At 51.7% G+C, this 69,426-nt stretch overlaps 1 protein-coding gene and 1 long non-coding RNA gene across 3 annotated transcripts; one reads left to right on the forward strand and one right to left on the reverse strand.

The window, feature by feature from the left end:
- Positions 1-12,777: 12,777 nt before the first annotated feature.
- Positions 12,778-13,696, forward strand: LOC137467062 (uncharacterized). Of its 2 annotated transcripts, none has more exons than XR_010995395.1 (3): positions 12,778-12,953; positions 13,209-13,358; positions 13,547-13,696. It is a non-coding gene; the product is annotated as an uncharacterized lncRNA (long non-coding RNA). The 2 variants fall into 2 exon arrangements; XR_010995397.1 differs by having other exon boundaries at positions 13,590-13,694.
- Positions 13,697-29,700: 16,004 nt separating this feature from the next.
- LOC137467061 (uncharacterized) lies at positions 29,701-57,570 on the reverse strand. The gene is made up of 4 exons (XM_068178617.1): positions 57,497-57,570; positions 53,790-53,976; positions 38,798-38,900; positions 29,701-31,577 (listed from the first exon to the last, which is right to left on the reverse strand). Exons 1-4 carry the CDS (start codon positions 57,568-57,570, stop codon positions 29,701-29,703), a joined length of 2,241 nt encoding a protein of 746 aa, XP_068034718.1.
- Between the last annotated feature and the right edge of the window lie 11,856 nt (positions 57,571-69,426).

The raw sequence follows: 69,426 nt of genomic DNA on the forward strand, positions 1-69,426 counted from the left end.
CAGTGCTGGGAGACAGCAGCAGCTCGTCAGCATCCCGCTCTGGCAGCTGCTGAGGAGGTGGCACATGTCCTGCTCTCCTGCTCTCCTCCAAAACAGGGAATTGATGGGGACGTTTAGGCCCAGCTCTGAGCACATCCAGCATGGCCTGGGCACGGGAATAGTGGGGCAAAGCCAACAGGAGCCTTCTCCAGCTGACCGGCGGTTTCTGGTTTCTCTGCCCAGAGTGCCAAGATCTGATCAGGCGGTGTTTATCCATGCTGGACTTGGACAGGCCCTCTTTAGAAGAGCTGTTCTGTGATCCCTGGCTGCAGGATATTGATCTGCCCTAGAAGAAGGGAGAGAGCCACAGGCACGCTTTGATGCAAGGCCCTGGTAAGTTACAGCTCCACACATGCCTTGGCAATGAGAAGCAAAGGAACGCAGACATTTTGTCCTGCCTGTGTCACTGCCCAGGGGTCATCAGATGGGAACACGCAGCCCTTGTGCTGGAGCTCAGCTGCTCTGCCTAGCACTGGTGGCCACCATCCGAGCTGGTTTTGCTTGTCCTGGTTCCCTGACAGCTGGGGCCCTGGGCAGAACCCTGACAGCCTGGGCTCACCCCAGGGAAGGAGAAGGAGCCCCTGGAGAAGCTGTACCAGGTGGGGCTGCTGCTGCTGGGGACACGGAGGATGACATCAAGGATGACAACCTCTTCCTCCACCTGGTCACCGGCAGCTGAGGATGATGGACTTTGATTCTGGCACCTTCTCCAAAGCCAGGCTGCACGGGGAATGTGCAGGTGAGTCCACACGCAGGGGGATGCTCCCAGATTTGGGCATTGCACAGCCTGGCCAGGAACCAAAGGTTCCCCCCTTTGCTGGGGCGGATGCAGCTGATCCTTCAGTCGGCTGCCAGGCTGCTTTTGGCAGGGCTGGGGGGATGGGCTGGGGTGCTGATGAAATGGGAGTGGGCTCCTGGCCCTGCCAACAGCCCCAGCACCCACCCTGCCCCGGGCTGGGGCTGGGGCAGCCAGCCCGACACAAACAAACCCCCATGGTGGGAGCAGAGGTGGGACTCCAGAACCTGTGCAGGGGCTGCTTTGCTTTGCAGGCAAGGAAGGGCTTGGGCTGCTCCACTGCCCCTGTTTGCTTGGGATCACCGTTATTTTGGGGGGCAGTGCAGGGGGGAAGGGAGCAAGCCTGGGCTTCCCTCACCTGTGGGTGGGTTTTTCCCTGGCATGCAGGGGTTGGGCCTTCCTCAAGCCCCTGACAGAGATAAGATTTTTGACCTTTTTTCTTGTTCCCCTTTTTGTCTGTAATCTATTTTCAATCATTTGTTGTGTGTTTTTCTAGAGGAAGCTTTCCAGGTGGGGTCCAGTCTGGATGGGGAAGTGCTTGGGAGCAGCTGTGGCGTGGATGGGCCGTGCCCTTGGAGAAGGCTGAGGACATCGTTTGGGACCAGCTTTTCTTCCAGCGTGATGTGGGTCTTGTCTGCTTGGCATGGTGGGATCAGAGCTTTGGGGAGATGGCAGCGAGCACAGGAGCATCCTGCTCTGGGCAGCTGCTGAGGGCTGGATGTGCCGCGGCTGGCTGCAGGCTGGGCACATGTCCTGCCCTCCTGCTCTGCTCCCAAAGGCAGCAGGGATGGGCAGCTCTGGGCACAGCTCTGGGCACGGCCAGCATGGCCTGGGCACCGCGGGCGGCTGGGACAAGGGGACAGGAGCCTTCAGCTGACGGGCGCTTTCTGGTTTCTCTCCTTGCAGCCGGGCTCTGCGGGTGCTGAGGCTGCTCTGGGCTCTGCCAGGGCTCTGCTGGAGCTCAGCACCGGGCCGCAATCAGCCAAAGAAGAAATGGGGTGACCTGCAGCACAGACCTGCTGGAGCATTTCAGCAACACAGCTCAAGTGTGCAGAGTGTACACCTCCAAGGGCAAACATGACACCACCCAAAAATTAAACTTGTTCAATAACTTCTGAAATGAAATCAATCTGGGATGACCCCAAATGACATTTTGCAGCTTGCTCAAGCTGTAGCTCAGCCCTTCTCTGAACTGTTCTCTCCCCCACCTGCCTTTTACTTCCCAACTGCTCCCTCTTGTCCCCCAGTGAGTTCCCAGCCCATGGCAGTCTCCATCACACTGTCGCCTTCCTTGGTGCCCCTCACCATGAGGAAGGCCGAGCCCCAGGCTTAGGGACTCATCCTGTCACTGGCTGAGGAGCAGCAATGTCTCAGAGCTCCAGTGGGATTTTAGTGTCATTCAGAGCTGCTCTCCAGCCCTCAGCTCTCCTCACTGCTGAGTTCCCACTCCCTTTTCCTCGTCCTTGCAGGAGGATGAGCTCAGTGAATCCCCTTGAGCCTCCCCACTCTTCCCAGCCCACGCACCCACCTCAGTTAGGCTGAAGCTGCAGCTTCTCTGTCTCCTGTGGCACACCAGTCCAGTCCCCTGTGCGGGGAGCCCCAGCCCCAGAGCACAGCACTCAGCAGTGCACTCCGGGCTGGAGCAGCTCCCTGCCAGCCCCAGCCCAGGGACCCCTCCAGCCCCGGGGCTTGGGGCACCGTCAGCACCCGCTGCTCCAGCCACCACTTCTGCTGGCCCTGACAGCAACACCCAAAGTGGGGCTGATCCCGAGGGAGCAGCAGCAGGGCCTGGATCTGATCCCTGGATCTTCGGCTCGTCTTTGGAGCCCTGCCAGCTCCAAACATCCCCCCAAAAAAATCCCAAACTCAGGCACCCCCCAGGATATTTGGGCCGAGCTCCCCCTCCCCGGGCACCTGCGGGATGGGGGCGATGCTCCCGGGGTGCTGCGAGCTCAGGCAGCGCCAGGGCCACGCGATTCCTTCCCTCCTCTCCTCCGGCTGCTCCCTGCTGCCGCTGCGCCTCTTCCTCCCTCCCTCCTCCTCCTCCCCCGCTCCCAGATCCTGAACCGTGAGGGGAAAGGAGCGAGGAAAGGGCGGAACCGTGAGGGGAAAGGAGCGAGGAAAGGGCGGAACCGTGAGGGGAAAGGGCCGGGGCCAAGGGGACGCACTGTCCTAAAAAAGCCCGGTTTGACCCAAAATCACCCAAAAGGGCATCAAATGCAGCCTACATCCACATGGTTCGGCCTGACATCAACCAAATGGGATTAAAAGTATCCAAAGGGCTCTAAAATCCAACCAAAAGGGCTTAAAACTGCCCCAGGTGTTTTATAACCCTCAAGAAATGGCTTAACATCACCCGTAAATCTTTCAAATGTGACTAAAATCCACCCTGAAAGTATCTGGTCCAGCCTAAAATCATCCAAAGGTATCTAAAATCACCAAAATGTCCCTGACACCAATACAAGAAGACCTAAAATCACCCTAAAAAGGCTTGGTTCAAACTAAAATTGCCCAAAGAAGCAAAAAACCCTACTTAAACGGGCCCAAAACACCCAAAAAAGGGACCTAAAATCACCCACACAGGATTAGGATTCACCCATATGGGCCCAGTTTTTCCTAAACTCACCCAAATGGGCCCCAGCCCCACCCCCATGGGCCTAAAATCATCCAAAGGGGTCTGAAATCCCCCCTAAACCCCACCAGATTCGGCCTCAAATCAGCCACAGGGGCTGAAAATCCACCCGAAAAGGCTCGGGATCCCCGCAAGGGATCTGAAGCCCACCCTAACCCTGCCCGGTTCGGCCCAAAATCCCCCAAAGGGGCCGAGCCCGAGGCCGAGCCCGGGATCGGCTCCGGGGTCGCTCCGGGACCTCCGCTCTCGCTCCGGGCAGTTTTGGCCGCGGCCCCGGACGGGCCTGGGCGGGATCGGGAGGGACCAGGGAGGGCTCGGGAGGGGTTTGGGCATTTGGGGCTTTTTTGGGCTTTGGGGAATCGTGTTGGGAGTTTACAGGGAATTGTTGGGGTTTTTGGGGAGAGTTATTGGGTTTGGAGGCAGTTGGGGGATTTTGGGGAGTTTGGATTTTGAGGGGTTTTATTGGTGCTTTGAGTGAGAAGTTGTTTTCCTGGGGGTATTTGGGGGTTAATTGAAATTTTTTGTGTTTTCTTTAGAATTTTGGAAGGTTTTACTGGGATTTTGTGGGGATTTTGTGGGATTCTCTGGAATTATTTCTGGGTTTTATTGGGATTTTAAGGGGATTTGGAGACAATTTATTGGATTTGTGGGGGCATTTAGTGGGATTCTTTGGGGATTTGGGTTTTTTATGAATTTTAGTGGGGATTTGGATGGGGTTTGTGGGTTTTTTTGGGTGTTGCCAAGATTTCTTTGGGTCTCGTGAGGATTTTGTGGGGCTTCTTGTGGTTTTGGAGACATTTTTGGGGGGGGATTTGTGGGGTTTAATTGGGATTTTGTGAGCTTTTATTGGGATTCGAGGGTGTTCTAATGGGAATTTGTGAAATTTAATTGCGATTTCATGGGGTTTATTGGGACTTTCAGGGGTTTAAAGCAGATTTTGGCGCCTCTCGGCCCTTCCCCACACCCTGGGACAACTCCAAAGCCCCCCAGAATTCCTCTAAAACCCCCCCAAAATCCCCCAAAAATCCCAATAAAAAACTCCTAAACACCAAAGAATTTCACAAAATCCCAGTGGAACACACCAAAATTAAAAAAAAAAAAAAAAAAAACCTCCCAAAAATTTCAATAAACCCCCCAAGAAATAACCACCCCAAAACCCTAAAAAAATCCCCAAAATCCAAAATCATCAAATCCCACAAAACCCCCATAACCCCACAAACCCAGTAATTCTCTCCAAAATCCAATATTTCCCCCTAATCTCCAAACAAAATCCCCCAAAGCCCATAAATGCTGCCAAAATCCCCCCAAAATCCCCCCTGAGCCCCCCAGACTCACCGGGGGCCGTCCTGGATCAGGGGGCACCAGCCGGTGGAACAGGAGCCACTTCAGGGGGCCCGCGGAGCTTTTTGGGGAGGGGGCACCATGGGAGACCCCCCAAAAACGGGGGAGGGGAACCCCTGTGGTACCCCCTCCCCAGAAAGCCCCCTCCCCCGGTTCAGGAATAGCCAAACTCAAGAAAATGTAAACCAGGCTTGACTTCCCAGAAATTATTTTTGGCCGGGTTTAGCTGCATCCTCCAGGCTCAGGATCACCGGTGTATTTGCAGGTTTTGCTCTGCATCATCAGCCTGCCCAGACTCTGCTCGGTGTTTCACAAATGGAGAAGACAATGGACATTGTGCCAAGCTTCCTTGCAAACAGCAACACCTGCATCAGCATGACAGAAAAGAAGGGAAAAAAAAAAAAAAAGAAAATATTCACCGGTGTTAGAACAGAGCCAGTGTCCCACCATCTTCCCCTCCACTGTTATTATAGAGGCAAACCTGGGCCTAAAGCTTCCACCTCTCAGTTCCTGATGCTGTTTGACTTCAGCCTTGACTCCCCCTGATCTACCTGACTGCCGTCCAAGTGGGGCTGGGGATGCTCAGCCTGGAAAGAGGAGACACTGGGGAGGCCTCACTGCAGCTCTGCAGGACTGGAAGGGTCCCACAGGAAAGACGGGGACAGTGTTCAGCCGGGCCCGTGGCAACAGGACAAGGGGGGATGGCTTTCAACTGCAGGAGGCTGATTGAAGTTGGATCTGAGGAAGCTGCTCTTTTACACTGAGGCTGCTGAGGCACTGGCCCAGGCTGTGGATGCCCCATCCTTGGCAACAGGGCTGTGAGCAGCATGGGCTGGGGAAGATTGCTCAGCTCGGAACAAGATGCTCTTTAGATCCACTGTGATGTCACAGATGTGATGTTCCAGATGGAACCTCCAGCGTCCAGCAAAGAGCACAACACAACCACTGGCCCTTGTGTCAGCCCACCCTGTGCCAGCCCTCGTGCCAGCTCACCCTTCACCATGCTCCCTGTCACTCTTCTCGTCACCTGTGCCCTGATGCTCCCATCAGTCCTGAAAGCTCTCTGTTGCCTGGATTTTGTCATCCGTCCCTGCAGGATGCTCACATTTGTCCTGAGGAAGGTACGGTGCCATTCCATGGAGGTGGACACCCCCCAGCTGCCCGGCTGGGCTGGAGTTCTGTGGGGATGGGGTGGGACAGGGACCCCACTCTGAGGTGTTGCTATCTCTGCAGGCTGTCACAGACAGAGAGGACGAGATGGAGGTGGACATGCAGGCTGATAGAGAGGAGGAGATGGAAGTGGATGGGGAAGAGAGTGGAGACGAAGAGATGGAGGTGGACATGGAGATTGATACCGAGGAGGAGATGGAAGTGGATGGAGAAGAGAGTGGAGACGAAGAGATGGAGGTGGACATGGAGATTGATACTGAGGAGGAGATGGAAGTGGATGGAGAAGAGAGTGGAGAGGAAGAGATGGAGGTGGACATGCAGATGGATACTGAGGAGGAGATGGAAGTGGATGGAGAAGAGAGTGGTGAAGAAGAGATGGAGGTAGATGTGGAAGAGGAGATGGACGTGGAAATGGAAGAGTACCTTGAGGACATGGACATTGATGAGAAAGATGAGGAAGAGGCCATGATCTTGGGATGAAGACCAATACCAGCAGCAGGACAGGCATGTGGTCCCCACAGGCAGAGTGGGTCCCCTGCTGCCAGGCTGGGACTGGGCTGGGTGGTCCCTGCTCAGGGATGTGGGACCCGGTGCATTGGGTTCTGGTGGCCATCCCCAGCCTGTGCTGCGCTTGCTGGGCCAGCCTGGGGGCACATGGAAGAGCCCTCTCTGCCTGATTGGAGTGACTGTGCCTCTTGCTTTTCCTCAAGGATGAAGGAGATCCCGGACAGAGATGCCACCCTTTTGTACATACGTTGTGGAGTTTGTTGTTGTCTTTAGGCTATAGGTTTTAGGGCTTCTTTTTGGCTTCTGTAAATACGTTTCATAGACTTTTGTTAGATATGTTCTTGGGTATATACGTTCCATAGATAGTTGTTGTTACAAATATTCTTACAATGTAAATGTGTTCTGTGTTTTCTTTGCTGTTTTTCTGAAAATAAACAAGCTTTATTTTTCACACCCCAGTTCTCTTTCCATTTGCTAAAGGCACAGGTAGCATTTGCAAAGTTGTGGTTTCCGCTTGCTCCAGGTTCCCAGGGCTGGAGGTCGGTGGGGGCGCTGGCACAGCCACAACCATGTGCTGCTACCCAAACCAGGGTAAGCTGGACCACATGGTGTCGCTTAACGAGGTTTCTATAGCAGCACACAAAAATTAGGTTCCTCAAGAACTGTTATTCCCTTTTCCTCTCGATGCCCTCGTGCTGCAGGTTGGGCACCAAAATCTCTCCTGGTTTGAAAAGACAGGTGTCTGCTAAGGAAGGCAGGAGCCTTCCTGGAAATGGAAAATGTAAACCCCCTCCCTCCAAATTATTATAATTTTGAAAGTAAAAGGCTCTCAGGCAAAGATATGGGAATAGGAATAACAGTTCTTTACTAGAAAAACTTAAAAGATAACTGCAATAATACAAACAAACAAAAAAACCAAACTGCTGACAGAGTACGAACACAACCTGACACGCTGTGGGTCAGGGTGTTGGTAGCAGCACCCCAAACCCAGCTGGGGGAGCGGAGCTTTGGGGGGAACAATTGGAAGGGGGTGGGAGAGGGGGCACAGGGGGAGGTGGGACCCACTGAGGCTCCCCCAGGTCACCCCAGGACCCCCAGGCCCCGTCCCAGCCCCCCCAGTTCCCTCCGCAGCCCCGGCTGAGGGGGGCTCAGCCCAGGAGCCGCCGTCGTTCAGGGCTCCCCCGAGGGCAGCCAACGGGAGAGCTCCCAGCTCAGAGAGGTCCCAGCAGAGGAGGGGATCTTGTCCCTCCTCGAGGGCCCTGAAGGGTCTTCAGGCCCCTCTGAAGAGGAGTTTTTCTCTTTTTAAGGATTTTTGGGGGGACCTCACCATTTCAAGGGTGTTTTTTCCTCCCCATTTTCAGGTGTTTGTGGGGCCACAGCCCCACAAGCCCCTTTTCAGGGATGATCATGACGGCTTTAAGTGACATTTTTCTGGGGGACTCACTCCAAGCCGCTGTAGGGGATGTTTTGCCCCCCAGGGTGGATTTTTGGGGTTTAAGGGCCCCCGCTCTGGTCGGGTCCCACTCTAACTCCCCTGAAGAGGCCAACACCACTCCTGCTGATTCCGGCAGCGGAGCCCGGGGAGGGTTGGGAGTCCTGGGAGGATTTAGGGGTACCTGGGAGGGTTTGGGGGTCCCAGGAGGGTTTGGGAGTCCCGAGAGGATCTGGGGGTACCCGGGTGATGCCGATGATGGTGATGGGGACCCCGTGCTGAGTATAAACTTCCCTGAAGAATTCCTGGGGGGGTTTTGTCTATCTCCAGGGTTTTTTGGGGCCTGGTGGATTTTGGGGGGATTCCCAGGGGGGTTATAGGGATTCCCAAAGGGGGGGATTGGGCAATCCCAGGGCGAACCCAAGGCTGGTTTGGGGTACCTGCTGGTGACAGAGATGGGGAACCCCTGCCAGGACCAAACCTTCTCAGGGGGGTCTGGGGCATGCTGGGAGGTCTTGTGGGAATTTTGATGTCCTGGGAGGGTTTGGGGGGTGTCTGTGTGGGGTTTTTGCAGTCTTGGGGAGTTTTTGGACGGCCCAGGGATGGTTTTGGGGTCCCGGGGAGGTCGAGGTGTCCCGGGGGGTTTGGGGGTCCCAGGAGGGTTTGGGGGTTCCTGGGCGATGCCGGTGACTGAGCTGGGACCCCGTGCCGGGTATGAACCTTCTCACTGCGCACGGGCAGTGTCAGCGTGTTCAGGGAGATCCTGGGGGGCCCGGGGGTCACCCCAAAACCCAGGGGACCCCAAATGCTCAGGGACCCCCCCAAACTCCCCTCACCGTTGGATCTGCTGCAGGCAGGGGGGCACCAGCACTCGGCTCCCACCCCCACCATCACAGGGGGCTGTGGAAGAAATCTGGGGGTGCACGGACAGGTCGGGGGGACCCCCAAAGTCCTGGGAAAGGGTAAACACAGGGGAACTCCCAGGAATCCCCACTGGGGGCTTAGGGGAGATCCAGGAGGAGTTTGGGCGAGCTGAATTGTGTCACTATCGTCAGCAAAGAGGACTGCAAGGGTCCCCGGTGTCCCCATTCCCAGCAAAAGGTGGGAAAACCCAGGCTGGCTGGGAATAGGGGTCCCGGATGTCCTCGGTGTTGAGGAAAGGAGGGGCTGGGCGCTAGGAAAGGCAGGAATAGGGGTCCAGGGGGTCTCTGGGTGAAGGAAAAGGGGGCTCTGGGTGCCTGGAGGGCCGGCATGGCCAGGAAAGGGGTGCAGGGCTCCCGGGGCCGCCAGGGGCTGCTCCCAGCAGGAGCCCAGTTGCTGCCAGTCACTCCCCATTATGATACAATTTGCCCCCAGCGCTGTCCCCGTTGTTCCCAGTGCCATCCAGTGTTTTCCCAGTTCTCCCAGTTGCCCCTAAATTAGTCCCAGTCACTCCCAGTACGATCCCTGTATGAGTCCTGTATGATCCCAGTCTCTCCCAGCAGGGCCCCAGTCACTCACCCTTGTCCCCAGCTGCCCCCAGCGTGGTCCCAGTTACCCCCAGCACATTTCCAGTGGCTCCCAGTGTGTCCCAGTCCTAGTGCTTGTTCTGGTGCTTTCCATGAACTGACTGAACTCTTGATTTATGAACCAATGCACTAGATGTGGAATCCTCTACACTGAACTCAGAAACAAATGCCCTCTGTCAGAGCATTTTCATCTTCTAGATCACTTTCAAGATGCCCATGGGGATGTTGCAATGATTATCACACAGCTCTCCATTTCTGGCTGCAGGCTCTGCAGATTCTTTCTCTGCATTCAGTCCGGCTTGCATTCCCTGACAATTCCTGGTAGCCCCTCATGGTTTCTTAGGGTAAAACAGTAACAATGAAAACCTTACCAATGGCACAACTGCCCAGCCCACAAGGAAAAGAAAGAACAAGCTGTCAAATCCTTCAAACATTTGCCCTGCTATGCTGCAAGAGTTGAGCTGCACACACGTTGTGGAAAGCCAAGAGAAAGTGCAGCTGGTGGCACATCTTGTGACAGAAGCTGCACCTCGTTCTCCAGGAAAGGTTCTTGGAAAGAGCAAACAGGAGTGTGGAGAAGATTCTGGGAAAACTGAAACAGCTTTTAAGGAATGAAATGAAAATGGCAAGAAACAACTGAAGATGTTTTTCTCTGTTTTTTTTTTGCTCCTCTTTTCTATCTTGAACTACTGCTCCATCCCCTTAATCCAAATAGATCTCATCTCTAAGATTCATTACTTGGCGAATTTTAGACCCTGTAAAATACCATGAGCTACACACAGTTTCACAGTTTGCCTTCCCCATTTTCGTTTTGTTTTTTTTGGGTTTTTTTGGGTTTTTTTTTTTTTTTTTTGGTGGTTTTTTTTTAATGTTTTCTTTTGGGTTTTTTTTGGTTTTTTTTTGTTTTTTTAATCATTGCTGGAGAGGTAAGTGCAGTGCCTGGGTAAGGTACAAATTCTGCATTCAGGGAATGTGCTCCGATAGGGTTTGATCCTCAGCGGGGACAAGGCACAGCAGCGCTCAAGGGGATACCTATGCCCCTGTGCAGGAGTCCAGACTCTGGGTCTGGGCTGAACAGGGCAAAGTTCCCGTGTTTGGACAGGCTCAGGGGCTGCCCCTGGGGAGCGGGGGGCTGGGCGCGGGGGCGAGCGGGCAACGGAAAAACGGACAAGGGGACAAACGGCCCCGGAGCTTCAGTTGCAGCGGCAGCAGCAGCGGCAGCAGCAGCGGCAGCAGCGAAAGCAGATAGTCTATCGACTCCCTCACACTCCTCTCCCTCTCCCGCTGTCCCGCACCCTCTCCTGCTCTCCCTTTCACGGTGTCCCCTCCTCTCCCAGTCTCCCTCTCCCCTGCTGGCCTGGGCCATGTCCCCAGCCCGTCACCGGCCCCGTCCCCGCCCCGGTTCCCGTCCCCGTCCCCGGCCGTCCCGCCGGGGTCTCGCCTCTGCCCGGCTCTGGGCGTGCTGGCGGTGGCGCTGCTGGGCGGGCATCAGTGCCTGGGGCTGGGGCGGCATCGCCGCCCTCTGGCTCCGCCTGGCCCGAGCCCGGCCCCGGCCCCGACGTGGGCTCCAGTCCCGGCCCCGGCCCCGGCTCCTCCCGGGCCCCGCGGAGGACACACGCGGCGCGGGCGCTCCCGCCGCCCCCGCTGCAGCTTCCCCGGCCCCGAGCCACCGCTGTCCCGTTCCAGGGACAGAACGCCTCGGGGGGGCCGGCCCGGGGCGCTCGGGGGGTGCTCGGGGGCTGCTCCTGGCCCCGGGCCGAGCGCTGACAGCCGCGTCCCGCCCGCAGGGAAGGCGCAGCAGGGCCTGAAGGAGCGGTACCGGCTGGGTTCGCTGCTGGGCAGAGGCGGCTTCGGCAGCGTTTTCGCAGACACGCGGCTCTCGGACGGCGCCCCGGTGAGCGGCGGGGCCGGCGGCGGGCACAGGAGGAGGGGGCGGAGGAGGAGGAGGAGGTGGAGGAGGAAGGGAAGGAGGGGGAGGAGGAGGAGAAGGAGGGGAAGAAGGAGGAGGAGGAGGTGGAGGAGGAGGGAAGGAGGGGGAGCATGGGGCTGGGCAGGGCAGGTGGCGAGCTCAGCCCGCTGCTGCTCTTGGCTTGCAGGTGGCCATCAAAAGGGTGCCAAGGAACCGCGTCCGGCACTGGGGCGAGCTGGTGAGTGAGCGGGGCCAGCGGCAGAAGCTGGGCGGGGATGAGCTGAGGCCCAGCAGGGTGAAAGCCACCAGGACACCTCGAGGGAGAGCAGGCGTGGAGCCAGCGCAAGGCGCAGAGCATCCCGGGCCGGGTGAGGGGTTCCCGACCCCCGGCACGGCATCAGCCCCACTGACGGCATCGTGCTCCTCCTGCAGCCCGACGGCACCAGCGCACCCCTGGAGGTCGTGCTGCTGGCCAAGGTGTCCACTGGCTTCCCCGGTGTCGTCCAGCTGCTGGAGTGGAAGGAGCTCCCCAGTGACGTCTTGATGGTGCTGGAACGCCCGGAGAGGTGCCAGGACCTGCACCATTTCATTCAGGAACGGGGGCTCCTGTCTGAGGAGTTGGCGCGGGAGCTGTTCCGCCAGGTGCTGGAGGCCGTGCAGCACTGCACCAACTGCGGGGTCCTGCACAGAGACATCAAACCAGAGAACATCCTGGTTGACCTGGCCACCGGGCAGGCCAAACTGATTGACTTTGGCTGCGGCACCTACCTGCAAGACACAGCCTACACTCGTTTTGCAGGTGAGCCCACGCAGGGGTGTGCTCTCAGTCCCGTCATCTCATGGCCCAACACCTCACAGCCCAAGCTGGGTGTGGCAGCGGGGATTCTCCCTTTTGCTGCCCTTCATGGCACTGAGATTTCAGCTGCGTTGCTTTTGAGCAGGGCTGGGTGGGGAGCCAGCTTCCAGCCCTGCTGGCAGCCTTTGCCCACCACTCTGCCCAGGACTGGGGCTGGGGCTGGGGCAGCCAGCCTGACAAAACACCCGTGGGTGGGGGTAGCAGAGAGCGGGGCCGCAACCTGTGTCCCAGCCGGTTTGGTGTGCAGGTGACAAAGGGCTTGGACTGCTCCACTCACCTGGTTTGGTTTGGATTCATAATGTTTTTGGGGCAGTGCAGGCAGGGAGGATGAGGGCATGGTTTTCCCAAGCAATGAGTGGGTTTGTTCCCGTCGTGGTCGGGCCTTGACAGGACTTCTGCTGCCCTCTTCCAGCACCAGTGGCTTCTTTTCCATCCCCGAGTCTGTACACACGTCCCAGGTGCTGGCGAGAGGGCAGCGGTCACCCCGTGTGCCACTGGGGCAGCCCCCACACACCCAGGGATGCTGGGGCCAGGCTCAGGGAGCAGCAGCGTCCCCCTGATGAACCCCATCTGTATTCCATAGGAACACGGTCATACAGCCCACCAGAATGGACCCAATTTGGCTGGTACTACGGCAAGCCAGCTACCATCTGGTCCCTGGGCATCCTGCTGCACCAGATGGTCTGCGGGGAGCACCCTTTCAGGAGGAGCCAGAACATCAGCTGGGACCATCAACTCTCGCTGCCACAACGGCTCTCTCAAGGTGGATCCTCATCTCTGGCCACGGGGGCAATACCAGTGCTGGGAGACAGCAGCAGCTCGTCAGCATCCCGCTCTGGCAGCTGCTGAGGAGGTGGCACATGTCCTGCTCTCCTGCTCTCCTCCAAAACAGGGAATTGATGGGGACGTTTAGGCCCAGCTCTGAGCACATCCAGCATGGCCTGGGCACGGGAATAGTGGGGCAAAGCCAACAGGAGCCTTCTCCAGCTGACCGGCGGTTTCTGGTTTCTCTGCCCAGAGTGCCAAGATCTGATCAGGTGGTGTTTATCCATGCTGGACTTGGACAGGCCCTCTTTAGAAGAGCTGTTCTGTGATCCCTGGCTGCAGGATATTGATCTGCCCTAGAAGAAGGGAGAGAGCCACAGGCACGCTTTGATGCAAGGCCCTGGTAAGTTACAGCTCCACACATGCCTTGGCAATGAGAAGCAAAGGAACCCAGACATTTTGTCCTGCCTGTGTCACTGCCCAGGGGTCATTAGATGGGAACACGCAGCCCTTGTGCTGGAGCTCAGCTGCTCTGCCTAGCACTGGTGGCCACCATCCGAGCTGGTTTTGCTTGTCCTGGTTCCCTGACAGCTGGGGCCCTGGGCAGAACCCTGACAGCCTGGGCTCACCCCAGGGAAGGAGAAGGAGCCCCTGGAGAAGCTGTACCAGGTGGGGCTGCTGCTGCTGGGGACACGGAGGATGACATCAAGGGTGACAACCTCTTCCTCCACCTGGTCACCAGCAGCTGAGGATGATGGACTTCGATTCTGGCACCTTCTCCAAAGCCAGGCTGCACGGGGAATGTGCAGGTGAGTCCACACGCAGGGGGATGCTCCCAGATTTGGGCATTGCACAGCCTGGCCAGGAACCAAAGGTTCCCCCCTTTGCTGGGGCGGATGCAGCTGATCCTTCAGTCGGCTGCCAGGCTGCTTTTGGCAGGGCTGGGGGGATGGGCTGGGGTGCTGATGAAATGGGAGTGGGCTCCTGGCCCTGCCAACAGCCCCAGCACCCACCCTGCCCCGGGCTGGGGCTGGGGCAGCCAGCCCGACACAAACAAACGCCCATGGTGGGAGCAGAGGTGGGACTCCAGAACCTGTGCAGGGGCTGCTTTGCTTTGCAGGCAAGGAAGGGCTTGGGCTGCTCCACTGCCCCTGTTTGCTTGGGATCACCGTTATTTTGGGGGGCAGTGCAGGGGGGAAGGGAGCAAGCCTGGGCTTCCCTCACCTGTGGGTGGGTTTTTCCCTGGCATGCAGGGGTTGGGCCTTCCTCAAGCCCCTGACAGAGATAAGATTTTTGACCTTTTTTCTTGTTCCCCTTTTTGTCTGTAATCTATTTTCAATAATTTGTTGTGTGTTTTTCTAGAGGAAGCTTTCCAGGTGGGGTCCAGTCTGGATGGGGAAGTGCTTGGGAGCAGCTGTGGCGTGGATGGGCCGTGCCCTTGGAGAAGGCTGAGGACATCGTTTGGGACCAGCTTTTCTTCCAGCGTGATGTGGGTCTTGTCTGCTTGGCATGGTGGGATCAGAGCTTTGGGGAGATGGCAGCGAGCACAGGAGCATCCTGCTCTGGGCAGCTGCTGAGGGCTGGATGTGCCGTGGCTGGCTGCAGGCTGGGCACATGTCCTGCCCTCCTGCTCTGCTCCCAAAGGCAGCAGGGATGGGCAGCTCTGGGCACAGCTCTGGGCACGGCCAGCATGGCCTGGGCACCGCGGGCGGCTGGGACAAGGGGACAGGAGCCTTCAGCTGACGGGCGCTTTCTGGTTTCTCTCCTTGCAGCCGGGCTCTGCGGGTGCTGAGGCTGCTCTGGGCTCTGCCAGGGCTCTGCTGGAGCTCAGCACCGGGCTGCAATCAGCCAAAGAAGAAATGGGGTGACCTGCAGCACAGACCTGCTGGAGCATTTCAGCAACACAGCTCAAGTGTGCAGAGTGTACACCTCCAAGGGCAAACATGACACCACCCAAAAATTAAACTTGTTCAATAACTTCTGAAATGAAATCAATCTGGGATGACCCCAAATGACATTTTGCAGCTTGCTCAAGCTGTAGCTCAGCCCTTCTCTGAACTGTTCTCTCCCCCACCTGCCTTTTACTTCCCAACTGCTCCCTCTTGTCCCCCAGTGAGTTCCCAGCCCATGGCAGTCTCCATCACACTGTCGCCTTCCTTGGTGCCCCTCACCATGAGGAAGGCCGAGCCCCAGGCTTAGGGACTCATCCTGTCACTGGCTGAGGAGCAGCAATGTCTCAGAGCTCCAGTGGGATTTTAGTGTCATTCAGAGCTGCTCTCCAGCCCTCAGCTCTCCTCACTGCTGAGTTCCCACTCCCTTTTCCTCGTCCTTGCAGGAGGATGAGCTCAGTGAATCCCCTTGAGCCTCCCCACTCTTCCCAGCCCACGCACCCACCTCAGTTATGCTGAAGCTGCAGCTTCTCTGTCTCCTGTGGCACACCAGTCCAGTCCCCTGTGCGGGGAGCCCCAGCCCCAGAGCACAGCACTCAGCAGTGCACTCCGGGCTGGAGCAGCTCCCTGCCAGCCCCAGCCCAGGGACCCCTCCAGCCCCAGGGCTTGGGGCACCGTCAGCACCCGCTGCTCCAGCCACCGCTTCTGCTGGCCCTGACAGCAACACCCAAAGTGGGGCTGATCCCGAGGGAGCAGCAGCAGGGCCTGGATCTGATCCCTGGATCTTCGGCTCGGCTTTGGAGCCCTACCAGCTCCAAACATCCCCCCAAAAAAATCCCAAACTCAGGCACCCCCCAGGATATTTGGGCCGAGCTCCCCCTCCCCGGGCACCTGCGGGATGGGGGCGATGCTCCCGGGGTGCTGCGAGCTCAGGCAGCGCCAGGGCCACGCGATTCCTTCCCTCCTCTCCTCCGGCTGCTCCCTGCTGCCGCTGCGCCTCTTCCTCCCTCCCTCCTCCTCCTCCCCCGCTCCCGGATCCTGAACCGTGAGGGGAAAGGGGGCGAGGAAAGGGCGGAACCGTGAGGGGAAAGGAGCGAGGAAAGGGCGGAACCGTGAGGGGAAAGGGCCGGGGCCAAGGGGACGCACTGTCCTAAAAAAGCCCGGTTTGACCCAAAATCACCCAAAAGGGCATCAAATGCAGCCTACATCCACATGGTTTGGCCTGACATCAACCAAATGGGATTAAAAGTATCCAAAGGGCTCTAAAATCCAACCAAAGGGGCTTAAAACTGCCCCAGGTGTTTTATAACCCTCAAGAAATGGCTTAACATCACCCGTAAATCTTTCAAATGTGACTAAAATCCACCCTGAAAGTATCTGGTCCAGCCTAAAATCATCCAAAGGTATCTAAAATCACCAAAATGTCCTTGACACCAACACAAGAAGACCTAAAATCACCCTAAAAAGGCTTGGTTCAAACTAAAATTGCCCAAAGAAGCAAAAAACCCTACTTAAACGGGCCCAAAACACCCAAAAAAGGGACCTAAAATCACCCACACAGGATTAGGATTCACCCATATGGGCCCAGTTTTTCCTAAACTCACCCAAATGGGCCCAGCCCCACCCCCATGGGCCTAAAATCATCCAAAGGGGTCTGAAATCCCCCCTAAACCCCACCAGATTCGGCCTCAAATCAGCCACAGGGGCTGAAAATCCACCCGAAAAGGCTCGGGATCCCCGCAAGGGATCTGAAGCCCACCCTAAACCTGCCCGGTTCGGCCCAAAATCCCCCAAAGGGGCCGAGCCCGAGGCCGAGCCCAGGATCGGCTCCGGGGTCGCTCCGGGACCTCCGCTCTCGCTCCGGGCAGTTTTGGCCGCGGCCCCGGACGGGCCTGGGCGGGACCGGGAGGGACCAGGGAGGGCTCGGGAGGGGTTTGGGCATTTGGGGCTTTTTTGGGCTTTGGGGAATTGTGTTGGGAGTTTACAGGGAATTGTTGGGGTTTTGGGGGAGAGTTATTGGGTTTGGAGGCAGTTGGGGGATTTTGGGGAGTTTGGATTTTGAGGGGCTTTATTGGTGCTTTGAGTGGGAAGTTGTTTTCCTGGGGGTATTTGGGGGTTAATTGAAATTTTTTGTGTTTTCTTTTGAAGTTCGGAAGGTTTTACTGGGATTTTGTGGGGATTTTGTGGGATCCTCTGGAATTATTTCTGGGTTTTATTGGGATTTTAGGGGATTTGGAGGCAATTTATTGGAATTGTGGGGGCATTTAGTGGGATTCTTTGGGGATTTGGGTTTTTTATGAATTTTAGTGGGGATTTGGGGGGGGTTTGTGGGTTTTTTTGGGTGTTGCCAAGATTTCTTTGGGTCTCGTGAGGATTTTGTGGGGCTTCTTGTGGTTTTGGAGACATTTTTGCGGGGATATGTGGGGTTTAATTGGGATTTTGTGGGCTTTTATTGGGATTCGAGGGTGTTCTAATGGGAATTTGTGAAATTTAATTGTGATTTCATGGGGTTTATTGGGACTTCCAGGGGTTTAAAGCAGATTTTGGTGTCTCTCGGCCCTTCCCCACACCCTGGGACAACTCCAAAGCCCCCCAGAATTCCTCTAAAACCCCCCCAAAATCCCCCAAAAATCCCAATAAAAAACTCCTAAACACCAAAGAATCCCACAAAATCCCAGTGGAACACACCAAAATTTAAAAAAAGAAAAAAAAAACCACTCCCAAAAATTTCAATAAACCCCCCAAGAAATAACCACCCCAAAACCCTAAAAAAATCCCCAAAATCCAAAATCATCAAATCCCACAAACCCCCATAACCCCACAAACCCAGTAATTCTCTCCAAAATCCAATAATTCCCCCTAATCTCCCAACAAAATCCCCCAAAGCCCATAAATGCCGCCAAAATCCCCCCAAAATCCCCCCTGAGCCCCCCAGACTCACCGGGGGCCGTCCTGGATCAGGGGGCACCAGCCGGTGGAACAGGAGCCGCTTCAGGGGGCCCGCGGAGCTTTTTGGGGAGGGGGCACCATGGGAGACCCCCCAAAAACGGGGGAGGGGAACCCCTGTGGTACCCCCTCCCCAGAAAGCCCCCTCCCCCGGTTCAGGAATAGCCAAACTCAAGAAAATGTAAACCAGGCTTGACTTCCCAGAAATTATTTTTGGCCGGGTTTAGCTGCATCCTCCAGGCTCAGGATCACCGGTGTATTTGCAGGTTTTGCTCTGCATCATCAGCCTGCCCAGACTCTGCTCGGTGTTTCACAAATGGAGAAGACAATGGACATTGTGCCAAGCTTCCTTGCAAACAGCAACACCTGCATCAGCATGACAGAAAAGAAGGAAAAAAAAAAAAAGAAAATATTCACCGGTTAGAACAGAGCCAGTGTCCCGCTATCTTCCCCTCCACTGTTATTATAGAGGCAAACCTGGGCCTAAAGCTTCCATCTCTCAGTTCCTGATGCTATTTGACTTCAGCCTTGACTCCCCCTGATCTACCTGACTGCTGTCCAAGTGGGGCTGGGGATGCTCAGCCTGGAAAGAGGAGACACTGGGGAGGCCTCACTGCAGCTCTGCAGGACTGGAAGGGTCCCACAGGAAAGATGGGGACAGTGTTCAGCCGGGCCCGTGGCAACAGGACAAGGGGGGATGGCTTTCAACTGCAGGAGGCTGACTGAAGTTGGATCTGAGGAAGCTGCTCTTTTACACTGAGGCTGCTGAGGCACTGGCCCAGGCTGTGGATGCCCCATCCTTGGCAACAGGGCTGTGAGCAGCATGGGCTGGGGAAGATTGCTCAGCTCGGAACAAGATGCTCTTTAGATCCACTGTGATGTCACAGATGTGATGTTCCAGATGGAACCTCCAGCATCCAGCAAAGAGCACAACACAACCACTGGCCCTTGTGTCAGCCCACCCTGTGCCAGCCCTCGAGCCAGCTCACCCTTTACCATGCTCCCTGTCACCCTTCTCGTCACCTGCGCCCTGATACTCCCATCAGTCCTGAAAGCTTTCTGTTGCCTGGATTTTGTCATCCATCCCTGCAGGATGCTCACATTTGTCCTGAGGAAGGTACAGTGCCATTCCATGGAGGTGGACACCCCCCGGCTGCCCGGCGGGGCTGGAGTTCTGTGGGGATGGGGTGGGACAGGGACCCCACTCTGAGGTGTAGCTATCTCTGCAGGCTGTCACAGAGAGAGAGGACAAGATGGAGGTGGACATGCAGGCTGATAGAGAGGAGAAGATGGAAGTGGATGGAGAAGAGAGTGGAGACGATGCAATGGAAGTGGACATGGAGATTGATACAGAGGAGAAGATGGAAGTGGATGGAGAAGAGAGTGGAGAGGAAGAGATGGAGGTGGACATGCAGATGGATACGGAGGAGGATATGGAAGTGGATGAAGAAGAGACTGGAGAGGAAGAGATGGAGGTAGATGTGGAAGAGGAGATGGACGTGGAAATGGAAGAGTACCTTGAGGACATGGACATTGATGAAAAAGATGAGGAAGAGGCCATGATCTTGGGATGAAGAGCAATACCAGCAGCAGGACAGGCATGTGGTCCCCACAGGCAGAGTGGGTCCCCTGCTGCCAGGCTGGGACTGGGCTGGGTGGTCCCTGCTCAGGGATGTGGGACCCGGTGCATTGGGTTCTGGTGGCCATCCCCAGCCTGTGCTGCGCTTGCTGGGCCAGCCTGGGGGCACATGGAAGAGCCCTCTCTGCCTGATTGGAGTCACTGTGCCTCTTGCTTTTCCTCAAGGACCGATGGAGATCCCGGACAGAGACGCCACCCTTTTGTACATACGTTGTAGAGTTTGTTGTTGTCTTTAGGCCATAGGTTTCAGGGCTTCTTTTTGTCTTCTGTAAATACGTTTCATTGACTTTTGTTGGATATGCTGTTGTGGTTTGACATGGATGTGAATTCTTTCAGGAAGTTGGGTCAAACCAATCAGTAGTCAAGTTTGGATATTGGCACCTTAAGTGGCCACTAAAGGTGTGGATACGCCTCTGAGAACACAGGGGGTTAAAAGCAGGAACTCCCAAGAGCTCGCTCTCTTTGGTTCCGGTCAGGGTGCAGTGCAGATCTCCCCTGCCCAGCCATGGGGCTGGGTGGGGGAGGGGAAGCCATGCGGTCTGGTCGAGGTGAGCTGAGGGGGCTAAAGGACTGGAACCGAGCCAGCTCCTGTGGATGGAAGGGTGGAGAGAAGCAGAGATGCCTTTGTCGTTCCCCCCACCAAGAGGGAAGAGACAGAGAGTCCAGACGGCACCTGTAACTTTGTCGGCGCGGAGGAGAAGGAGGGGGGGGGAATGCACCCAGCCTTGGCCTTGGGAATCGGCTGCTGGGCAGAGATATCAGCCGTCCAGGGAGTCTGAGCTTTTAACCCTTTCCTGAGAAATGAAGGCTTTGTAAAATATTACTCCTCCTTGATTTGAAGTAGAAGAGAGACAGTCTGGGATCCGAGATGATGGAAGAAGAAATTCCTGAGTTGGAAGGAGATGATGGAGTGGCTTGTGGCTGGACTTTTCTTGTTAGCCATAGACTGAACCAAATTCTCCTGACAGAAGCTGCACTTAGGGGGGTGGTTTGGTGAGCCAAGAGACTTGTATTAGTGATTACCAGCAGAGGATTAGAGAGAACAGAGGAGTGTTGGAGGAGAAAGTGTGGAGAAGCCCTCTATCTTCAAGGAAGAAGAGGAGAAGAAGACCTCTGTTCTTGGACCCTCAGCCCCAGGGGAAAATGGGGGGGACTGTAGTCCCGCAATGAGAAACTGAACTGTTGTCTCTTTTGGTCCATGGCAAAGCATCCTTAAAGGAGCCCTATGAGCAGTCTGTCCATGCACGGTGGTGAGAGCACTGTGACATGGAGAGGAGAGTTTCACCACGGCAGGTTTTCTCTGGGCAGTTGCCATGTGTGACATGGAAACACAAGGGTGGCAATTGTGTTTCCTGGGGGGTCTGTGGCACAGGGGAGACTCCTGTCTCCCTTGAAAGATTGAGTATTTGAATATCTGAAGGGTGGCAACTTGATCAGGATCCCGGGTGGTGTCTCACTGTGGTTCCATTTGGAAATTAGGTGGGAATTAGTTGGGAGGAGGAAGAGTGTTTTGGAAGGTCTTCGTCCAGGATTGAGTGTCTGTGTTTTTATAGTAGTAGTAGTTTAATAAAGTTCTTTTCTTTGTTATTAAGCTTGAGCCTGCTCTGCTCTGTTCCTGATCACATCTCACAGCAATTATTTTAAAAAGTGCATTTTCATGGGAGCGCTGGCATCGCGCCAGCGTCAAACCATAACATATGTTCTTAGGTATATACGTTCTATAGATTGTTGTTGTTACAAATATTCTTACAATGTAAATGTGTTCTGTGTTTTCATTGCTGTTTTTCTGAAAAGAAACAAGCTTTATTTTTCACACCCCAGTTCTCTTTCCATTTGCATCAGGCACAGGATCCCGAGAGGATCTGGGGGTACCCAGGTGATGCCGATGATGGTGATGGGGATCCCGTGCTGGGTATAAACTTCATGATGAATTCCTGGGGGGGGGGTTGTCTATATCCAGGGTTTTTGCGGTCCCGGTGGATTTTTGGGGGTTCCCAGGGGGGTTTTCAGGATTCCCAAAGGGGGGGATCAGGCGATCCCAGGGGGAACCCAAGGCTGGTTTAGGGTACCTGCCGGTGACAGAGATGGGGACCCTCTGCCATGTAAGAACCTTCTCAGGGGCATCTGGGGGTGCTGGGAGATCTTGTGGGAATTTTGATGTCCTGGGATGGTTTGGGGGGTGTCTGTGTGGGGTTTTTGTGGTCCTGGGGAGTTTTTGGAGGGCCCAGGGATGATTTTGGGGTCCTGGGGAGGTCGGGGTGTCCCGGGGGATTTGGGGGTTCCCGGGAGGGTTTGGGGGTTCATGGGCAATGCTGATGAGAGAGCTGGGACCCCGTGCCGGGTATGAACCTTCTCACTACGCACGGGCAGAGTCAGCGTGTTCAGGGAGATCCTGGGGGGCCCGGGGGTCACCCCAAAACCCAGGGGACCCCAAATGCTCAGGGACCCCCCCAAACTCCCCTCCCCGCTGGATCTGCTGCAGGCAGGGGGGCGCCAGCACTCGGCCCCTACCCCCACCATCACAGGGGGCTGTGGAAGAAATCTGGGGGTGCACGGACAGGTCGGGGGGACCCCCAAAGTCCTGGGAAAGGGGGAACACAGGGGAACTCCCAGGAATCCCCACTGGGGGCTTAGGGGAGATCAAAGAGGAGTTTGGGTCAGCTTGATTGTGTCACTATCGTCAGGAAAGAGGACTCCAAGGGTCCCCGGTGTCCCCATTCCCAGCAAAAGGTGGGAAAACCCGGGCTGGCTGGGAATAGGGGTCCCAGGTGTCCTCAGTGTTGAGGAAAGGAGGGTCTGGGCGCTGGGAAAGGCAGGAATAGGGGTCCAGGGGGTCTCTGCGTGAAAGAAAAGGGGGCTCTGGGGGTTGGGAAAGGCGGCATGGCCGGGAAAGGGGTGCGGGGGTTGCCGGTGCCGGATAAAGGGGGTGCGGGGTGGAATCCCGGCCGGGAATGGGGGTGTGTGGGGGGATGGTGGTGCCCGGGAATGGGGGTTCAGGGGCCCCTCGGTGCTCCGGAATGGGCGACCAAAGAGTCCCGGTGCCGGGGTTCCCCCTCACCTCTCGCTGCCCCCCCGGGGCCCCAGGAGCGCCCCCAGCCCCAGCGCTGGAGCCATCGCGCTGCTCCTCCTCACTCCCAGTACGATCCCAGTATGATCCCAGTAGAACTCGGTCACCCAGGAGCCGCTCCCAGTATGATCCCAGGACAGCCCAGGCACTGCCACTCCTGGCATCCCCCCCAGCCCTCTCTGCGTTCCGACCTGTCCCAGCTCCATCCCCGCCCCTCCCGCGGCTTCGGGGGCTTCGGGAGCAGGGGAGGAGGAGGAGGGAGGGAGGAAGAGGCGCAGCGGCAGCAGGGAGCAGCCGGAGGAGAGGAGAGAAGGAATCGCGTGGCCCTGGCGCTGCCTGAGCTCGCAGCACCCCGGGAGCATCGCCCCCATCCCGCAGGTGCCCAGGGAGGGGGAGCTCGGCCCAAATATCCCGGGGCTCCCTGGGTTTGGGGTTTTTTGGGGGGGATGTTTGGAGCTGGTAGGGCTCCAAAGCCGAGCCGCAGCTGGCCCTCGGGGGGACATCGGTGGATCCCCGGGAGGTGTTTTCCGGGGGAACCGGTGGGCGGTGAGGGCAGCAGAGCCCCGGCGGGGAGACACCGGGTTTGGGGAGCCCCAGGAGAGCCGCGGCTGCCCTGAGCGGGAGCCCAGAGAGAGAAGAGCCCCAGAAGCCCCAGCGGGGACCCCGAGAGGGGGGGACCCCTGGCAGTGCCGGCACCCCGGCAATGGGGGGTGCCGGGGCTGGAGGGGCGGCATGGCCGGGAAAGGGGTGCGGGGCTCCCGGGGCGCCAGGGGCTGCTCCCAGCAGGAGCCCAGTTGCTGCCAGTCACTCCCCATTATGATACAATTTGCACGAGCACAGTCCCTGTTGCTCCCACTTTCATCCAGTGTGTTCCCAGTTGCTCCCAGTCACACCCAGTATGGGGGATGATGTGCCTGGTGTGTTCCCAGTCACTCTCAGACACTCCCAATATTAGTCCAGTCCTTCCCAGTATGGTCTAGAGATGAGACCAGTGTGCTCCCAGTCACTGCCAGTATGAACCAGTTGTGCCCCACATGGTTCCAGTTGCTCCCTTTCACCCTCACTTTTGTTCCAGTCCCTCCCAGTCTCTCCCAGTGTACCCCACTTCCTTCCAGCATACTCCCAGTCACTCCCAGTTCCTTCCAGCATGATCCCATTTGTTCACAACCACTCCCAGTCAGTCTCAGTGTAGTTGCACTCACTGCCAATATGATCCCTGTCACCTCCAGCATGATCCCAGTTGATCCCAGTAAAACCCCAGTTGTTTCCAGTCACCCCCAGCATGCACCCAGTGACTCCCAGTTCCTCCCACTTGCTCATAGCATGATCCCAGTTGCTCCCAGTTGCTCCCAGTCAAACTCAGAATGATCCCAGTCATTCCCAGTGTATCCTATTTGCGCCAGCATGGTCTCAATTGCCCGCTGCAGGCTCCTACTCTGTCCCAGTGTGATCCCAGTATGATCCCAATATGATCCCAGTCTCCCTCGGTGTGACCGCAGTCTACCCCAGCATGGGCCCAGCTGCTCCCAGTATGATCCCTGTAGGATCCCAGTATAACAAAGTGACTCCCAGTGCTGCCATTCCTGGGATCCCCCAGCCCTCTCTGCATTCCCCCCTCCCAGATCTCCCGAGAGGAGCCCCAAGGGCTGGCAGTCCCCTGGCAGGGTCCCCAGCAAGGCCCAGTTTGGATGTGCAGCCCCCAGTTTTCCCAGTTTGCCTCTCCTTTTGCCCGGGCCGGGTTCCCCCCGCCCCCAGCGGGTGGGAGCAGCCGAGAGCCCTGCGCTGCCCATCCCGACCTGTCCCGGCTCCATCCCCGCTCCTGCCGCGGGCTGCCAGGGCTACGGGAACGGGGCACCAAGGGTGTCGCTGCTCCTGGGGAAGGAGGAGGAGGGAGGGAAGAGGAGGCATGGGACGAAGAGGAAGAGGAGGGACAAATGAGGATCAGGGAAAAAAAAAGGAACCATGAGCTGGAGCCCTCCCTGAATTCACAGCCCTGCTGGGACCATCACCCCCTCATCCCATGGGTGACCGGGGATGGGGAGCTCGGCCCAGATATCCTGGGGGGGGTCCCTGGGTTGGGTTTTTTGGGGGGATGTTTGGAGAATGAAGAACTGCAAAGCTGAGTGGAAAAGGCCCCTTGGGGGGACACTGGGGGGTCCCAGTGGCAGCTGACAGCAGAGGCAGCCTGGAGGAGCAGAGCCCTGTGTCCCCCAGGAGCCCAAAGTGGGGAGCCCAGAGAGGGGGGAGCGCCGTCATTGGCGGGACCCTCAACAGCCTGGAGAGGGGCAGGGGGGACTCCTTGGAGCCCCTGCAGCCCAAAGCAGAGAGGGAGGGGAGAAGGGACCCTGGGAGCCCAAAAAGCCCTGGCATCCTGTGCCAGGAAGGTGGACAGAGCTTCAGCCAGAGCTCGGAGCTGGTGGGCCATGAGCAGGTTCACCATGGGGAGAAGCCCTAAAAGTGCTTGGAGTGTGGGAAGAGCTTCAGGCAGAGCTCCCACCTGATCCAGCACCAGATGATCCACACCGGGGAATGGCCCTAGAAGGGTGGGGAGTGTGGGAAGGGCTTCAGCTGCAGCTCCCACCTCGTCACCCACCAAGGCATGCACACTGGGGAGAGGCCCTACGAGTGTCCCGAGTGTCAGAAGAGGTTTCAGACCAGCTCCAGTCTCCTCAGGTACCAGCGGATTCACACGGAGGAGAGGCCTTTCCGCTGCCCCAACTGCGGGAAGGGGTTCAAACAAAAGTCCCACCTCGTCACCCACCAGCGCATCCACACTGGGGAGAGGCCCTACGAGTGTCCCCAGTGTGGGAAGAGCTTCTCCAGGAGCTCTACCTTGACCCAACACCAACGGAGGCACCGGTAAGGGAAGCCCTGCAAATGCCTCAGCTTCGTGCCCTGCTCCAACTCCATCCCCCATGGGAGGACCCACTTTGGTCAGAGCCCTGGTGACCCAAATTCCCAGTGATCCCTGCTGAGAAGACACCTGGAAGGTGGTCTCCACGTCCTCCTGGATCCCCATAGGCACCTGTATGAACACAGGGGCAGGAACATCCATCAGGACTCTGATCTAAACTGGAAATTCACTGGCAGAAAGCGATTTGTTGACCTTACACCCCAAAGAAATTTCACCCGCTCTGTCCAGTTATTTCTTCTGGTGGCATCAAGCAGTGCTGCATGATCTTGGAGGTCTTTTCCATTTCAGTAATTTCTTTCCTCACACTGTCTAAACAACAAAAACTGGGGTGAAAATAAAGAGATTGAGCAAAGAGATCTAAAGCTGCACCATTTACCAGGATTTGGGGGTGAATTTGGGGTTGGTTCAATAGAATATTTGGGAGGATTTGGGTGTTCTGAAGCTATCAAAGGCAGGGGACATGTCCACAATCTCATAGGTGTGCCGGCAAAAGGTGTCCACCTGAGCCCGCCTGTTCTCCAAGAATTCTTATTGTCTGTCCCAGTGCCTGGCCTGGGTCTCCCTATCCGGGATGTTCCCCCAAAGTGCCCAAATCACTGCTGAAGTGTCCGAGCTGATCCTGGCTGTAAATGTTCCTGTCCACCAAGCTCTCCTGGTCAGTGCCATGGGAGGTGGGAGTTTAGGGGCTCCTGGGCGGACTGGGAAGGGCTTCTGTCAATCCTGTGGGCATTTGTGGCGCTGGCAGGGCGCTTGGCAGGGTCTGTGAGGGAGATTTGGGTCCCTGAAAGGGCTGTGTGGCTTGCAGAGAATTTGGGTGGGTCCTGGGGGAGATGGAAACGGGTTTTGGTGGTTCTTGGGGTCATTTATCTTGCAGGGAGTAGTTGGGGGGGGGTCCTGTCTGGGAGCTGTGGGGTGGTTTGAGGAGTCTGGGAGTGGCTGTGGGGCTGGGAGGGCGTTTTTGGGTGGTTGTGACTCCCCCAGACTCCCAAAGCTGCCACCAGACCCCACCCCCCAAGATACTGCCAGAGGTCAGTGGCTCCATGGTGGGGTTCATCGTCCTGGCTCTGCAGAAGATATGGGGGGGTCCCCGGGGCCGTGTGTGTTCCCTCAGAGCGTGTGTGACACCCCCCATTCCATTGTCACCCCCTTGTCCCTCCCCACAGGGCTCCAGCCCCAGCTCCTGCTCCCCCAGAGGGAATCTGGGGAGGGGGCAGGGGGGTGTGCAGCCCCCGCCGGGGGATGGCCCCGGCCCAGCCCCTTTGTTCAGCACCAAGCTGGGCTCGGGGCCGCAGGAGGAAGAGGCTGGTGGGAAGCAGATCCTGCAGCTGGGACAGTGCTGGGGCTCAGGGCAAGGGCCTGCCCTGCACACCTGGCTCAGGTGTGACCCTGCCCCGGCAAGGGAGCGGGACATTCCCATCCCCAGGGATCAGGGCTGGGAGCAGCACTTGGGGCACGGACATGGAAATACTGGGAGCGACTGGGAGCACACTGAGGGCGTGAATTATTCCCCCGCCTCCACCTTCTCCGGCCGCCCTGCCAGCTGAGAAATGCTCGCTGGGCCTCGGCCTTGGCCAACAGCCCCTGGGCTCAGCTCCTTGGAGCTCATCACAAACACTGTCTGCTCCAGGCACTGCTGCTGCCCAACCAGCTCCTGGCGGCTTTAGGAGCAGCCCCGGGAAGTGTTTTTGTTCCCTCGGTGGCACAACAGCCCTGTTCTCACCCTGCCAAAGAAAGCTGTGGATGCCAAGTGCGGCCAGGATGAAACATTGCTGGCACTGAAGCCCCTCTCTTGGGGCCCTACAGACAGCGCTCCAAAAGGAGCCCCTTGGAGCTCTCCTGGGCCAGCGACTCCCTCGGAGTGGGGCCTCTCCGAGCCGGGAACTCTCCCGTTTGCTGCACTCGGGGATCCCCAACAACGAGGGAGCCTGGGCCGATCCCCCCACTCCTCCAGGCTCAACCCTTCCCCCGCTGGGGAGATGCCAAAGCATCGGCAGGGAGCATTTCCCTGCCCTCAGGGGAATTTCTCACAGGTGCCTTGCACTGACTCTTTGTGTCTGTGTGCACACAGGAGTGCCTGTGCTCGGGAAATGTGGCAGAAATGCTGCTCTCTGAGGGGTCTGAGTGCCTTGGATAGCTGAGCCAGTCAGGCCTGTCAGTAGGGTTAAATCACAAGGTCTAAGCTAAGTTAAATTGTGCTAAGAGTTGTTCTTTGCTAAGTTGTTAGGTTTAAAATATAAGCCAAGTTGAATATTGTTAAATGTTATTTCTCAGTGAAATTGCAAAGTCATAGGTTATAAGTTAGGTTAAATACTGTAAAGTGCTGCTGTTTTGCTAAATTGTGAAGTTGAAGGTGGAAGTTAAGGTTAAGGTATAAGTTAAGCCCTGTTAAGTTTGAGCTCTGTAAGCTCTTGGGCCTGTATTCCTTTTATCCTTGCCCTCATTTCCTTGTGTCTCACACTCTCACAGGGACAGTTCTTGGTTCATTTCTGGTTTGATTGCCTGCATTCTGTTTGGTTTTGTTGTTGCTTTGTTTCCTTGGTGTGCCTGAAGTGTCCAGTCAGGAGCAGAGTGACTCTTGCCAAGGAACTTTGTGGTGCTGTTGCTCAATATTAAATCTGGTTTTTGCTGCTCCCTTGCCAGGGATTTTTTCAGCGCTCTCAAGCCCTCGTTGGTAACAGGGTGAAGGAGCCCTGGGCCAGGCTGTGGCCCTGGGGGACACGGGGACGCTGCCGGGGGGTCCCTGTCCCCTGTCCCGCCCCCCATGGCCCTGTGTCAGGCTCTGGGGTCGATCTCGTGGAACATCCTCTGGGGGAGGCTGCGGCGCCGGGGGCGGGGGGACCCGGGGGGACAGGGGACCCCGCTGTGCACGAGCAGCGTTGGACTTCTCTGGGGGAACTGGGAGGGGGGGCTGGGGCAGAGTCACCTCCCCAGTGACCTCACACAGCCCCTGTGATGTCACACAGACCCTGTGATGTCATACAACCTCCTGTGATGTCACACAGCCCCCATGATGTCACAGAGACAACTCTGAGATGTCACCCTGTGATGTCAGACAGCTGCTCTGTGATGTCACAGAAGACTCTGAGATGTCAACCTGCAATGTCACTGTTTGTTCTTTGATGTGTTGGTACAAAGGCAAAGAGAATAAATGCTTCCAAATTACCATGAATCTCTACTATGTATGGCAAGAAGTAAATCATATTTTGTTTAGCTGCATCTCACCATGGGTAAAGCTGTGCATGGAAAGTGGCTCTCACTGCTAGACAATATTATATAGGCCTGGTGGAAAAGGTTATATTAATAGACCAGCAGGGCCTCTCCGAAAGGACACAGATAACCAGGAATAGAGAAATGAGAAAAACAGAAAAATTACTTTCTACTGTCACAATTTTGTGCCAAAACCTTGGTTATGAGAAGACAAAAAAAGATGTATTGAACCACATGTTTTGCAGTTAGGGACTTCTCTGACTTCAACTCTTCAGACTGAATTGTTCCCCAGGAGCGTATAGAAGTGACTGTGTGAAGAAAACTTTTCCAAATATTCCTAAAAATTCAGGAGTACTCTGCTGCAAAATTTCAGGCACTTCAGGGCATTTTCACTTCAAGCTTCAAGCGTTTCTATGGAAATGCTTGAGAGACAGCATACTTCATATATCCAACATCTCTGTTTGCAAAAAGTTTTTATTTCAGATAGGGGTATAGGAAGGACATTCTCTAAATACAGAGGGTTAAATGCAAAGAATGACACATTTCAGGCAATTTGAGAAACTTATTTTCTTTTATTAATTTCTCAAACATAGATATTCAAATATTATTTAAAAGCAGACAAGCAACTACAGTAGGGTATTTCTCTACACTAAGGGTAACTTTGCAGAATAGTTATACACTCACGAGACTAAAGGGCATCTGGAAGGAATGCTAAGAAACTAGTCTAATTAAAGCTACAGCTCATTAAATGACTACACTAAGTCCCTAACAGACTAGGTTGCTGTCTTCGAGATATTTCAAGCAACCTCCATCAACTACACTGTTCTTCTGTGAGGATGTGCAGGTGGAGCCAGTTTCTGCCTCATAGACTTAGGCAACAGCACCGTCGTAACTGGAAGGTGAAGGGCAAGGCCACTCAGAGATGTGTCTGCACAACGAATCCATGTGCTGCAGCATCTTCCTTCCGCAGGAGCAGGAAAGCAGCTTCAGGATTGCCAGTGACAAATGCAGCAATTATGCAGCGTTCACGTGGCTGCCATCGGGTGTGACCCCCCCAGCACAGCTCTGTGCAGGGAACTCCTCTCAGTAGCTGGAGAGCAGCGTCCGGAGGCGAAATCGCAGCCGACCATAAGCTTTCAGCGCCTCTAGGTGGGCAGCAGGATCTCGGGCCAGGTGCTCAAAGAGGTTGAGTGGCTGAAGCCTTCGCATTGCTGGCGGCAAGCTGATCTCTGCAGGAAGCCTCCCGTTGCCTAGCACAAAGTGCTCCAGGTGTTTCAAGTGCAGGCAGCGGCGCAGGTACGCCATGATGTCCCACAGCCGCTGTGCAAATTCCCTCCTGCGCCACCGGGACAGCGGTACGGTGGTCAGCACGTGCATGACCACAGTTTTCCAGGTAGAGCTGGAAAAACCTGTGCCCCTCAGGATGCAGGTGAAGACCTGCAGGCATTTCAGGTGCAAGCTCTGGCACGGCATCTGCCTGGCAATGTGCTGCAAGAATTTTGCCTCTGCCACAGCATATGTCTCAGGCCACGCTGTGCTTGCGATGATGTTGGCCTCGGTGGGCTGACTGCTCACAAAGATGCTGGAGTTGCCTTTCTGGGCCTCTGTGGGATGGCTGACCACAAAGATGTCAGAGTCCCCTTGGCGCACTCCAAAGAGCATCTCCACCGTCAGGCTCTTCTTGCCTTTGCTCAGCTGGAATTGGCAGGACCGGCTGCAGGGCTGAAACACCAAGTGCCATGAGTATGACTGAGGCACGTGCAGCCACGAGCATCTCACCAACTGGTAGAACCAGCGGGAGGTTTTCTCCACATCCAGGTAGGAGCCGGTGCAGAGTGTCTCTAGGAGGCTGCGCTTCTGCTCCCGCCACAGCTCCTCCTGCGAGTGGTGCAGGAAGCACAACAGCTTCTCGCCCAGCCGCTCCCTCTCGCACAAGCACGCAAGCTCCACACGGACGCTGAAGGTCCTTGTTGCCATCTGCCCTGCACTGTTCAGCTCTAGGTGGAAGACGTGCCCTGGCGGGGGATTCAGTGGGACCAGCACGTGGTACACACCATCCCACCCACGGGGACTCCAGCCCTCAAAGGCACTGCCCACCCCGATGGCTTCTTGAGGCACCGGGTAGAAGCTATTGCTCACGCTGTCCACAAAGACACGCGTGAAGCTCTCCATCAGCTCAGCTACCACTGAGCAACCTCTCTCCAGGTCCTCCACAGGCCACTGTATGCCATCCACTAAAAGGATGCCTTGCTCATTCCCAGCATCCTGAGTGTCTTCTCTGTCTTCGGGTCCACCATTGCCGCTCTCTTCCTTGCCACCATCACTGCCAACTTTTTCACTGGCAGCCACGTTACCTTCTTTGTCTTCTTTTCTATCCTTGTTCTTGTTTCCCTCCACGTTCACATCACCCTGTTCTTCAGCCTCGTTTCTATCATTGCCATCTTCTTCTGTAACATCCTTATTTTCTTTCTCAGGTCCAGTAAAACCATTATGGGCACTTTCATTCCCGCATTTATTACTATCTTCCTGCTCAGTCACATCTCTGCTTCTCTGTTCACTGGCATCACTGCTTTCCTGCACCTTCACATCCATGTATTTTTCCTGTCCATCTATGTTGTCTTCACCTTCATTTATGTCATTGTTGTCGCCCACCTTTATAGTCACACTATTGTTTTTTTCTTCATTTCCATCTCCTTCTTCTTCCTTTCCAGTGTCCTTGTCTTGCTCCACCCGCAAATCCTTGTGTTCTCCTTCATCTGCTTCATCTAGGTCTTCTTTATTTCCAACAACATGGCCAGGTTCTTCTTCATTTTCGTCACCACGACTGTCTCCTGGCACATCCCCATCACTCCGTCCCTCATCTTTCTTTAAATCATGTCCATTGTCTCTGTGAACATCACTGTCTTCCTTCACCTTCACATCGTCATTGCCTTCAATGGCATCATCACTGTCTCCTTCATCTACAGCCACAGGACTGCCTCCTCTGTCATTTTCAGTGCTGCTGTCATCTGCCTCCACAGTCACGTCAGTGTTTTCTCCACCTTCCTCTGGATCAGTGCTGTTTTCTTTCTGTTCTGTTCCTTTCTCATCTCCCAGGTTCTTGCAGGAGCTCTGGTCCTTGCTGCTGCTGCTGGTGTCACAGCTCTTTCTCCTGCAGCTAAACCACAGGCCCAAGAAGAGCAGGACGCCAGCAAGAACCCAGACCGGCCACTGCTGCAGGGCACCAAAGAGCACGGCTCCCCAGCCCTCGTCCTGCTGCTCCAGGGGCCCCCGCTCCAGCTCCTGCAGCAGCTGAGCCATCTCACGGTCCAGCAGCTCCTGACGCTCCTTCATTCGCTGGTGCGTGGCCTCATCCAGCCCATCCCCAGCCGGCTGGGGGTACTGGATCAGGCTTTGCACGAGCACGAAGAGCAGTGACAGTAAAGCCATGGTCTGCAGGAGGACACACAGAAGGGGTTCAGTGGGGCCGGAATGGAGACGGACAATGAGGGGCAGGAGCAGCAGGGATGTGGCGGCAGGAAGGAGAGGGCCCCCGGCAGCTGGCAAGGCCTGCACCGCTGCCCCAGCAAGCAGCGCGCCCTCAGCGAGGCGCTCCCGCCGGGGCTGGGCCCTGGATGCGGGGGCAGCCCCAGGTACCGGCGCTTCTCCCCCAGCCCTCCTCCAGCCCCCAGCCCCGTCTCCTCACTGCTGTGCACTCACCGCTTGCCCAGGCTCTACTGGGGCAGCGGCACCCGCTGGGGCCTTTTCTAGCTGCCCCCATTGTGACACGGCGCCTGCGATGTCACAGAACCCAGAGCGCGGCACAGGCCAGCCCCGCCCGCCGTCCCCAGCCCGGCCAGGGAACTCATCGTGGCCCTGGGCACCCCGAGCCCCAACAGACACCAAGTGCAGATCCATCACTCGGGAACCTGGGAACACCAGAGCTTCCCTTGACAGAGCAGGCACAAGCACCCTCACACACAACCCTTGTCAAATTCAAATTTGGGTGACATGACCCATGGATGTTCTCAGTGTACAAGTGCAGGCTTTTATTTAATACTGGTGGGGGACATTTTTTTTTAGTAGTATTTATACTTATTACTTTGGGGTAGGATGTCATGTAAGCTAATGCTCTGTTACAGATTTAGTGAGATTTCTTTCTTTCTGGAAGAAATCCAGGCTGCTTGAATGATGCACAGGAAGAGTTAATGCCATCCTAAAAAGGCCAAATAATTTAATTACAAAATGTTATGCCTTCAATAACCTCTTAGCTCTCAAACTCTGTGGTTCAACACTGTGCAAAATTCTGGTATAGCCAGGATTTTGTTCAGAAAGTAGAATGTCTGTGTTTTCAAATTTCTGCAAAGATGTACCTCTGTCACTCCCACCATCTTCAAAATTGTCTCCCTTAAACAGTCTTAGCCAATCTCTTTGACTGATAAAGGAACTTCTGTCTGTTTCTGCTATGTCTTTGTGTATTTATCTCCAAAGGACTGTGAGTACAGGAGAGATTATACTCCTCGACCTTTCTTTGGGGAACTCATCTCTAAATGGAACTGCAGAAATGGGGAGGGAGGAAAGGGAAACAGGATGTGACTTGAGTATCTGCATCGTGACCACAGATGGCCACTGCTAGACAGACACTGACCTCAGGCTGATCACGCTCGCCCATTGGTGTGTAGCAGAATAATGTTGGGATGGCTAAAACTGCTCTGAATTGGATTTGCTTAACAGATGTCATTAGTAAAAGTATTCCAATAAAGAGTTTTAAACTCTCTTCCGAGCTGATGCCACTTATCATGTATCTTCCCCGCATTCTTCTAGGGAAGCTGTTTTTGATGTTGTCCCTTCCTTCTTTTTACAAGGGAGCAAAAATTATTTGCCAAGTATCACTCTTCCAGATTTGTTTCCTCTCATTTTCCAAGATTTAATAAAGTGAACACTCAGCAGAATAGTTCCGTATTTTTTGAACACAATTCTTCCTTTACACAACTGAGGCCCTTCTGTGACCATGAAAACACAAAAACTGTTGTGAGCTACAGTTTACACTTAAGAGGTTGATATGGGTCAGTTCTCCCAGGTTATTCTTAGTTCATCTGCTATGTAAACTGTTGATGTCCGTGACTGGAAGCTGCTCGCCAGGACATTATATATATGATAATTATATGACAGAAAATGCAACATATAGTTGGATCTGACCTTCAAGTTCACTAGCTTAAAAAAAGAAAAAAAAAGTCTGTAAGAAATGTGCTGGTTTTTCTATTTATAAATGCCTTCACATTTATATTTAGTTTATGCACATACAAGAGCCTTTCCTTGCATGGACAGCAGTGCCCATCCATCATCAGTCTCGGGTATATTATAAGTCTCAATGATAACTGCCTCCAGAAAGCATTTTTGAGACAAAACAGGCAAATTCTTTTGCGTAACTATACAATCTTCCAGTAGTAGGATCTTCACTCTCACATAAACACTTCATGTTTTTCCGCAAAGAAATCTGAGATAGATTTTTCTGAGAGATAACAAACCACCAAAAATTAATTAAATAACAAACAAGAGGAAAACACCATTTCTTCACTCAACACACTTTCCTTGTTTTTCATAAGCATTCAGATTTACAGCTGCTGATGCTACCACAGGAGCAGGGCTTTGTCTGGTTTTGCTTCCTTCTTCCAGCAGAGCAAGCACAGCTGCAAAATGCAAATGTTTTTTTTCCTGAGACGGCAATCGATCTTCTGGTTTGGCTATAGTCTACTTTTCCCTATAAAGTAGAACCTAGAGATACACTCAGAAAATATGTATGGAAGTACCTCTCAATTAATTAAAAAATATTATTACCCAGAAGATAGAGACATGACTGTCTACACTGTATGAATTGAACTTATATGAATTAGGACACAGACTCTTCCATTCTTTAGTAACAAAACTGATGCTGTCCTGAAAATGACATTAATGAATGAGACTGGTATATGAAAACCTTCTGCATCTGCTCTAGACATTGGAATGAGCATGTTAAATGATGCAGCAGACAAGGAGGATGCACTTCTTAGGGAAGCTGAATGTCACTTCTGTGCTTAAGGAGCTCTGCAGTTTGGATGAAGGTCACAGGCTATGTCCAGGTGCACGAAAATGAATGATAAATACACACAGTTCTCTTAGACTGAAAGCAGAGCTAGACAAAGAGTATGAAAATCAGGAATAATTCATCCCCTGGTTTTCTAAAGATGTCAATCTTCTATTAGAAGACAGTTTGTTAGCTCCTCCATGTATTAAAGCTATAACATAATAATAGAAGCACCTCAAACTTGTAGAAGTATCTAAGATGCATAGATTAAGTAAGGTCTATGCAGAGCGAGCACCCTAAAAACATCACAAGAGCAAGCAGTGACAATTTCTGGGATAGTAATGACATGAATCAGTATCTAAAAGTTAAGTATAAGTGAAGAAGAGAATTTTTCAACTAATGGATCAGGGAAAATGTGGGAACAAAGGATATGTGATTAAAGATCATAGTGTATTGTATTAGCAGAGGTAGAGAATATATGACTTTGATTCTGTATTACAACATATTTCAATTGAGTTGTGTGTAGCTTTAGTTTTATACATGCACAATTTTTTAGAACACATTTTTAGAGTATGGCATGCAATAAAGGAAATGCATTATATTGCATTGATCCCCACATGACTCCCTGGAATATCTTAACATTTCCAGCGCAGATTCCCACTTCTGAGGATGAAAACCCAGAGAAGATGAAAACCTGTAACTGCCACTAAGAGAAGGTCTAAAATTTTAATTGCTGTCTGAACACAAAGGAGCTGTGACATGCTGTGGTTTCTTGAAGCATTCCTGCAGTTACAGACACATCTTTAACTACCCCACCCTCTCCCTCTTCCCCATCCACCATTGACTGATGCAGCTGGGAGATTCAGTAACTGTGGAGCAAAATCTTGCTTACTTTCAGCTCTCCTGCCCCAGCAAATGCTCAGCTCTTCTGGGAAGATGGACCTATGCCATAAACACACTGCACCTGGAAGAGAATGAAAACTTCCCTTCAAACACACACATGTGACCAGGTTTCTGGAACTGCCTGATGTTGCCAGTTTTCGTCTGTTTTCCACAAAGAAGGGAAAGAAACTTGTATTCTCCTCCTCATGATATTTCAGGTCTTAATTCCAAAGAACAGAGATGCCAGGACTTGTCAGTGACATGACTAACAATCTTACAAGAACTGGCAAGACAGCTCATTTCTCCTACATCTTACAGAAACCTTGGAATTATTTTGTCTGAAACACTTGGGAGAAGGAAGATGGACTTAATTCTGACAACTTTAATAAATATTCAGCACATCTGACATCCCGATATCAACAACAAAAATATGGTTTAATTATGATAAGCCATACTGGTATCATTTACAATACGTAAGTGTGAAAAAACTGCAATGAATTTTTTCTTGATCCATGTGGAAAAATACACACCTTCCACCCCCCCAAGAAAAGTAAGACAAGGCACAATAAATTCTCATAATTCTCTTTCTTCTGGCTTTTCAGTTCCATCACAGCTCTCCAAATTAAGATTTATGTGCTATTTTGCATCTGTATCTGTTGTTGATTTGCCCCCCTACAGGGATATAGGTGGATAAGTTTGGACAGGAAACGGTATCCCTCAAGCCAAATTGAAAGGTTTTTTAAAGTTGCTAATAAAAGTTTGGGTCAGGGCCTAAATATCAATCATCTGCTCATTGTCTTTTTAAATGAGCTCAGGCATTTTCCCAACCACTCCCAGCAGCTCTCTGCCACTATTCTAAACTAAGATTTCAGACATTTCTTTTTTTCCTGTGTTGACCTCAATATTTTTTTTTCTCCCCCTCTCTACCTGCCAGATGCATCCATCAGGATTTTGCCAAAGGCTATCTGCTTTTGAAGTTGAGAGGAATTCACTAATTGTGAGTGTCAAATCCACAATAAATGCCATTGCCATATGGTATGTGCTGCTTTTGGGAATTATCTCAAAAGGCCTAGCTGTGAGAAGGCTGGCTGTATGTTAGGAGGGTTTTACTGCTAACTTTCATAACTCATGTCAGGTTTTCAGTTTCTGTATTCATTGGCTTCAGTGAGTGCAACTGTTTCCTGAATTTTTAAAAATGTTGTCAAGATCCCTTGATCTTGCTTCCTCCGTCTCTCTCACACAAACACATCCAAACACATCTCTACACAGTGGAATAGCATGCACAGTGGCATGCAAATCTAGCAAAAGAGAAGCTTGTAAATAAATAGCATGTCATTCTGCTTACTCAATAAATTCCTCTGGGTGTTAAACTCATGACAAACGTATCGTAAGCCCCGATGAAGGTTTTACAGCCTGTCCCATCACACCATCCTTAGTGCAATTCTGCCATGCATAGGAAGACATAAGTTTGAAAAACAGAGCAGAAATAGCTCCCGTAAGGGCAGGGTGCTGACATAGATGAAACGTAACTAACTGGAGAGCATTTGTTTTAGCTGAAGAAGACATCATCAGTGTCACATCTCTGTGCCTGTGGAGGTGTAATCTACATTCAAAGCAACAAGAAATCTATCTCCTTTAAGAAATTGTCCATTAGTACATAAATGTGTCTGTGTTGAAACTCCTCAGATACCATTCCCAACAAGAACTACACACAAGACTAAGAAATTCCACAGAGAAACATGATTTGGTGATCCAAAGAGGCGAGGAGAAAGAAAACCACATATGTGGAGTTTAACATACCAACGTAGTGATAGAAAAAGAATTACAAAAATAAATGTCAGTCCCCTTGAAACACATGAGGCAGCGCTCTCAACCTTCTCTGATGCTCTGGGAAGATATGAATGTCCTCCATGTCTCACATCATCCCCACCAGCCACATGGAAATATCTCCAATGCAGCTCGGAGTGTTTCAAGTATAACTCCCCTCGAATTTATGTAGTCTGTTAACATCCTCTTGGAGCAAACAGAAATAATAGTTTAAAAAGACAGCTGTATTTCAGAAACATGTGCCTCTACACGACAAAAAAAACCCCAGAATTTAATACCGTCCCTAAGCACCGAGACCCCGTGACCCCCCAGACCCCCACCGAGGGCCGAAGACCTCTGCGGGCCGTCAAAGAACCCGCCCAAAAGCGGCCGGCCGCTTGCCGCCGGTGGTGCGGCGGGGCAGGGCGGGCCGAGTCGCATCGGGGGCCGGCGGCTGCTGCTGATTTCTGCCGCTGCACGTACGTGCTTCTCTTCCCCGCTGGCCCCGCTGAGATGCTGTTTTGCAGGGGAGGGTTTGTAGGGTCCTGGGCGAGGGGCGGTGGGGAGGCCGTTTCGACAGTTTGGCGTGCCAGCAGGCCGAGCACAGGGCACGGGCTGCCCGTCAGCTCGGTCTGGGAGTGCTCTGGATACTAAAGGAAACGAAATAAAATTTGCCAAGAAAATTTCTTTTCCGGACAAGTTTCTTGTTCCAAGTAAATAGAAGAGCCATTCCTTCAAGAGAAGTGAAAAGAAAAAGTGGGGGGAATAAAACCCAAAAACCCAAAACCAAACCAAACCAAAGTACAAAATCAAAACAAAATGAAAAAAATAACCCAAAGCAAAAACAAAAAACCCAAACCAAAACCTGTGGGGATCTGTGATATGTAGATGCTCCCAAGATTGTAGAAAGTCTCTGTCTTTCAGCCCCGCTGCCAAAGAAGGAGTCGTAATTCTTCTGTGCTGGTTTTCAAGGTTGTTTATTTCTTCTTCTCTAAAATATTTCCCTTCTGACCTGCAGCAGGTCTGTCTTGCAGGACAGTGTGTGGGGCTCTGCCCCTCAGTGGGATGTTACAAACATTATATACCAAAAACTACGTGTGCTATATTTACAATAATGAGCCAATACCTATCACCCATGTTGAACAGTGTGTCCCCAGCCTAAACCCACAGAAAAATGCCAACACCACAGTGAAGTATGGAGGGTATGAAGAAGAAAAAGGACAAGGCACACCCAGTTTCCTCCATCTTGCCCCCTTTGAAACCCTTATCTAGAATCCTAAAATTCTACTTTTGCACCCGTGCCACACTAATTACTATTTAAATCAAACAGTCAGAGCTTGTAATTCATCCTGAAAGATTGAAAAACCGTTTGCATGGACAGAGAACAGAGACAGTGTCTCTTGGGGCTCTGTACAGGGGGGTTCCTGACCCCCTGCCAGGGTCCCAGACCTTCCAGGGCAGCCAGAGGGATGCCCTGGATTCCCACATCTCCCCCTCCTTCTTGAACCAAGAACACTTCTTTGACAGCTCTGTCCGTGGTCTGCCGCATGCGCTAAAGCATGCACGGCACAAGCATCAGAAGAATTACAATACCCTGTAAAGATATACAACTGTTTTCAAAATTTCCTTCTACAACTGTGAAAGGTTAAACAAATTGAACACAGCATCCATCTAAGATTTAGTTTCCCTCCAGGTGTGTTTTCTCTCATGATACCTCTTCACATTTATCACTCTTGTGTCCATGTGCCCGCAATAGATGTTCAATTGCTGCTTTGTTCTCATTTCACACTCCTAGCTAACAAATCATCCAATGCAAAAGAAACGGCATGGGCATCTTTACTCTGCCCACAACCTCTTTTGATCCAGCTGTGCCAAGGCTCTTTTTGATGCCACCTGCTGTGAAAGCAGAACCATCCCAGTTTTCCGAGCCTTTTTTCCATGTGTTAACATTATCATTGTCACAATCTGGATCTCTTCACTCATTCAATTTTTTCCTTCTTGCTCTTTTATCAAAGTCATGCTGCGTGTTAACAAAAGATTTGCCAATGCTGCATGGACTGTCCCTGATATCTGTAGGGATAGCAAATCAAACTGTCTTACAAATGAAAAAGATCTCTCGTGGCAATTATTTTGAAACCTGGTTGGATGGTTTGTTCGACATCTTAGTGTAGATACACCAAGATGATGCTTCTTTGCAAATTCAGTGGTTTGGAGTGACTTCTATGATTTTATCTTTGTTTTGTGCCACTCCGAAAAGCCGAAATATTATATAAAAATTCATTTTTGCCACAACTTTCCAGTTCTCAAGGCTCATAAGGAGCAGCAGCAAGAAACCCCATCCAAACACCACCTCCATTCTCCAAATTGCAAAACTTTTGGAGGGATATCTTTTGGAATCAGCCATTTGTTCCCTGGCAAATTCAAACATGTTGAAAAGGGCTTTTCTGGCCTTGAGTGTTTCAGACTGATAGTGTCAACCCTGATGTGTTGCCCCGAGTTTTCCAAACATTTCCCTTGGTTGAAACATGAACAAAACCACCCCATTGCCCAAGGCAATCAGTGAGAAGATGAGGCACAAGTATAACACTTGATCAAACTGCAGGCCTCATTCCCCGTGGGAATCTGGAATGCAACACCATCATCTCCCTTTCCTGAAATGGAAAGACAACAACTCAAGTCCCAAAAGAAACCCAAGTCCCAGAGTCCTCTTTTTGCATGTAGAACGAAGAGATGTCCACTGTCTTGACACCTGCTCACGTCTGCGTGCTGACTTCTCTGCTTCTGGAGTCAGGATCTGCTCTCCTCTGAACTCAACAAGATCTCACGCATACTTTCAACCCCTGTGAAAACACAAACACAATTCTTTCCCAAAGTTATTAATTTGAGTGGTTTTTTCAATTTGATGTGTCCAGTGTCTGGGACTCTCCTCACGTTTCACTCGATGATCAGTGAAGTGCGCTTTACAAAAGAATTATTTCAAAAGATTAAAATACACAACATCTCCAACCTCATTCCAGCCTTATTTCAGGCACTTCTTCACCTTTCTCTCCTCCTTTTTTTTTTTTTTTTTTTTTTTTTTAAACAGGAAGGTTGAAAAATACAAAACATAATATAAAATAAGACAAAATACCTCAATGATAAAATGCATAAAACTTATCAAAACTGACAAAAAAATCAAGAAGATTCAAAAGAAAGAGATTCTAAATAACATATATAAAATTGATCAAAGCATAATCATTAGAAACATTGTGCCAGCACTTCAGAGTCTGCAAACAGCTGCAACATTTGTTTGCAGTGAAAATCCTCGGCATCCTTTCCCGGGCAAGGCTGACAAGTTTCACCTCAAAGCTGCCTCAGCTGTTCCATCTGTAGGATCGAATTGGTAGTTCAAAATGACCTGCATATTATTCATTTTTTGTGCAGAAACCTCTGGATTTTGCTGGCAAACTCATCTGTCCAAGTTAAAATCAGAGCCTGGCCAGGGCCCAAACTTTAAACTGGAGTGATGTCCCCTAACATATTATCTAAAACCAAGCTTGTACCAACAATACATATATGATACTTAAAACATAACAACCTATCATAACATTGTCACATAAAATAAACACTTGAAGTTCAAGAGGGTAAATCGATCAGATGACAAAAAGATTCATTTTCCTTGAAACTTCTTTGAGGGAAAAAGGATGTCAATTGGACGAAATCATAAGATCAACAGTTGACAAAAGGCTGACAAAATGTTTCAGACATCTCCCTTTGAGATCTTCTGAAAAACATTTGAGAATGATAAAAAATAGAAATGCAATTATTCCACTCACAAGAGATATAAAAACAAACCAGAAGGTCCACCTAGAAAAATGCACAATACAGTTAGAAACCAAAATGAGACTTCAAAATGGCATGCAACCTGGATAAGATTGCATAAAGGACATTAAAACATATGAAAATTTGCTATGAAAGAACAAAGCACAAGGCTTCAGCTAGTAATAAGATAAAATTTCTTAACACTGATATTTATAAAACACTTAAATAGTTAAAAAATAAAAGAAAGGATTTGAAAACAACAAACACCCTTTGTATCATTATATAAAGAAATAACAGACTATAAAAACTGACTATTAAATGATGAAATCAATCTCAGAAAACCCAAAACAAATTCCTTTAAGACTCTTATATATTGATAAACTTATAATAAAACACAGAAGACTGAAACAAAACCAAGGATTCAACAAACTGTGTCTCCTCTTTAAATCAATGTTCATCAATGTCTCATGACTTCCTTTTCAGTTGAAATCCTCCCATCATTAAAGAAAAACAACTAAACTTTGTTAGCTAAGTAAACTTGATCTTTGAAAAAACTTAAAATAATTTTTGAATCAAACAGTACTGAAACTCAATATAAAAATATCTTGGTAAAAAATTCCTAAATTATATTAACTTTATAAAATCCAGATGTATCAAATTAATAATATATAAATTCATTATCAATTAAACTTTTATAAAACTTAACTTCTTCAGGGCCCAAACCTAAAATAAAACTTCAAGTGATATACTCTAATTAAACAATACTTAAACTCAAACCAAACTATATAAAAATCAAGCCCATCATCAATAAAATATTAAAATACGACCTAACTTAAACCTTAATATAATAAATTACTAAAAATTTATGCTATTTAATTTTCTATTTCAATTTTCATTATGATAAGATGTCCCTTTCTCACAGTGTGTATCCCACACAATGATAACCTGTCCCACAACAAAGAAACAAGTAATTGTGATTCTTTCTTCTGGTCCTCTTCCACAATCTTCATGTGTCATCTGTAAAGTTGTTTCGTTGAAACAGTAATTGAAGTGCTCTGAGAAATCTTCCATCCCGAACTTGGAGGATCCTTTGAAGTTGCTCTCCCCAGATGTTTGCCTGAATGGATGCAGTGTGTTGAGGTGTATCATTCCTGCTGCAGGCCCTCACCATTTCTTCCAACGAGGGTTGACCAGGCAGCGTGTTGATGATTTGTCTGCATTTTGTGTTGGCATTTGCAAATGCAAGACCCCAAATCAGGAGTGGTTTTGCTGTTTCTTCATTCACTTGCCTGTTCACTGCTTGTGTGAGACGCTCAAGGAATGAAGTAAAAGGTTCTGAAGGTCCTCACCTGATCCCTGTGTAAATGTTTTCAGGTGTTCCTGCTGATGGAGTTTGTAAAATTGCATTGCATGCTGCATTCTTGATGTCAATCAACACATCCCGTGGTAGCTCTTTAATCTGTTGTCCTGTATTATCATTTGGTCCCAGGGGTTCCACAGTGGTTTGAGTGTCATTACTCCGGCCGGCTCTCCGTGGGACCCTCTTCATACTGGCACCACGAACAGGGACACCTTTGCTTAAATGCGGATTGCTTAAATGCAGAAGACTCTGAAGCATCAGGCAAGCACCTGATTTGGGAGCCAGAGAGCTGGAGGCAGGAGAGGCCTGGTGAAGAAGGAGACCAGAGTCCAGAGCTTAAGCGGCTGATCAAGTCCCTGCTGAGGTAAGACCACGATGGAATTAGACACGGCAATTAAATTACTGACAACTATCTTCTCTAAGAGAGGTGAGGACACCAAAGAAGCAGATGTCATAGCCCTAATAAAATGGGCACATAAAAAAGGAAAGTTTCTGACCCTGCTGTGCTGTTTAGTGAATCTGAGTGGCAAGAGGTAGGAAACTACCTCAGGGGCATTATGATAGAAGGTGGAAAAAATGGAAAAGAAGCCAGAGAGTTAGGAGTTACTTGGAAATCCATCATCAAAACTTTAGAGACTATGAAAGCTGAGAAAAAGGTGGCTGCCACAGCCATTGAGGCTTTGGGAAGCGATGTAAAACCAGTTCCTTCCAAACTGTCACGTCTTGCTAACTTTTTTGGAGTTGGAAATGTCCCCATGAAAGGAATCTCTGCCCCTGTTTGCTCTAATTTGCAAGAGTTGCTAAATAATCCATCACAAAAAGAGGAGGCTGCCCCATCAGAGTCTGCTGCAGCTGATCCAAAATTAGAAAAAGTAACCGATCCCCCTTCAGGAGAAGCAATAGATATGGAAGCAGTGCCTGAAGCAGGAGAAATAGAAGAATTTCCTCAGGCGGAGGGTGATTCAAGGCTGAAAAAGGGAGTTTCAGCTTGTGGGCAGAAAGGAAAAAGAAAAGAATGCCGCCCTTCCCTGTACCCTCCTTTGCCTCACACAGCGTCAGATGAATCTATGCCGTCGGCTGAGTCCGAGGGAGAGGAAAAAGATACAGTTAGAAGGTCAAAATGCTCTGAATCTAAGACCAAAGTTAAAAAAATCAAATTCTAATGACTCCATTCAAGAAGTCTTAAAGAAATTAGCAGAATTATCCATACCGCAGGAACAGTTAGAAAAACAGAGACTGTGCCAGTGCTAAAAACTATTCCTACACCCCTTTCTGTCCCAATCCCAGTGACACCCCCTGTGGAGCCTACTGCTCCACCGATGCCCAGATGCCTTGCAATACCCCTGCAGGCACCAAGGCCAGAAAAAATCCAATTCAACAACGATGATCGGGTGTGATTCGAGATGCTGTCATAGAAAGTGAGTGGCAGGCTGCCAGTTCTCTTGCTTGCTCTGTAATAATCAGTAATAATCAAGCAAATTGGGAACCTCATGATTGGAAAATACTGCAACAAGCAAAACAAACAGTTACTACCCATGGTATTCGATCAGAAGCTGCCCGACAAATTACTCAGTTGATTTTTACAGCAGATGTCCTTGCCCCTGCTGACTATGCAAGAGTTGCTTCCCTTCTCCTCACTCGGTCTCAGTATTTGTTGTTTGAAAGAGAATGGAAAAGATTAGCAGTTGAAGAAGCAAATAAACATTTAATAGTAGGAGACCCTCTGTATGGTATACAAGCAGATATGCTAACTGGGCAAGGACCCTATTCTAACACACAAGTTCAGCTACAATATCCTATTCAAATGCACCAAATTGCACAGACTTTAGCCCACCGAGCTCTTTTGTCTGTACCTGATAAGAAGAAAACTGCACCCTATACCACTGTCCGTCAGGGAAGCACAGAGCCCTATGGACAATTCCTAGACCGTTTGTCAGCAGCAATAAAAGAAAATGCAGATTTGCCACCTGAACTCCAGGAACATATGTTCCACACTCTGGCTTTTGAAGGAGCAAATCCTAGAACAAGAGCAATCCTGGCAACATTACCACAAGGGAGCCCAGTTGACGAAATGCTTATGAGAGCCACTCGGGCAGAACAGAATAATCAGACAGCCGCCTCCACGGCAGCGATGAAAGAAACATTAAAGGAACAAGGTCATGTAATTGCAGCTGCTCTGTCTGGAAGCGGAGGCAAGCAAACTAAAATAAAAGGTCAAAGTAACAAAAAGATTGAAACTGGTACCCGCTTCTGATGCGCTGAATTTGGTCATATGCGGCGAACCTGTTCCAAAACTGTTTGGTGTCGTGTGTGTAACTCTAATGCTCGTGCTACTGCTGCCTGTACTCGCAGACTGTCGGGAAACACGCAGAGCAGCGTGAGGGGTCTCCGTGTGAAGACACAAGTACAGACCCCTTTGACCCAGCACACCCCTTTGACACAGATGAAAAATACGGTTTCCTATACCAGCGCATCCCAGCCACCCGAGGGAGTCTCGGAGTGGACGTGGCAACCACAGTAGAGGCAACCCTGAGCAACAAAGAGGTAACATTGATTCCAGCTGAAGTAAAAGGCCCTGTGCTCAGTGCTGAGTCTCGAGTCGGAGGACTTTTACTTCCCAGGTCATCAACAAGTAAAAAGGAGTAATTGTATTACCCGGTGTGACAGATGCAGAGTTCATAGGGCAAGTACAAATCACAGCCTATGCTTTACAACCACCTGTAACAATTCCCAGAGGCAGCAAGATTGCACAAATACTTCCCTATGAAAACTTTCTTACACATTGAGAGTATTATGAAAAACTCAAAAAACAAGGCCAAATTGCTAAAATAAGGGGAAATGAGGTTCAGCTTTGCACAGGATGTGCAGAAAAACATCACCTGCCTCATGGGAATTGTGTAGCTAATGCTCCACCCAAAAGCACTTATAATTTGAACACAACATGACAACTTGCTTTTCATCACTTCCCACGAGCCTTCTGGCTGATGAGACGCTCCAGGATTTGCAGCAGAGACTGATGGCAATACCTGGCCATGGCTTAAGGCTGGCATTGGAGAGACACGTTGTAGTTTAACTTCTGTTTTAGAAAGAACATCCAAAGCTGGACTAGAGCTACTAGAACCTAACTTCTTAAACCAAAGCAGGACAAAGCTCTACTCATGGTGCACACACTGTGTCTGTGTTTCCACAGCAGGGGCATTAATTTCAGCAGTTGGTTCTGGTGGATGTTGGGTATAAGGTCACAATTCAAGATTCAGCCTGTAGGTTGCTGTTCTCCTTCCCCTTCATCCTCACCAAAACTAGTTCATCCAGGTCTTAGACATGGTCTCCCAGTTCACAGAAAAATTTAGGAAAGAAACTGTCAGGAAAAGATTTTCCTCCCATCCCAACAAACTGGTACTAACACCTGAGGGATATAAAACCCATGACCACACATTAGTGATAACCGGCACATCTACAAATTCAAGATTGCAAATATTTACTATCTCATTTCAAAATAAGGAGAGCACCCAAACAATGCCAAGGGAAAAGGGAAAGAAAACCCTTCCACAAGCTCCTGAGAGCAATTGGTGTCACAAGGACTAAAATGTTGGGAAAACAACATCAGAGATCAGAGATGCTCTGTATGCATGTCACTACCTGCAGCACCATTTCACTGCAGCTGACATGTCTACAGAAAGGATTTCCAGCTGCCAATGTTTACTGAGCTGAAAAAGGTCAAAGAAATAGAAGTGACCTTTTCATGTGGGCCTGCTGGGTAAACATGAGGCATTGCTAGGCTTGAAAATGGATTAAAGGGGGCAGAAAGGGAGAAAAGCTCTTGAAAGAGCCTCCATGGATAACATCCAGCAGTGCTTCCCTGCTCCATCTAGTGAGATCTCAGCAGTCATATGGGCTTCACTTTGTTACATTTTCAGAGTAGGGGCTTTTGGCCAAGTGTCACATCTGACAGCATATAAAGACTGGAAAGCTCTCCTGCTCAGTCACCTAGGAAGGCAGACCCAAATGAGGCTGCAGGTGCACCCTGTGCTTTACTGCTATCACCACTTGAGAGACACAGAAACAATTGCATGAAACCTTGATTTCCCCATGGTCCTTCATCTAGGGAAAAGGCAGCACTTTGTCTCTTTAGGCCAGGGACAGAAGCTGCCTTAGCTTTGCACAGCCAGGATTTCAGCAGTGGTCTCCTCTCACACCCCAGCTCTTCAGCAGTAAGAGCTAGCCAGGCCCTCGCTCTCACTTCAACACACAGCACCACCTTATCTCTTCTGCCACTGCTACTAAGACCTCTTTAAAAAGTGTCAATAGAACAGGATTGCAAAGAGCTCTATTTACCAGACACACTGAACATGCATGATCCAACATCAGCATGCTGCTTCAGTAGCATGCACAGGAAACACTGAGCAACTCCAAAAAGCTCAAATTACATAAAGGCAAGCTTAGTCCAACCCTCAGTATTTTTTTAAAAAATCTCAGACCAAGAGCTGACATCCAGTTTTCAAGAAACAAGTATTCACAATGTTAAAGACTGCATGCAGAATGAGAGCAACTGCAGGGCTTTGTCCTCCTTTGGAGATCCTGACAGCAGTGAGATACTGGGGAAAAGCACAGCACCAGGACAGCCTGGCTTTTGGATACAAGACAGTGTTCCTCTGTGGTTTCAGATCTTGTCTCACTGCTTCCAGACTGTGGAGGACATGCACAGAGTAGAACTAAGGTCCTTACAGAAACCCAAAAACAGCAATAACTCCTGTGAAGGGGCAGGTTCAGCGCTGAGCAAACACAAACCCTGCACTTTTGAAACCATAGTGAAATTTGTAGAAGTACAACTACTCAACTTGCTCTGGTCATATCAGCACGAAGCTGCTCTTGTGAAGTCATGAATAAAAATGGACAGCAGCCAACAACATGAAAGCTTCATAATTCCTTGGTTTTTAATATAGCAAAGCATTGTCTCAAAAAGCATATTTGTCCTAACTTTAGCATTCTTCCATATCATGTTAAAATTCAACATTTTGGTGACTTAAAAGCCTGCTGAGGCAAGTGACTATCACCATGTGAAATGGACATGAAAAGAAACAAGCAGGAAAAGAAATACAGCCTGACCAGTAACACATTTAGAACAGTCCTGCCATTTGAAGAGAACGTGTCATTTCACAAGCCAGAGCAGTATTTCCCTTTGTGTGCATTCTTTTTTTTAATTTTACTTTTGTCCTAGAACATTCAAGTGCATCTTTAATGTATTATTCAAACAGAAGCAATGATTAATTAATCAAAACCCCGTTGTATAGGGAGAAGAAAACTGGGCTCTTGTGCAACACCCGGCCAGATGCTCCAACTTAAAGGGAATCATAAGGGAGGATGTGTTAGCAAAAGTGCTTAATTATGCAGTAAAAAACGATGGAATTTCAGAGACAGCTTTTAGGGTTTTCGCAGCATCTCTTTTCAGTGCTTCTCTTCACCATATATAAACCATGTGCCCCTTTGCATATCCCATCTACCAGAGACACTGCAAAGAGTCTTGATCCAATCTCACGGAAACCGGCTCACACGGAACCACGAGCAGCTGGATTCAAAACTGACCAATGTCTCTAAATTATGCTGCTTTAAATGACAAGTGTCCCTTGTGAGAAGCTCAGTACTTCTTAGGTAAGGAAGATGGTCTGTGTAACAAACCAGGAATCAAATCTGGAGTTAAGAAGGCTCTTCTCTGCTTTTGGCTTTGTTGAGCTGTATAAGCCTGCTCAGTTCTTGGTGCTTCTCTTTCCTTTCCCACACTGCATCTTCTTAAAGCTGAGTATTCAGCCCGCAAAGAAAAAAGGAATTTAGAATTGTTTCAAATGCTTTAAATCATCCTAATATATTATCCTAATCCCATCTAGGACGGGTTTGAGCAGGGCTGTTTCAAAAAGGGAACAAATTTCTTTTCAGGTTTGTCATGGGCAGGAGAGGAATCAAAACCTGCAGTCCCTACAAAGAAAATGCAAACTGAGTATTAAGAGAAAAGTTCCTGACAGCAATAGCAATGATGTGTGAGAACAGGTTCCTGAAATTTTCTATTCTCAGTAGCCCAGACCTTCTGAAGCATAGGCTGGATACATTTCTGTCCCAAATAGTTCAGGTTGAGTTGCTCTTGCCACAGGGAAGAAATCAGCAGTATAAGCTCTCATGATGTCTTCCAGCTCTACTTTTCTACAATTCCACATTTTTTTAATATCAGAAATTTAAAAGTTTCAAATCAGCATATCTTTTTCAAAGGACTGAGCTCTTCACTGTTTCCATTCATCAAAATATTTGTATTTGTCCTAATTCAACTACACATAAGAAATAGGTTCATCTTTTTTGTTTTTTTAGTGTTTTGCAAAACATAACATTTTTGCCTGTGGTTAATACACCAAATCAGAAGCTACAGGAAAACATCAGCCCAAATAACTGATTTTTTCCCCTGTCATTTAAAGCACAAAGTAAGGTTTTAAGAGATTATAAATAATGTAACAAAAACATGGAATGAAACAACTATTCACTACTCATCAGTCCTGGAGCTCAAAGACATCCAATTTTGTTTCCAACCAGTGTTATTTCTCTTGAGAATCACTATCTGAAGCCCATAAGACAAAAAAAAAAAAAAAAAAAAAAAAACCAAAACAAAAAAAAACCCACCCAAAAAAACATAAAACAACACAAAAAAAATACCCCCAAAAAAACCAAAACCAAAAAAAGACCAGCTAGATGTACATGGACGGCGCACATGCATACAAAATCTCAAGGCAGAAAATGTGTCGTTTTGAAGATTCATATTTACTCACAATTCTTTATTGTCCCCTCAACTCCATATTTCTTTCCCTATCCTACTGCACCCTTCTCAAGGTCACACTTTTCCACTTTCACAATCACATGCATTATCAAACTGCAATGTCATGACATGGTAAGGATGCAGACAGCAATGGCAGCAGACTCAAGAAGAGTTATCCACGAGGAAGAGTCCACCACAGCAATTCTTCCTCAGCCACACAGTTAAACTTTCTGATTTAACTACCTAAACAGGCAATATGGGTTTTGCTTTTCCCAAGAAAACATATACCAGTATGCAGAACACAACCACCAAAAATTTAATGCAAAATTAATTACTCACAAATATGCAATATGAGCAAAGACAAGTGCTTGCTGGATACTTCTCCTAGGTGAGAAGTAACTGGCAGATGCACCTGTCCATCCTGAATTTAAAGAAACCGCTCTGCTTAGGCCCCTTAGAACAATCAGTCTGTAAAAAAGTGAAGCCAATTACTCGTTGTTTGTTCTTTTTCTGAAAGCTGACAATTGCTAGGGGCAAAGCTCCATGATACACAGGTATCTGAACCCACTCTGCTTCAATTAGCCATTATGTCCAAATGGCCTCAGGTGAAACCAAGGGGCCTGAGGAGGCCCCTGGAAGGCAGGTAGCCCTTCTGCACAACTCTTGAGCTAATTAGCCCTTTCAAAAAACAGCAATAATTAGTGTAATTTGAGTCCCTTGCTACAAAGAGCACATTCCCTGCAGGTCCCTCTGCCTGGTGCTGCAGCAGGCAGACCTTGAAAGCTGGACAGCTGTGCTTCTGCCAGAGCTGTGTCTATAACATATTGATGCTAGCAAATCCTTCTCAAAAAATTCATTTCCATGCTTACTTCTACTCCGTCTCCATTTTGTTGTTAAAGATTAATTTTTTTCAGACCTATGTCCCTGGGGCTGTGGCTAGTTTCATTTTTAGCACTTACATTCACATGGATGATACAAAATGGGTTGTTAATGGGTATACTATAGTGCAAAATTGGTTTGTTACATCATCTTTCTTTTGATCAGTAATAGTTAATACTAGTTATGACAAAAGATAACCTACAGGTTTCCCTATCACCTGATTTTTTTTCATCTCACTGAATCAGAAATAACTGGGGAGCAAGTGCCAGCAAGACTGGTCCTTTCATTGGTTGGGAACACTAATGTATCTTAATCCAGCTGGCCTAAACGCTTCCCAAAACATTGTGCACCATTAGCATCAGAGTCCAGACAACCCTCAAACTAATAAGGACAGACCCAAGAAGCAGCTTGAGCTGATTTTCTTTGCCTAGTCAGTATGTACAGCTCTTTTTACATTTGCTCAACCATTCTGTGAGGTGTATGACCAGGAGGTATCTGTCTCACTCAACTTTGTGAGCAGCTCAGGAAGGAAAAAAAAGAACAACTCACACACTTGTTCTCCCTTTTCCAATAGAGCAGAGTAGTTAAAAAGAATCAGCAATTAGCCATTATAAACCCAAGCCTTGCTTTCCACATTTGCACATCAAATGTGGTGATGAAGATGGTCAGAGTAACAAGAAGACAGAGTGGCAGTGCTACAGATGCCCTGAGGAATTCAGTCCATGTTTGGCATCCTTTAAGGGAGATGAAAAAAATGAACTCTTGCTTTTTTCTTCACTGGCAATGGAACAAAGCTATTTAATTTTAGAACAAGAATCATCTCATGTCTTTCTTCTAAGGACAAGCAAAGGAAGGTTGGAAAGCCACAAATCCACAGGCAAAGCCATGGCTGTGTCACTGCTCATCACCAAGGAGTGGGGACAGGTGACAGGTCTGGAGTTGAATCCACCTCCACCATGCCAGATATATCCCCACCGTGATGGCACCCTCAGGCTTGCTCCCTTGGCCAACATGATCCTAAAACTGCCAGAACAGGCAGCCAGGGGGGAGCTTTGCTCTGGTGCACCCTTGACTTACTGCACACACATCAGTCAGTGAGGAATGACTTTGCACTTGAGTTCAGATTCCTGTTGAAACTCCTGCTTTGGACACAAACCCATGTAACTGTCTCCAGATGCAAGGGTCACAGCTGTACAGTCATGCTGCCAGATGTCTACCATGGCCAGTTACCAACCACTGATTGATTCTCTTAATTCAAGTGCCAGATCCCTCCTATTACAGCTCCTCTCCCCCTTGATGCCTTGCATCACAGCCAGCAGACTATCCTTCATCCTGAGGATCTAGGGTGCTCTTTGCCAGCTGCATCCAATCTTGCATCTATTCTTCATCTCCATTGCCACTACCAAATTATAGTGTGAGATAGCTCTTCATGCAGATGAAGGCTGAATGTTAATTAATAGTGTTAATATCTGCCAATGTGTTTCCTTATCATCTCCACCAAGCTCTTTTACCAAGACATAATCAGCCTGTTTTACTTCTATCCTGGCTCTGATCCTCTGTCTGCATCTCTTGTTACCAGCCAGTGCTTCTACATCAGGTAAGTCCAAAATCCCCAATAGAACAAAACCAACATTCTTTCTCAAAAAGGTCATGTTTCTCTCTTTGCATGAAATCAATCCAGCTATCTGCATCTAAAAGAGTGAAATGTTCTTTTTCTTCTAAAGTGACTTTTTAGCCAGTCCTGGATCTTAAACCACTATTAAAACCTATTATTTGGATTGTACTGCCCCAATGCACAAACCTCACCTTCTCCCACATTTCCCCCTGCCTGCTCTTTCATTTCTCTAGGCCATGTCCCAAAAACTTAGCTTTCTAACACAATCATATTATTCTTCTCCAACAGCAACTTCCATTTGCTGCCCCATCCCTGTATTTTCCAATCAACATCTCAGCACACAGTTTTCCAGCCTTATCCCCTCCCAGTTTTACTAGGTCTTCTCTCATTCTCCACTTCACATTGCCCCACAAAGAGAAAAGCTTCCTACCTGGTTAGAACACATTTCTACCCCAGTACTGGTTCTTCAGTGGTAGAAAACATTTCAGACCACAGTAGATTTTCTTTCAATTGAGATAGCTCAACATCAGCTTCTCAAAGCTTACCAACAACCAAGGCTCAGCTTCTCTGCTGCAAGAAACTCAGCAGACTACTTAAAGCTTCACAAACTTCTACAAAAGACCCTCAGCTGTCTACACATCCCTCATATCCTTTCCTGGTCATTAATCACTCCTTCCACCTGAGAGGGCAGGAAATTGCAGACAGATGGGTCCCTTTCAAGGGCCTCTTGACACCCTGAGAGCTTCCCTCATCTTCCTTCAAATTGCCTTCTTCTGCTTCTCCCCATACCCTAAAATCAATGCTCATCTCCTGTGTTTGTGCCCATCTGTATCTTCTTCATCCTTTTTTTCTTCCTTTCAAAGGTTAATTGTCTAAATCACAAAAAACCTTTACTTGGCTGAATGGAGTGATCACATAATCAATGGATCTGTAAACCCCGTGTTTCTGCTGCTCCTTATCGCCTGTTCACACCTTTAAAACAGCAGCAAACATCCACCCTACCTCCTCCCTGAGCGGGGCCACTGCAATCCCGTTATCTGACTCCTACATAAAGCACTCCAGAGCATTCCTGGAGACACCTTCTGCCTCCCAGGTCATGGCTGAAACAGTTCTTTAAACCAGGAATCAAACACTTCTCTTTAAAGCATTTCAGTGCTTGATAGAGAAACATCGTACATCGATTGCAATTAACAGGGAGGAGACATCTCCTTGCTCCACACGAAAACGTTGTCAGCCATTAACACCTTCAGGAGGCTGTGCTTGAGTGGAAATAGTGCACCTTGGGATCTGGGCTATCAATCTGCTCAGCAGGGGAAGGGGTCAGAGTGATGAAAAAACAGCTATGTGGGCCTTCAAAACAGTTTCTCTTGCAAGTCATTCTCCCCTTGAGTTTCTGGTCTAGTTAACAAATGGTGAAGCTGCCACACTTCTGATTTTCCACAGAGCTATCCTCAGTAAAAGCTGTCATGTCAATGTTTCCACGACATAGCCCTGGGGGCGGCGGGAGCGGGCTCGCCCGCTCCGACCTCGGGCTCGTCCTGCGGGGCAGCGGCGTCTCCCGTTCCCGAGCCTGCGCAGCCTGCTGGGCGTGCGGCGGCAGTGGGAGCCGCCGGAGCCGGGGCGCTGGCCGCTGTTCCGTCGGGCCCCGGCCCAGCAGGCGGGCAGCCCGCCCCGCTCCGCCCGGCGGGGGCGGTGCCCGCTGCGCGGCTCCGCGGCACGGCTCCGCCGCTCCTTGGGCCGTGCCGGGCTCCCTCGTGTCGGCCCGCGGTGCCGCGGCTCCGCACACCGCGTCTCTCTCTGCGCCCCATCCCTGCCCCGCGCCGGGGGCGGGGGGCGCCGCGCCGGGTCTGCGTTCCGCGCCGGCGCCTGTGTCCGCCGCGGTGCCCTCTGCCAGCGCTGCGGCGGGCGGCACCGCCGAGCTGCCGGCTGCTTCGGCCCCGCTCCCCCGCCTGCCGCGGGGGCTGAGGCTGCGGCGGGGCGCGGGGCTGTTTACCTTGAGCGCGGCTGCTGACGCGGCCGGTGGGAGACCGGTGGGTTCCCGTGGCCGCGGACCCTCCCCGTCGGCTCTGTGGACCCTCCCCGCCTTCCAGGTGACCGTGCGTCCCAGGGTCCGCGGGCGGTTTTGGCAGGAGGTCCTGGATAAGGCTGAGGAGATGTGCGACTCTGCCTCCTCGCAGCGCCTGCAGGATCGCGGAGGAGGCTCCTCTGGCTCTGCTGATGCTGCGGGGAGCGTGGTGTCAAGTGATGCTGCACTGCCTCGCAGTCAGGCGGCTGCTGCTGTCCCTGTGGAGCCCACGGGACGGGACACGGCAGGTGATGCGACCTTGCCAGGGGGTCCCCAGGCTTTCCCTGTGCTTAGGGGCATTACTCGCAGCACCCATCAGCCTTTATCGTTTAAGATGGTGAAAGAAATCCGTGACACCGTTGCCCAGCATGGTGTCGGGTCTGCTGAAGTTATGCGGACGATCGGAATGCTCCTTGCTGAGATGCTGACACCTTCCGACATCCGTTCTGTGGCACGTGCTCTTTTTGACTCTGTGCAGTTTGAGGTTTTTGAGGCCAAGTGGGCTCGTTTGGCGGCCAGCGCAGTGGAAAGGAATGCTATGCTCGGGCCGCAGGATCCCCTCGTGAGGATGACCTCATGCAACAAACTCTGTGATGTCACAGCCCAATCTGTGACCTCACACAACCCACGCTGTGGTGTCACACAGCCCCTCTCTGACATCACAGCTGCTCTGTGCCTCCATGACACAGCCACAGAGGTGCTGCTGTCACAAATTGGGCTATGGCATCACAGAGTTTGTTGTGTGAGGTCATCAAGCAGCTAAGGCGTGATAGAGGGGACTGTGTGACATCACAGAGCAGGCTGTGACATCATGGCATGGCTGTATGGCATCATAGAGCGGGCAGTGAGGTCAAAGTGTGTGCTGTGACATCACAGAGTGGCAGTATGACATCACAGGGAGGGTTTTGTGACATCAGAGAGTGGACTGTGACATCACAGAGTCGGGTATGAGGGCATAGAGCAGATTCTGCCCAAGAGCTTACAGAGCTCAAACTTAACAGGACTTAACTTATACCTTAACCTTAACTTCCACCTTCAACTTCACAATTTAGCAAAAGAACAGCACTTTACAGTATTAAACCGAACTTATAACCTATGACTTTGCAATTTAACTGCGAAATAACATTTAACAATATTCAACTTGGCTTATATTTTAAACCTAACAACTTAGCAAAGAACAACTCTTAGCACAATTTAACTTAGCTTAGACCTTGTGATTTAACCTTACTGACAGGCCTGACTGGCTCAGCTATCCAAGGCACTCAGACCCCTCAGAGAGCAGCATTTCTGCCACATTTCCCAAGCACAGGCACTCCTGTGTGCACACAGACACAAAGAGTCAGTGCAAGGCCCCTGTGAAAAATTCCCCTGAGGGCAGGGAAATGCTCCCTGCCGATGCTTTGGCATCTCCCCAGCGGGGGAAGGGTTGAGCCTGGAGGAGTGGGGGGATCGGCCCAGGCTCCCTCGTTGTTGGGGATCCCCGAGTGCAGCAAACGGGAGAGTTCCCGGCTCGGAGAGGCCCCACTCCGAGGGAGTCGCTGGCCCAGGAGAGCTCCAAGGGGCTCCTTTTGGAGCGCTGTCTGTAGGGCCCCAAGAGAGGGGCTTCAGTGCCAGCAATGTTTCATCCTGGCCGCACTTGGCATCCACAGCTTTCTTTGGCAGGGTGAGAACAGGAATGTTGTGCCACTGAGGGAACAAAAACACTTCCCGGGGCTGCTCCTAAAGCCGCCAGGAGCTGGTTGGGCAGCAGCAGTGCCTGGAGCAGACAGTGTTTGTGATGAGCTCCAAGGAGCTGAGCCCAGGGGCTGTTGGCCAAGGCCGAGGCCCAGCGAGCATTTCTCAGCTGGCAGGGCGGCCGGAGAAGGTGGAGGCGGGGGAATAATTCACGCCCTCAGTGTGCTCCCAGTCGCTCCCAGAGTTTCCATGTCCGTGCCCCAAGTGCTGCTCCCAGCCCTGATCCCTGGGGATGGGAATGTCCCGCTCCCTTGCCGGGGCAGGGTCACTCCTGAGCCAGGTGTGCAGGGCAGGCCCTTGCCCTGAGCCCCAGCACTGTCCCAGCTGCAGGATCTGCTTCCCACCGGCCTCTTCCTCCTGCGGCCCCGAGCCCAGCTTGGTGCTGAACAAAGGGGCTGGGCCGGGGCCATCCCCCGGCGGGGGCTGCACACCCCCCTGCCCCCTCCCCAAATTCCCTCTGGGCGAGCAGGAGCTGGGGCTGGAGCCCTGTGGGGAGGGACAAGGGGGTGACAATGGGATGGGGGGTGTCACACACGCTCTGGGGGGACACGCACGGCCCCGGGGACCCCCCCATATCTTCTGCAGAGCCAGGGCGATGAACCCCAACATGGAGCCACTGACCTCTGGCAGTATCTTGAGGGTGGGGTCTGGTGGCAGCTTTGGGAGTCTGGGGGAGTCACAACCACCCAAAAAACGCCCTCCCAGCCCCACAGCCACTCCCAGACTCCTCCAACCACCCCACAGCTCCCAGACAGGACCCCCCCCAACTACTCCCTGCAAGATAAATGACCCCAAGAACCACCAAAACCCGTTTCCATCTCCCCCAGGACCCACCCAGATTCTCTGCAAGACACACAGCCTTGTCAGGGACCCAAATCTCCCTCATAGACCCTGCCAAGCGCCCTCCCAGCACCACAAATGCCCACAGGATTGACAGAAGCCCTTCCCAGTCCGCCCAGGAGCCCCTAAACTCCCACCTCCCATGGCACTGACCAGGAGAGCTTGGTGGACAGGAACATTTACAGCCAGGATCAGCTCGGGCGCTTCAGCAGTGATTTGGGCACTTTGGGAGAACATCCCGGATAGGAAGAGCCAGGCCAGGGACTGGGACAGACAATTAGAATTCTTGGAGAACAGGCGGGCTCAGGTGGACACCTTTTGCCGGCACACCTATGAGATTGTGGACATTTCCCCTGCCTTTGGTAGCTTCAGAACACCCAAATCCTCCCAAATATTCTATTGAACCAACCCCAAATTCACCCCCAAATCCTGGTAAATGGTGCAGCTTTAGATCTCTTTGCTCAATCTCTTTATTTTCACCCCAGTTTTGGTTGTTTAGACAGGGTGAAGAAAAAAATTATTGAAATGGAAAAGACCTCCAAGATCATGCAGCACTGCTTGATGCCACCAGAAGAAATAACTGGACAGAGCGGGTGAGATTTCTTTGGGGTGTAAAGTCAACAAATTGCTTTCTGCCAGTGAATTTCCAGTATAGATCAGAGTCCTGATGGATGTTCCTGCCTCTGTGTTCATCCAGGTGCCTATGGGGATCCAGGAAGATGTGGAGACCACCTTCCAGGTGTCTTCTCAGCAGGGATCACTGGGAATGTGGGTCACCAGGGCTCTGACCAAAGTGGGTCCTCCCATGGGGGATGGAGTTGGAGCAGGGCACGAAGCTCTTCCCACAGCTGAGGCATTTGCAGGGCTTCCCTTACCGGTGCCTCTGTTGGTGTTGGGTCAAGGTAGAGCTTCTGGAGAAGCTCTTCCCACACTGGGGACACTCGTAGGGCCTCTCCCCAGTGTGGATGCGCCGGTGGGTGACAAGGTGGGACTTTTGTTTGAAGCCCTTCCTGCAGTTGGGGCAGCGGAAGGGCCTCTCCTCCGTGTGAATCCGCTGGTACCTGAGGAGACTGGAGCTGGTCTGAAACCTCTTCTGACACTCGGGAAACTCGTAGAGCCTCTCCCCAGTGTGCATGCCTTGGTGGGTGACGAGGTGGGAGCTGCAGCTGAAGCCCTTCCCACACTCCCCACACTCCTAGGGCCATTCCCCAGTGTGGATCATCTGGTGGTGGATCAGGTGGGAGCTCTGCCTGAAGCTCTGCCCACACTCCAAGCACTTGTAGGGCTTCTCCCCATGGTGAACCTGCTCATGGCCCACCAGCTTCGAGCTCTGGCTGAAGCTCTGTCCACCTTCCTGGCACAGGATGCCAGGGCTTTTTGGGCTCCCAGGGTCCCTTCTCCCCTCCTTCTCTGCTTTGGGCTGCAGGGGCTCCAAGGAGTCCCCCCTGCCCCTCTCCAGGATGTTGAGGGTCCCGCCAATGACGGCGCTCCCCCCTCTCTGGGCTCCCCACTTTGGGCTCCTGGGGGACACAGGGCTCTGCTCCTCCAGGCTGCCTCGCTGTCAGCCGCCACTTGGAACCCCCATTTTCCCCCAAGGGGCCTTTTCCACTCAGCTTTGCAGTTCTTCATTCTCCAAACATCCCCCCAAAAAACCCAACCCAGGTACCCCCCAGGATATCTGGGCCGAGCTCCCCATCCCTGGTCACCCATGGGATGGGGGCTGATGGTCCCAGCAGGGCTGTGAATTCAGGAAGGGCTCGACCTCGTGGTTCCTTTTTCTTTTCCTGATCCTCCATTGTCCCTCCTCTTCCTCTTCGTCCCTCTCCTCCTCTTCCATCCCTCCTCCTCCTCCCTAAGCCCACCTCCTTCTCCTACTTCCATCCCTTCTGGCTCTCCTCCTCCATCCCTCTTCTTCCCTCCCTCCTCCTCCTCCCCAAAGAGCAACGACACCCTTGGTGCCCCGTTCCCGCAGCCCTGACAGCCTGCGGCAGGAGCAGGGATGGAGCCGGGACAGGTCGGGATGGGCAGCGCGGGGCTCATGGCTGCTCCCACCCGCTGGGGGCGAGGGGAACCCGGCCCGGGCAAAAGGAGAGGCAAACTGGGAAAACTGGGGGCTGCACATCCAAACTGGGTCTTGCTGGGGACCCTGCCAGGGGACTGCCAGCCCTTGGGGCTCCTCTCGGGAGATCCGGGAGGGGGGAACGCAGAGAGGGCTGGGGGATCCCAGGAATGGCAGCACAGCGAGTGACTTTTTTATACTGGGATCGTACTGGGATCATACTGGGAGCAGCTGGGCCCATGCTGGGGCAGACTGCGGTCACACTGAGGGAGACTGGGATCATATTGGGATCATACTGGGATCACACTGGGACAGAGTAGGAGCCTGCAGCGGGCAACTGAGACCATGCTGGCGCAAATAGGATACACTGGGAGTGACTGGGATCATACTGAGTTTGACTGGGAGCAACTGTGAGCAACTGGGATCATGCTATGAGCAAGTGGGAGGAACTGGGGGTCACTGGGTGCATGCTGGGGGTGACTGGAAACAACTGGGGTTTTACTGGGATCAACTGGGATCATGCTGGAGGTGACAGGGATCATATTGGCAGTGAGTGCAACTACACTGAGGCTGAGTGGGAGTGGTGGTGAACAAATGGGATCATGCTGGAAGGAACTGGGAGTGACTGGGAGTATGCTGGAAGGAAGTGGGGTACACTGGGAGAGACTGGGAGTGACTGGAACAAAAGAGAGGGTGAAAGGGAGCAACTGGAACCATGTGGGGCACAACTGGTTCATACTGGCAGTGACTGGGAGCACACTGGGCTCATCTCTGGACCATACTGGGAAGGACTGGACTAATATTGGGAGTGTCTGAGACTGACTGGGAAAACACCAGGCACATCATCCCCCATACTGGGTGTGACTGGGAGCAACTGGGAACACACTGGATGAAAGTGGGAGCAACAGGGACTATGCTGGGGGCAAATTGTATCATAACGGGGAATGACTGGCAGCAACTGGGCTCCTGCTGGGAGCAGCCCCTGGCGGCCCCGGGAGCCCCGCACCCCTTTCCGGCCGTGCCGCCCCTTCAGCCCCAGCACCCCCCATTGCCGGGGTGCCGGCACTGCCAGGGGTCCCCCCCTCTCGGGGTCCCCGCTGGGGCTTCTGGGGCTCTCCTCTCTCTGAGATCCCGCTCAGGGCAGCCGCGGCTCTCCCGGGGCTCCCCAAAACCGGTGTGCCCCCGCCGGGGCTCTGCTACCCTCACCGCCCACCGGGACCCCGGAAAAACACCTCCCGGGGACCCCCCGATGTCCCCCCGAGGGCCAGCTGCGGCTCGGCTTTGGAGCCCTGCCAGCTCCAAACATCCCCCCAAAAAAATCCCAAACCCAGGGAGCCCCGGGATATTTGGGCCGAGCTCCCCCTCCCCGGGCACCTGCGGGATGGGGGCGATGCTCCCGGGGTGCTGCGAGCTCAGGCAGCGCCAGGGCCAAACGATTCCTTCTCTCCTCTCCTCCGGCTGCTCCCTGCTGCCGCTGCGCCTCTTCCTCCCTCCCTCCTCCTCCTCCTGCGCTCCCGAAGCCCCCGCAGCCGCGGGAGGGGCGGGGATGGAGCCAGGACAGGTCGGAAAGCAGAGAGGGCTGGGGGGGATGCTAGGAGTGGCAGTGACTGGGCTGTCCTGGGATCATACTGGGAGCGGCTCCTGGGTGACCGAGTTCTACTGGGATCATACTGGGATCGTACTGGGAGTGAGGAGGAGCAGCGCGATGGCTCCAGCGCTGGGGCTGGGGGAGCTCCTGGGGCCCCGGGGGGGCAGCGAGAGGTGAGGGGGTGCCCCGGCACCGGGACTCTTTGGTCGCCCATTCTGGAGCACCGAGGGGCCCCTGAACCCCCATTCCCGGGTGCCGCCATCCCCCCGCACCCCCATTCCCGGCCTGGGTTCCACGCCGCACCCCCTTATCCGGCACCGGCAACCCCCGCTCCCCTCTCCCGGCCATGCCGCCTCTCCCAGCCCCCCGAGCCCCCTTTTCCTTCACCCAGAGACCCCCTGGACCCCTATTCCTGACTTTCCCAGTGCCCAGCCCCTCCTTTCCTCAACACCGAGGACACCCGGGACCCCTATTCCCAGCCAGCCTGGGTTTTCCCGCCTTTTGCAGGGAATGGGGACACCGGGAACCCTTGGAGTCCCCTTTCCTGACGATAGTGACACAATTAGGATCGCCCAAACGCCTCCTGGATCTCCCCTAAGCCCCCAGTAGGGATTCCTGGGAGCTCCCCTGTGTTCCCCCTTTCCCAGGACTTTGGGGGACCCCCGACCTGTCCGTGCACCGCCAGATTTCTTCCACAGCCCCCTGTGATGGTGGGGGTGGGGGCCGAGTGCTGGCGCCCCCCAGCCCAATCCCCCCCTTTGGGAATCCTGAAAACCCCCCTGGGAACCCCCAAAAATCCACCGGGACCCCAAAAACCCTGGAGATAGACAAAACCCCCCCCAGGAATTCATCATGAAATTTATACCCAGCACGTGATCCCCATCACCATCATCCGCATCACCCGGGTACCCCCAGATCCTCTCGGGATCCTGTGCCTGATGCAAATGGAAAGAGAACTGGGGTGTGAAAAATAAAGCTTGTTTATTTTCAGACAAACAGCAATGAAAACACAGAACACATTTACATTGTAAGAATATTTGTAACAACAACAATATATAGAATGTATATACCTAAGCACATATGTTATGGTTTGACGCTGGCGCGATGCCAGCACTCCCATGAAAATGCACTTTTTAAAATAATTGCTGTGAGATGTGATCAGGAACAGAGCAGAGCAGGCTCAAGCTTAATAACAAAGAAAAGAACTTTATTAAACTACTACTACTATAAAAACACAGACACTCAATCCTGGACAAAGACCTTCCAAAACACTCTTCCTCCTCCCAACTAATTCCCACCTAATTTCCAAATGGAACCACAGTGAGACACCACCCGGGATCCTGATCAAGTTGCCACCCTTCAGATATTCAAATACTCAATCTTTCAAGGGAGACAGGAGTCTCTCCTGTGCCACAGACCCCCCAGGAAACACAATTGCCACCCTTGTGTTTCCATGTCACACACGGCAACTGCCCAGAGAAAATCTGCCGTGGTGAAACTCTCCTCTCCATGTCACAGTGCTCTCACCACCGTGCATGGACAGACTGCTCATAGGGTTCCTTTAAGGATGCTTTGCCATGGACCAAAAGAGACAACAGTTCAGTTTCTCATTGCGGGACTACAGTCCCCCCCATTTTCCCCTGGGGCTGAGGGTCCAAGAACAGAGGTCTTCTTCTCCTCTTCTTCTTCCTTGAAGATAGAGGGCTTCTCCACACTTTCTCCAACTCTCCTCTGTTCTCTCTACTCCTCTGCTGGTAATCACTAATACAAGTCTCTTGGCTCACTAACGCACCCCCCTAAGTGCAGCTTCTGTCAGGAGAATTTGGTTCAGTCTATGGCTAACAAGAAAAGTCCAGCCACAAGCCACTCCATCATCTCCTTCCAACTCAAGAATTTCTTCTTCCATCATCTCGGATCCCAGACTGTCTCTCTTCTACTTCAAATCAAGGAGGAGTAATATTTTACAAAGCCTTCATTTCTCAGGAAAGGGTTAAAAGCTCAGACTCCCTGGACGGCTGATATCTCTGCCCAGCACCCGATTCCCAAGGCCAAGGCTGGGTGCATTCCCCCCCTCTCCTTCTCCTCCGCGCCAGCAAAGTTACAGGTGCCGTCTGGACTCTCTGTCTCTTCCCTCTTGGCGGGGGGAACGACAAAGGCATCTCTGCTTCTCTCCACCCTTCTGTCCACAGGAGCTGGCTCAGTTCCAGTCCTTCAGCCCCCTCGGCTCACCTCGACCAGACCGCATGGCTTCCCCTCCCCCACCCAGCCCCATGGCTGGGCAGGGGAGGTCTGCACTGCACCCTGACCGGAACCAAAGAGAGCGAGCTCTTGGGAGTTCCTGCTTTTAACCCCCTGTGTTCTCAGAGGCGTATCCACACCTTTAGTGGCCACTTAAGGTGCCAATATCCAAACTTGACTACTGATTGGTTTGACCCAACTTCCTGAAAGAATTCACTTCCATGTCAAACCACAACAGCATATCCAACAAAAGTCAATGAAACGTATTTACAGAAGACAAAAAGAAGCCCTGAAACCTATGGCCTAAAGACAACAACAAACTCTACAACGTATGTACAAAAGGGTGGCGTCTCTGTCCGGGATCTCCATCGGTCCCTGAGGAAAAGCAAGAGGCACAGTCACTCCAATCAGGCAGAGAGGGCTCTTCCATGTGCCCCCAGGCTGGCCCAGCAAGCGCAGCACAGGCTGGGGATGGCCACCAGAACCCAATGCACCGGGTCCCACATCCCTGAGCAGGGACCACCCAGCCCAGTCCCAGCCTGGCAGCAGGGGACCCGCTCTGCCTGTGGGGACCACATGCCTGTCCTGCTGCTGGTATTGCTCTTCATCCCAAGATCATGGCCTCTTCCTCATCTTTCTCATCAATGTCCATGTCCTCAAGGTACTCTTCCATTTCCACGTCCATCTCCTCTTCCACATCTACCTCCATCTCTTCCTCTCCAGTCTCTTCTTCATCCACTTCCATATCCTCCTCTGTATCCATCTGCATGTCCACCTCCATCTCTTCCTCTCCACTCTCTTCTCCATCCACTTCCATCTTCTCCTCTGTATCAATCTCCATGTCCACTTCCATTGCATCGTCTCCACTCTCTTCTCCATCCACTTCCATCTTCTCCTCTCTATCAGCCTGCATGTCCACCTCCATCTCGTCCTCTCTGTCTGTGACAGCCTGCAGAGATAGCAACACCTCAGAGTGGGGTCCCTGTCCCACCCCATCCCCACAGAACTCCAGCCCAGCCGGGCAGCTGGGGGGTGTCCACCTCCATGGAATGGCACCGTACCTTCCTCAGGACAAATGTGAGCATCCTGCAGGGACGGATGACAAAATCCAGGCAACAGAGAGCTTTCAGGACTGATGGGAGTATCAGGGCGCAGGTGACGAGAAGGGTGACAGGGAGCATGGTGAAGGGTGAGCTGGCACGAGGGCTGGCACAGGGTGGGCTGACACAAGGGCCAGTGGTTGTGTTGTGCTCTTTGCTGGACGCTGGAAGTTCCATCTGGAACATCACATCTGTGACATCACAGTGGATCTAAAGAGCTTCTTGTTCCGAGCTGAGCAATCTTTCCCAGCCCATGCTGCTCACAGCCCTGTTGCCAAGGATGGGGCATCCACAGCCTGGGCCAGTGCCTCAGCAGCCTCAGTGTAAAAGAGCAGCTTCCTCAGATCCAACTTCAATCAGCCTCCTGCAGTTGAAAGCCCTCCCCCCTTGTCCTGTTGCCACGGGCCCGGCTGAACACTGTCCCTGTCTTTCCTGTGGGACCCTTCCAGTCCTGCAGAGCTGCAGTGAGGCCTCCCCAGTGTCTCCTCTTTCCAGGCTGAGCATCCCCAGCCCCACTTGGACGGCAGTCAGGTAGATCAGGGGGAGTCAAGGCTGAAGTCAAACAGCATCAGGAACTGAGAGATGGAAGCTTTAGGCCCAGGTTTGCCTCTGTAATAACAGTGGAGGGGAAGATGGTGGGACACTGGCTCTGTTCTAACCGGTGAATATTTTCTTTTTTTTTTTTTTTTTCCTTCTTTTCTGTCATGCTGATGCAGGTGTTGCTGTTTGCAAGGAAGCTTGGCACAATATCCATTGTCTTCTCCATTTGTGAAACACCGAGCAGAGTCTGGGCACGCTGATGATGCAGAGCAAAACCTGCAAATACACCGGTGATCCTGAGCCTGGAGGATGCAGCTAAACCCGGCCAAAAATAATTTCTGGAAAGTCAAGCCTGGTTTACATTTTCTTGGGTTTGGCTATGCCAACTTCACCAGTCATTCATAAAAAAGCAAACATAAAGCTCAAACCAAAACAGACAAAAACCCAAACAAACAAACCCACGCAAACCAATCAAACAAATAGATAAAAAAACCTAATAAAACCAAAGAGAATGAGGAGTTAGTATTAGTTGTGAGGATATCACAGCAGGCAAATGGCTGCTTCCCCCAGGATCACCATGGAAAGCCACATATAACAGCTGCTCCAAGATATACCCAACAGGAGAACTGTAAAAGTGATACATGGCCACTTTGGGGGCAGCTCCACATTAAGGTGAAGGATGAGCACACAGTGGTACAGATCCAGCATTCCCCACCCTCCAGGCTGCTGTGTGCTCCTGATGATGCAACTGAGAGCTTGGATAGCAGCAATGACAAACCTGCCTCTGGAATCAAAGTAGCCCCTCCTTTCTCCCCTGAACAATCAGCAAATTCTTGGTTCACTGATGCCTCTGCCAAACGAGAGGGGAAGGTGTGGAGATACAGGGCAGCAGCCCCCCACTTTTCCTCTGGTGAACTAGTTATTACTGGGGGAGAAAGCAGTGCTCAGGCTGGGGAGCTGATAGCAGTTTGGAGTGTTTCCCAGCGTGAGGCACAGAATACCTCTCTTGTCTGTATCTACTCTGACTCCTCTGCTGTGCACCAAATGATCCCAACAATCCAGCACATTACCCTGGCCAACCTGTTCTGCTGGACCTCTCTTACTCTAGGGCTAGTACCACTTGTGCTAACACCCCCTCTGAATAAATATGCATGGGAAGCCTCTGGTGCTCTAGGGAAAGAGCATCGCATCAATACATGCTGGATAATTCCATCATTCTAACTTTTCTGCCTCTCGGGGGCAGGATTCTGTTGTGTTTACTTTTACGGAAGAACTCCGAGGGACATGAAGACCACCTAAACCATGATAAAACTGGTGATAGTTTTCTGCAACCTGCCACAACCCCATGGCCAGAAACCAGCTGAGTGGTCTGAAATAATTGTGGTAGCATGCAGAAAAAAAGTGAAAGGATCTTTTGAAGCACAAAAAGGTTTGTACGCACCCAAGCGTACAGGACTGGCACAATTTCACATTAACACAAACTCTAGAAGAATTTTGGCTTTGGTCTAAAAATACTGAATGGTTTTTTTTTTTTTTTTTAAGTTTAAAGTATTGATTTAAATCCTGGGGAGAACTTGATGTTAATGTTGTGACACCTACCACCCAACCACCAGTTACGCTTGGCCTGAAAATTTTTGAAAGTGGACCATACATAATCAGGAAAACAGGTCAACAACAAATATTCTTTAATCCAGCATGGTCTCTCAAACAAGTCAAATTGCTGATGCAAAAAAATGTCTCAGAAATTCAGCCAGCTTGTTCACCTTTTTTGTAAACTTCTTTTCAGGATTGGACGACCTGGTTGCGACAGCGGAACCCTTCTAAAAGACGGATGCTAAGAGACATAACCGGTGCTGTGGGAACAGGATTGGGAATTCTAAATAGCATTGATTCAGAAGTATTAATGAACACATTGGCTGCCACCACTAGAGATTTGACCAAATTCCAACAACCACTGCAGTCGTCCTTACTGGCCTTGGGAAGACATCAGTGCTTGCTATCAAACATATTACCAAGTTGGGAGGAAGCGAGCGTAAATGATCACAAATTGGTAATTGATGCACTCGGTGCCACACAAAAGAACCTTTCTTTAGCTCTCAGCTGTATCCAGGCTCAATTATTGATGCACTCGGTTGCTGCCTCGATTATAAGAGAAGGTGAAGAAGGCACTTTTCCTACTGAGATTCGGAAAATAGTTTGGGACAGTGCCGCTGATTTTGAAAAGGAATTCCAATCCCGGTGGAACCTAGTGAACTTTACCTATGACCCCATCACAAACATAGCCACAGCTTTTGTGTTAACCGTACGTGATACCTCAAGTGCATTTGGTATTCCCCATCATTGCACTTGGACTGGGACACATATGGAGCCACTGGGAATGTGCTGGGGCCAACTGGGACCACGCTGGGGGCAACTGGGGACAAGGGTGAGTGACTGGGGCCCTGCTGGGAGAGACTGGGATCATACTGGACTCATACTGGGATCTTACTGGGAGTGACTGGGACTATTCTAGGGGCAGCTGGGAGAACTGGGAAAACACTGGATGGCACTGGGAACAACGGGAACAGTGCTGGGGGCAAATTGTATCATAATGGGGACTGACTGGCAGCAACTGGGCTCCTGCTGGGAGCAGCCCCTGGCGGCCCCGGGAGCCCCGCACCCCTTTCCCGGCCATGCCGCCCCTCCAGCCCCAGCACCCCCCATTGCCGGGGTGCCGGCACTGCCAGGGGTCCCCCCCCTCTCGGGGTCCCCGCTGGGGCTTCTGGGGCTCTTCTCTCTCTGGGCTCCCGCTCAGGGCAACCGCGGCTCTCCCGGGGCTCCCCAAAACCGGTGTCCCCCCACCGGGGCTCTGCTGCCCTCACCGCCCACCGGGACCCCCGGAAAACACCTCCCGGGGATCCACCGATGTCCCCCCGAGGGCCAGCTGCGGCTCGGCTTTGGAGCCCTGCCAGCTCCAAACATCCCACCCAAAAAAAAACCCCAAACCCAGGGAGCCCCGGGATATTTGGGCCGAGCTCCCCCTCCCCGGGCACCTGCGGGGGCCACGCGATTCCTTCTCTCCTCTCCTCCGGCTGCTCCCTGCTGTCGCTGCGCCTCTTCCTCCCTCCCTCCTCCTCCTCGCCCGCTCCGGGATCCTGAACCGTGAGGGGAAAGGGGGCGAGGAAAGGACGGAACCGTGAGGGGAAAGGAGCGGGGCCAAGGGGACGCGCTGTCCTAAAAAAAGCCCGGTTTGACCCAAAATCACCCAAAAGGGCATCAAATGTAGTCTACATCCACATGGTTCAGCCTGACATCAACCAAATGGGATTAAAAGTATCCAGAGGGCTCTAAAATCCAACCAAAGGGGCTTAAAACTGCCCCAAGTGTTTTATAGCCCTCAAGAAATGGCTTAACATCACCCGTAAATCTTTCAAATGTGACTAAAATCCAGCCTGAAAGTATCTGGTCCAGCCTAAAATCATCCAAAGGTATCTAAAATCACCAAAATGTCCCTGACACCAACACAAGAAGACCTAAAATCACCCTAAAAAGGCTTGGTTCAAGCTAAAATTGCCCAAAGAAGCAAAAAACCGTACTTAAATGGGCCCAAAATACCCAAAAAAGGGACCTAAAATCACCCACACAGGATTAGGATTCACCCATATGGGCCCAGTTTTTCCTAAACTCACCCAAATGGGCCCCAGCCCCACCCCCATGGGCCTAAAATCATCCAAAGGGGTCTGAAATCCCCCCTAAACCCCACCAGATTCGTCCTCAAATCAGCCACAGGGGCTGAAAATCCACCCAAAAAGGCTCGGGATCCCTGCAAGGGATCTGAAGCCCACCCTAAACCTGCCCGGTTCGGCCCATAATCCCCCAAAGGGGCCGAGCCTGAGGCCGAGCCCGGGATCGGCTCCGGGGTTGCTCCGGGACCTCCGCGTTCGCTCCGGGCAGTTTTGGCCGCGGCCCCGGACGGGCCTGGGCGGGACCGGGAGGGACCAGGGAGGGCTCGGGAGGGGTTTGGGCATTTGGGGCTTTTTTGGGCTTTGGGGAATCGTGTTGGGAGTTTATGGGGAATTGTTGGGTTTTTTGGGGAGAGTTATTGGGTTTGGAGGCAGTTGGGGGATTTTGGGGAGTTTGGATTTTGAGGGGTTTTATTGGTGCTTTGAGTGAGAAGTTGTTTTCCAGGGGGTATTTGGGGGTTAATTGAAATGTTTTGTGTTTTCTTTAGAATTTTGGAAGGTTTTACTGGGATTTTGTGGGGATTTTGTAGGATCCTCTGGAATTATTTCTGGGTTTTATTGGGATTTTTAGGGGATTTGGAGGCAATTTATTGAAATTGTGGGGGCATTTAGTGGGATTCTTTGGGGAATTGGGTTTGTTAGGAATTTTAGTGGGGATTTGGGGGGGTTTTGTAGGTTTATTTTAGGTTGTTGACGGAATTTCTTTGGTCTCATGAGTATTTTGTGGGGCTTCTTGTGGTTTTGGAGACATTTTTGGCAGGGATTTGTGGGGTTTAACTGGGATTTTGTGGGCTTTTATTGGGATTCGAGGGTGTTCTAATGGGAATTTGTGAAATTTAATTGTGATTTCATGGGGTTTATTGGGACTTTCAGGGGTTTAAAGGAGACTTTGGTGCCTCTCAGCCCTTCCCCACACCCTGGGACAACTCCAAAGCCCCCCAAAATTCCACTAAAACCCCCCAAAATCCCCCAAAAATCCCAATTAAAAACTCCTAAACACCAAAGAATCCAACAAAATCCCAATGGAACCCACAAAAAAAAAAAAAAAAAAAAAAAAACAAAAAAAAAAAAACAAAAAAACAAAAAAAACCCGCCCAAAAAATTCAATAAACACCCCAAAAAAAAACCACCGCAAAACCCTAAAAAAATCCCTAAAATCCAAAATCCTCAAAACCCACAAAACCCCCATAACCCCACAAACCCAGTAATTCTCTCCAAAATCCAATAATTCCCCCTAATCTCCCAACAAAATCCCCCAAAGCGCATACATGCCGCCAAAATCCCCCCAAAATCCCCCCTGAGCCCCCCAGACTCACCGGGGGCCGTCCTGGATCAGGGGGCACCAGCCGGTGGAACAGGAGCCACTTCAGGGGGCCCGCGGAGTTTTTGAGGAGGGGGCACCATGGGAAACCTCCCAAAAATGGGGGAGGGGAACCCCTGTGGCACCCCATCCCCAGAAAGCCCCCTCCCCCGGTTCAGGAATAGCCAAACTCAAGAAAATGTAAACCAGGCTTGACATGTGTTAGCACAAGTGGTACTAGCCCTAGAGTAAGGGAGGTCCAGCAGAACAGGTTGGCCAGGGTAATGTGCTGGATTGTTGGGATCATTTGGTGCACAGCAGAGGAGTCAGAGTAGATACAGACAAGAGAGGTATTCTGTGCCTCACGCTGGGAAACACTCCAAACTGCTATCAGCTCCCCAGCCTGAGCACTGCTTTCTCCCCCAGTAATAACTAGTTCACCAG

The sequence above is a fragment of the Anomalospiza imberbis genome, unplaced genomic scaffold (genome assembly GCF_031753505.1).
Source record: "Anomalospiza imberbis isolate Cuckoo-Finch-1a 21T00152 unplaced genomic scaffold, ASM3175350v1 scaffold_517, whole genome shotgun sequence".
Taxonomy (NCBI): Eukaryota; Metazoa; Chordata; class Aves; order Passeriformes; family Viduidae; genus Anomalospiza; species Anomalospiza imberbis.

Coding starts and splice junctions, on each gene's coding strand:
- LOC137467061 (XM_068178617.1), bottom strand. CDS start 57,570: ATGCACACTGGGGAGAGGCTCTACGAGTTTCCCGAGTGTCAGAAGAGG. Junction 38,901..53,789: donor CGTCAGCAGCCGCGCTCAAG/GTAAACAGCCCC, acceptor TGCATGCTTTAG/CGCATGCGGCAGACCACGGA. Junction 31,578..38,797: donor CCCTCTGGCTGCCCTGGAAG/GTCTGGGACCCT, acceptor CTGTGGCTGTAG/ATGAAGGAGACAGTGATGAT.